The sequence below is a fragment of the Pseudorasbora parva genome, chromosome 5, assembly GCF_024679245.1.
Source record: "Pseudorasbora parva isolate DD20220531a chromosome 5, ASM2467924v1, whole genome shotgun sequence".
Classification (NCBI taxonomy): domain Eukaryota; kingdom Metazoa; phylum Chordata; class Actinopteri; order Cypriniformes; family Gobionidae; genus Pseudorasbora; species Pseudorasbora parva.
In genome coordinates, this window is record NC_090176.1 from 20,867,555 (window position 1) to 20,939,643 (window position 72,089).

Genomic DNA, 72,089 nt, shown 5'->3' on the forward strand with positions numbered 1-72,089 from the left:
ATCAAGTTAGATAACTTAAAATGTCCACTTCATGAATAAAAAAGTTTTTAAAAAAACTTTGTTTGGATCGGAGGTGGCATGTGATGTCACAGGACTGTCTTTGGACAAGACAACAATGCCTACCTTTACATCATTGGATCATTGTCTCCGTCCAGTTGGTGTACAGTTGATGAGCAGTGAGTGGATCTTAAGTAGTTGTTCACGATAAGATTGTGATAATAACAAGATCGTGATGCCACACAGACTTTAAATAAGCTGACGAAGGATCCGGATGAAAAATGTATTCAGTTAATTTTTAACGGATGTCCTAGACTTGCATGTTCTGTACATTTTACCAGCAAATGTTTTGAGAACAAGTTGAAATACGATACTGGCTTTTCCCAAAAACTTATGCTCAAAGAGCAGGCTGTGCCAAATGTTCTGGAACCAAAAAGGACCTCGCAAACTGTAAATAATGTATTTCATTTGTAAACTGATAATGGCAGTTAATGAATAAGTATTTCTACTTTAAAGAACACTCTCTTTATAATGTCTAAATCTGTCCATTATGCAGTGCGAGTTTATCGGGATGCTGTCAAATCTCCCGTTTTAGGAGCCGGATCTTACATAGCACAATGAATCTCTTGCTGTATATACTGTACATCAAGTTTGCATTGTTAGTTAAGCTGAAAGTATTTGTGAGAGTGGAGAACTCGACAAATCGGCAATAATCAACTATTTTCATGACAAGTCAATTCGAAAGCTGTAATAGTAAACATGTAGTAAAAGGGTTCCACATATAATGCTTTTTTCATATGCAAAGATGTCAGCCAATCACAGCAGTGGGCGTTTACACTGAAGTCCAACAGCAGGCCCTTTAAGCAGAGCGTTCACATCAGAGGGCTAAAATCGGGATTGAAAATAGCTAATTATGACAATTTTTTATGAAAAAAAATCATATTAACATTATCAGTGTACCTCAGGGAACGTTATCAAATAATTTGAAAAAATCCAGTTCATGGCCTCTTTAAGCAGACAGTCTACTTATACTCTAATACCCATCTCAACTAATACCCATCTTGTTAAATAAAGGTTAAATCAAATAAAATTATAAAAATGACTGTAGTTGATGTAGTTGCAGAGTTACTCATAGTTAGTAGAATATCTAAAGAGGACCATCCAAATAAAGTGTTACCCTAAAGGCAACTAAGACACATAAGAATGTGTTGTCATATGAAAACAGTTTCAGTAAAAATAAAAAAGGGCTATGCAAGAGAGGAGGTCTGTAAACATTCTCCAAGATGTTTGTTTGCTCTGGCTCCCCTTTCTCTCACAAACGCTTGAGGGGAAGAAATGAAGCGAGTGAATAACAGGCAGATGATGAAGGCAAGAGTTACAACTATGAGACAGAAAATCTTATATAATATGCTTTCGCATTTAATCAATGTTCTGCCCATGTTTGTATTTTATTTTCATAAATCATCGACAATGGCCCTTACAATGTGAGACTGAATCCAAACATGCTTCAGGTATATATATATATTTTAAATATTCTGGAAAACAAGACTCAAAAAAAAAAAATTATTTGTTAATATTTTTTTAATAGAATGATATATTTTAAAATGTATTTCAACCTGAATGTAATTACGACAAAACAATATGAGGCCTTAAAAGGACACAGGACTGAAGAGGTAAGAGATGGGTTTTATCTTCTGTGGTGGTGCTTTTGGCATCGCTGTGTTGTATTTATAGCTGCTCTTGATAGAAAAAGCCTGCCCAAACCCTACCACTCCAATTAGTCACCCCATAGGTGGAGTAATTTAATAGAACATAAAGCCCCAGCCGAGAGTCACCGAGCTCAGTCTGGCCAGACTCTCCACACAGGCAGACAGCTTTTCTCTTGAGGTAAGAGCCAAAGGCACTTGTGTCTATACAGGTACATTACTAACACCAAACCTCACTGCTACTCGTGAGCAGTGATACAACTACTGTCCATCACTAAACCTGTGTTCTTAAAATTACATGAATACTGTTACACTTTATGTTGACTGTCCACTTTAGACATTCTACTAACTATCAGTAACTTAGTAACTAGCAGTCATTGGAGTATTAGTAAAATGTATGCTTAATATCTACTAACACTTTATGGTCTGCCAACAGACATTTACCAACTTTGCAACTATGCTAACATACACTCGAAAAAATGCTGGGTTAAAAACAACCCAAGTTGGGTTGAAAATGGACAAACCCAGAAATTGGGTTATTTGATCCCAGTGAATGGACCTATTCAAACAACCCAATTTTGTTTGTTTTTAACCCAGCATTTTTTATAGTGTACTTACTCAAACCCTAACACTTAACCCTAACCTACAGTCTACTAATACTCCAAGGACAGTTAGTTAACAGTTAGTTGACTAGTTGCTTATAGTATGGTCTACTCTAAAGTAAATACAAAAAAATAATAATAAAGTGTAACCCAAATAATATCTACTAATATGTGCCCATCATCATGATTTTTGTAACTGTTAAGTAAATATGTTGCTCCTCCAGACTTAAATATGCTTGTGTTGTCTCCAAAATAAAGTTTTGAAGTATTATTTCTTAAATGCACAAATAGTTATGTTGGAAAGATTAAACATTTATTCTTATAACTGCATTTTAATTTAATGAAACACTATGTAACACTACTGTTAAAAAAGTTTGGGATCTGTAAGATTTGGTGACACTTTATGTTAAGGTGTTTTTGTTCAAATGTACACAGTAATGGTTAGGGGTTGGTTCAGTTTCAGTCGCATGTCATTTTGAACAATTTATAGTCATTACTATAGTAACTACATGTAACATGGGCATTGTAAAATAAAGTGTGACCTTTCTCTTATGCTCACCAAGGCAGCATTTATTTGATAAAGAAAATACAGTAAAACAGTATTATTTTGAAAAATTAACCTTATTTAAAACATTTCAGCAGCCATTACTCCAGTCTTCAGTGTCGCATGACTGAAAACAGTTTAGCTGCTTAAAATGTTTGTTTTAAAATTAATTGATGAAATCGGTTTTAAAAAACAATATTTATTTAACATTGAAATATTTTGTTACATTATAAATGTCATTACTGTCCCTTTTCATTGATTTAATATCTCTTTAATGAATAAAAGTATTAATTTCTTCCAAAACAAATTTAATTAAACGAAAAAATAATATACATATTCAGCCCAGAATTTTGAATCTACTTCCAAACTTCTGCAACAGTAAAGAAGTCCTTTCACAGTGTCTTGGTATTGTGTTAAAAGGTTACCATAGCCATTGTATATGACACCCTAAAGTCTATGACAGCAAATTCCCTCATAAAGCATTTATGGAGAAGAGAAAAGGCATTTATAGAGTCTTGATGGGTGGTCAGACTCTTGTCTCACACTCTCCATGGATATGGATTGTGCTGGAGCAGGAATGGGGGTGTGAAGGTTGTGAGTGTGGGGCGTGAACACAAGGTCTTAATCTCAGGAGGGTTTAGTCTTCCATCCACCTGTCTGCAATCTCTTTTTAGTGTCGTCTGAAAGCATTCCATCTATCTTTCAGACCTCCGCTATACTTTTAATTAGCATTGTGTGATATGGTTATGTGATGGCACTTGCAAATGTCTCCAAACACAGCTGAGCATTATAAAAGGAAAGATTAGACAAATACCAAATCGTGCCCAAGAGATGAGAGACCTTGTTAGAGGAGATCAGTGTCAAGTGTGCTGGTGACAAAATTTCAACAAAACAAAAGCTTATTAGCTTAAAAGATCTATCAAGAGTGACATATACAGGTTAACAGTGACATTTAACCTTTAACATAAGGGATAGTAGACCAAAACATGTTGTCAGCATTTGCTCGCCCTCATGTTGTTCAAAACCTGCATAAGTTTCTTTCTTCTGTGTAACACAAAAGAAGATTTTTTGATGAATGTTGGTAATCAGATAGTTGATGGACCCTATTGACTTCCATAGGAAAAAAATACTGTGCAAGTCAGTGGCTGCCATCAACTTTCTGGTTAGCAACATTCTTCAAAATATCTTCTATTGTGTTCAATCCTTTTAAAGCTTGATTCTTGAATTGTATTATTGCAGTGCTACCACCAGACTTGAGTGAAATTAAAGTACGTGCAGGAAATCACAGTGAGGATTCTTGATGTAAACTATGAAACAGAGACGAGAGTAGGGGGAAGTGGGCCCAGTCCTGAGACTGTTTTAATAGGGTTAGTAAAGACAAATAAGATTAGAATAACACGATTTCCTGTGACAATATAAGAGGTAACTGTAGTAGATACAGTTATTTAGATCTATTGCATGATATTTTATGAATAAAAAAAGCTTTGTTGTGCAGTGTTGTTGCACTTTAGTGGGATCATGATTTCCAAATCAAGAATTATTGAATTACATACACCTTAATTATCTTGTTTCTGTTGACTCAAGTCTATGCCCTTTTGGTTGTTAGGTACCCTTTTTGTTAACACTTTATTTTGATAATCCACTTTAGACATTCTGTTAACTATAAGTAACTTTGCAACTATATGTCAATTAACTCTCATTAATTTTCAACTAGATGTCAACTAAGTCTCATTAGTGTATTAGTAGACTGTTAGGTTAGGGTTAGTAGAATAAGTTGACATGTAAAGTTACTTGTAGTCAGTAATTAAAGCATCAAACTAAAGTATTAGCAGATATTAAACAGACAGTACTCAAATGACTGGTTGTCGACCACTGTAAACCTGAATAAGTTGGTAAAACTCAAAAAAATTGAGGTAATCGGATACATGGAAATTGAAAAGTTTAAGTAAGCAGAACTATAGCGATTTTTATGTTGTACTCATACATTTTACATATGCTCTCCCTTTCCAGTGTCATGGCAATGCATGCTGGGATATAGAAATTCAAGCCCAGTTTCATTTAAATTTAAGTTGGACTAAATTAAAAGAAGCAAGTATTTATACAGCAATTCATAACAATTAAACAATTCAGATTACTTACAAATGTGTCCGTTTTGTGAACTCAAAAGAAAAAGGAAGTTCTATTCTTAAAAGTTAATTTGATTGAACTAATTTGTTTAATTTAAGTTTACTCTAATCAAATCAATTAATTATTTTGAGCATTAGGGTTTACAGTGTGTAAAGTCACTTATATAGTAGAATGTCTAAAGTTAGAATGTCTAATGTCGAAAAATAAAGTGCTACCATACATTTTAGATAAGCCTATGGTAAAAGTGTCAGCACATTTCCAAAAACAGCTCTGGATTAGACAGTTTACAGAAGTGCCTTAGAATGACTTGAAATGAGTTATTGAAATGAAAATAAGAACTAGAGTTCCCATAGTCTTGGGAAACCATGGCTCTAAAAAATGTCATGTTAAGTAATCCAATCTTAAAACGCCACTGGTATTATTTATAAGAGTTAAAAATATTAAAATAAATTATATAAAATGAATATTGCAGTATTTATTATATTTAGCATTTATCCGTGTACAAAATAAATATATATTTTTTCATATCTTCCTTTCCCATCTTGTATTAGCATCTCTTTTCTGATGATGTGTTTAATGGCATGGGGGCCACATGATTGAGGTCACATTTACATGACATCACTGCAATACTCCGTTTAAAGTCAGATTAATGTCACAATAAGGACTAAAAGACTATCGCAACATCCGTTTCATGCCGACTTTAAAAACCGTAGCCAGTAAATAAAGAAAAACTGGAAGAGTCGTATTCATTTATTAGCTAAAAATATGTTTTGAAAACAAAACTAGGGTTAGAGATTGATAGAAAAAGCAACTAACTTGGCATAAACACTACAAAACAGTGATATTTTAGTTATTTTATGGTTTGTATCAAAACCAAGGCAATACTTAAAGGGATAGTTCACCCAAAAAATAAAAGTTGATGTTTATCTGCTTACCCCCAGTCCATCTAACATGTTTGAAGACAAATTCCCAACAAATTCTTATGTCGGTCATACTTTGAAACGGTAGAATCTGAAAGGCAGTATCCACACCGGCGCGGTGACTGACAGCCGCACATTCTCCTCAAAACATTGGATTCAAGGCACAACTCACGTAAAGTTGATAATTCTGCAAATAACTGCAATTGTAGATTTTGAACAGAGATGGCGACATAGAGGAAAAACTACGGACTGCAGCTTTAATCTGGTTCAGGATAAAGGGAACAACTATAAGTAATAAGTGACACTGTATTCAACAGAATATTAATGTACAAATGTCTTGACCAATTACTGTCATGCTTTTGTTTAAAGCCTCGGACAACTTATTTCCATGAGAAAATATGGTCAGAATAACCTGCATGCTATTTTGATAGTGTGAAAATACGTATAAGGAACCTCATGGAAAGAATTGAGAGGGTTTGCCAGTTGGATGAAGAAAGGGAGAAAGCCTGAAGAAGTGAGACAGCAGAAAAGGGCAAGACAAACAGGAAGCAGAGGAGGGGGGAGTGAAGGACTGACTGTGCAAGTCAAAGAATTTTCTTAGAAGGATTTTAAGCAAGGAGCCCTGGTTTCCATCTGCTGCCTTTTATGGTAAAACTGTCGAGGGGGATTTGGTGTAGTAGTGAAGCCCGGGCTGGACACGGGCTCAGTTAGACACACTCACAACGGGAGCAGGGAGAGAGCGTGTGTACGGGACACTGGGGACCCCTGAGGCAGTGGCACAGAGTGAGGCGGCACGCAGCATCACAGGGCTCATGGGAACAATACGCACAGGGGCTTAAAGGGGTCAGGACTCAGACAGCTGCGTAAGTAGATGGCATTCTGTTATCTAAGTCTCTGTCAATAACCCTTCAAAGAGACACACTGGAACGATTCGATTTCAGATCAGTTTTAGAATCAGACTTATCTGGCCTATTACAGGAAAGATGGGTTATTCTCAGAAAAAGTCCATCCATAGTGATGTTTGTAGATAAGCACATTTGTGCCAGCGCAGACACATTTACACACGCACACTAACACATGCTGCCTGACACACAATATAATGGCTGAAAGCTGGAGCTGAGATAACAGGCTGGTTATGATGGTATGATGTAGTGCACTGTGGAATTCCAGTGTGTTCCGTCCAACACTGATGCCTCACTGTGAGTGAATCTGACTGATGCTTGAGGTTACGCTCTCATGGTTAACAACAGCTGATATCCTCTTAAACAAGACATTTATAGAGAAATCTCTTTATATTTTTGAATATTTAAGAGATTAAGATCTCTTGATATTATTCTGTATCCTTAATAATCTCGATTCTTTCTTTCTTTTGTTCTTTCTTTCGTTTGTTCTTTCTTTCGTTCGTTCTTTCTTTCTTTCTTTCGTTCGTTCGTTCGTTCGTTCGTTCGTTCGTTCTTTCTTTCTTTCTTTCTTTCTTTCTTTCTTTCTTTCTTTCTTTCTTTCTTTCTTTCTTTCTTTCTTTCTTTCAAATGTTTTCCCCAAATATGACTTACCTTGAAGGGATAGTTCACCCAAAAATGAAAATTAGCCCATGATGTACTCACCCTCAAGTCATCCTAGGTGTATCTGACATTCTTCTTTCGGACTAATAAAAGTTGAGTTATATTAAAAAAAGTCCTGGCTAATCCAAGCTTTATAATGGCAGGGAATATAATTGTTGCTCTATTTTTGAAATCTATACAGAAGGCATCTGCCCGTCGAATAACGTGCTCCACACGGCTCGGGGAGGTAATAGATGCCTTCGGAAGTGAACTGATGCGTTTGTGTGAGAAAAATATCCATATTTAAAACTTTATAAAGTAAGTTACAGCTAAACACCTTGCGTATTCAGTTTATGGAAAAAGTGATCAGCTGGAACTTTAATTAAAAAAGTTTTAAATATGGATATTTTTCTTACACAAAATTATTCAGAAGGCAATTATTAACCTCCCAGAGCCATTCGGAGCATGATATTTGACGGACAGATGCATTTTCATGGACTTCAAAAACACTCCCTGCCATTGTAAAGTTTGGATTAGCCAGGACTTTTTTAATATAACTGATTGTATTTGTCTAAAAGAAAAATGTCATATACACCTAGGTTGACTTGTGGGTGAGTAAATCAGGGGCTAATTTTCATTTCTGGGTGAACTATCCCTTTAATTCGTTGGGTCTAGTTTCATTTGTTATGGTACCAAAAGTAGTTATTTTTCCCCTTACATGTACTCTACATTTACTCTATTGATTCATGTCATCAATAAAATGTATTAAATCATTGTTAATTGTGTTAATTACAACTATAATTACACTGTTGACACTTCCCTTCATTTTCCCGGTAAATTCTTATGAGCTTTTCTATTTTGTAATGTCTCTCAGGCTTCTCTCTTTCAACAGTCTTTCTTCAAATCTCCCTTTTGCTCATTCTCTCTACTCCACCGTCATACTCCCCTAATGCTGATTGGCTACATGTCCGTTGTTCAATCATGACTCTCGGTGTGAATTGATTCAAGCAGCATGGAATGCACATAGGCCTGATTTTAGTGGACAAGATCTGCTACGCTGCTGCTGCTGCGGAGCAAATACATGTTTAGCTTAGTCAAGATAGCAACAAGGAAAGGCTGCTGCAGAATGATATAACCCCCATAACAGATCTTTACAGGTGGCGCTGGGGAGGAGGTAGGATTATAGGAGTTCTCATATTGTGCGGCGTGCTGATAGCGGCTATGATACGGTATAAATAAAGTTACGTAAATGCGGAAGTACCTCTGGTTGGTGTCGTAGAACTGAAATAACAAATCAACGATTGGTTCATGACTAAACTTTAAATTTGTGTGTCATTCCGACCCACTTTCTAACAAACCCATGTGTCAAAGCTTATTTTTCAGCTTTCAGATGATGTATAAATCTCAGTTACAAATCAGTTGACCCATATGATTTTTGATGGTTTTGTTGTAAAGGGTCACAAATATCACTGTAAATACTTACTTAATGTAGTGTCGGCATAATATAAAGTATGACCAATGATACTAAAATAACAATGATTTAATGTTTCACGAATTCCACAAGTAAATCCTGATGATCACACTCTCCAGCCTGATTTGAGAATGATCCACACATTATATCATGCTTCAGTGGAAGCAAGAACATCTGGAAACTATTTCACAGATTTACTGATCATTTTAGTGACCTAAAATAGGTCAAAATCTGATATACATCTTAGTTATATATTTATTTGATGTAAATGTATCAAACAAATCAGCTTTCATTTTCCATTCCATTTTCAAGGTGGTCTCAGACTTCTGGACACCACTGTATATCATCTCAGCAGCATGATGGTTGATGATGGTTTGAGCCGAATACATAGTATATCAACACAGACACCATATTCTCACATCTCCTCAAACTCTCTCTCCATCACAGGACTAAAAAGCTGAAGTAAAGATGACAGAGCGTTATGACTGCCACTACTGTAAGGAGTCTCTGTTTGGGAAGAAGTATGTCCTTCGTGAGGAAAACCCATACTGTGTAAAGTGCTATGAGAGCCTGTACTCCAATACCTGTGAGGAGTGCAAGAAACCCATCGGCTGCAACAGCAGGGTAACATTAGTTAAAGTACCATATACCATAAGTATGTACAACCCGATTCAAAAAAGTTGGGACACTTTACAAATTGTGAATAAAAACAGAATGCAATAATGTGGAAGTTTCAAATGTCAATATTTTATTCAGAACACAACATAGACATATCAGATGTTTAAACTGAGAACTTTTATAATTTCAAGGGACAATAATTGATAATGATTTTATCAACACAACTCAAAAAAGTTGGGACAAGGCCATGTTTACCACTATGTGGCATCCCCTCTTCTTTTTAAAACAATCTGCAAACGTCTGGGGACTGAGGAGACAAGTTGCTCAAGTTTAGGAATAGGAATGTTGTCCCATTCTTGTCTAATACAGGCTTCTAGATGCTGAACTGTCTAAGGTCTTCTTTGTCGCATCTTCCTCTTTATGATGCACCAAATGTTTTCTATGGGTAAAAGATCTGGACTGCAGGCTGGCCATTTCAGTACCTGGATCCTTCTTCTATACAGCTATGGTAATTGATGCAGTATGTGGTCTGGCATTGTCATGGTCTTTCCTGAAAGAGATGACATCTGGATGGGAGCATATGTAGTTCTATTTCTTGGATATACCTTTCAGCATTGATGGTGCCTTTCCAGACGTGTAAGCTGCCCATGCCAAACATACAACCCCATCCCATCTGAGATGCAGGCTTCTGAACTGAGCACTGATAACAACTTGGGTTGTCCTTGTCCTCTTTATTCCGGATGACATGGCGTCCCAGTTTTCCAAAAAGAACCTCAAATGTTGATTCGTCTGACCACAGAACAGTTTTCCACTTTTGCCACAGTCCATTTTAAATAAGCTATGGCTTTTTTTTTTACCTATAGAATTTTAGTCGGCATGTTGTGATTACCATTACAGTAGCATTCCTGTCTGTGATGCCGTGCCTTCTAAAGCCGCCTTTCCACTGCACACGACAATCGACCGCCGTCGGACCGGAAGAGTCGTACAGGGATTGCGTGGGGTGCCGACCATATGCGAATGCGGAATTTACGGATCCGATTTGAGCTTCGGATGCGTTCAAATATTTGAACTTGAGCTACTACATCGTATGCGACACGCCGACTGGATGTGATGTATTCCAAAGTTGTCCAATCAAATCAGTGTGCGCGCAAGTTGAGAATTATTATTCTTTTTGTTTATCAGGTTTTATTTTGTTTTACAACCTTTTTAAAAATGCATAATAAATGAATATTAAATTATATATTTTTCTAAATAAATCTGCCGAATGGGTCGGGGTCAGCCGGTAATTAAAACACACACACACACACACACACACACACACACACACACACACACACACGCACGCACGCACGCGCACGCACGCACGCACACACACACACACCATCATTATATTCAATGTGTGAATAAGAGTAAACAGTGTTATTTAGTGCTGATATTAGATAGGTCAGCGGCTGCTGTCTGGCTCTTGTGTAACGATCGCTGCGCTGCTCGTGTGTGTGTGTGTGTGTCTGTGAGAGTGAATCACAGTAGTTTAACTTATGTGATCTAGTTTACTAGTTTGAGGTGGCTGGTCCGGTCCTATGGCTGTTGGAAGAATGAACAGATCAGAGAATAAAAAAAAAAAACACTTAAAAGACGCAGTGTGTCATCATGTTTTTGTCTACCGTATATGAGATGGTTGCGATATGAGAATGGGGGTATCTGAGACCGCAAGATCTCACCCATGTTGCTGTGTACGATCATAATAGCATTTCCGTGCGACTGCTACTAGGGGGCAAACTCCGACAGTCGTGTCCGAATGTCGTGTGCAGTGGAAAGGCGGCTTAAGGGCCAAAGATCACAGGGATACGGTTTTCCAGTACGGTTTTCCGGGACTTGAGCCGTATACGCACACAGATTGTTCCAGATTCTCTGAATCTTTGGATGATATTATGCACTGTAGATGATGATAACTTCAAACAATTAGCAATTTTCTCTGAGAAACTCTTTTCTGATATTGCTCCACTATTTTTCACCACAACATTGAGGGAATTGATGATCCTCTGCCCATCTTGACTTTTGAGAGACACTGCCACTCCGAGAGGCTCTTTTTATACCAAATGATGTTGTCAATTGTTGCAAATTGGTCCAGCTGCTCCTGTACATTTAACTTTTCCGTTCTCTTATTGCTACCTGTCCCAACTTTTTTGAAATGTGTAGCTCCCATGAAATAAAAAATGAGCCAATATTTGGCATGACATGTCAAAATGTCTCACTTTCAACATTTGATATATTATCTATATTCTATTGTGAATAAAATATAAGTTTATGAGATTTGTAAATTATTGAATTCTTTTTTTATTCACAATTTGTACAGTGTCCCAACTTTTTTGGAATCAGGTGTGTAATTGCATAAAACCACATCAGATTTAGGCTTGCAGACCGAGAAAATGCTTCCCAGTTTTGTCATCAAATGAATCATGGGAGGTCCATAGGTACTGTTATTGTAGTTCTAGACTAAATGTGAGCATTTACACATTTCACTTGCACAAAAACAGATTCAGTGTTCTTCAAAAGTAATACATTTTGCTCTTTTTTGCTGGTTTAGGATCTATCCTACAAGGACCGTCACTGGCATGAGGACTGTTTCCACTGCTTCCAGTGCAAGCGCTCACTGGTGGACAAGCCCTTCTCCACTAAAGACGAGCAGCTGCTGTGCACCGAGTGCTATTCTAATGAGTACTCCTCCAAATGCCATGACTGCAAGAAGACCATTATGCCTGGTAAGAGATTCTTCTATTACTACTTCAGCTATTACTTTTATTACCAACTATTTCTTTTACACTCAGCACAGCCATAAAAACATAATTCATTCAGCAGCACATTCTTTCCATTAAAGCAAACGACAACTGCTTTCTTTCACACAAGGTCGATCTTTGCCCAGATCCTGTGAAGAAAGAATAACTGTCATTATACAGATAAATTACAGGCCCATCATGACGTCAAAGCAATAGATTAAGTAATCTGCACACTGGTAATAAATATTCATTCATAAATCCTCAAAGACAGGTCCTCATGACCATGTAAAAGGGTTGCACTCTCGTTAACCCATTATCTTTTATCTTTCCAAAACAAAATATTTCAAATACGGAGCTTAAAATATATGAGCCAGACTCTTTAAAACAATGAAACTGTTCTGTCTCTGTTTACACTGTGCCACTGCTGGTGTTTATTGAGCTTCTGCGTGTTGAAAGAGAATTATGTTTCGTCTGATGCCTTTTTAACAGCTCAATGCTCTTCATGTAGAATTTGGCATCAATGCAATTTTACTGTATTCAAGAAAGAAGAAAAAATAGACTACGAAGCCATTTTGTTCATCTTGGGAACACAACTGAAGATATTTTTGGAGAAATCTGAGTAAAAATTTAAAAAGAAAATAAAGCCTACATTCAATCCGTTCTTCACATAAAGTGATTGAGTCTCTTCAGAAAATGTTGATTAAACCTCTCAATTAATACAGATTCCTTTTACGATCTCTTTATGAACTTTTTGAAGGGTCAAAGGTTCAGTTGCGTCGTTTAAAAATATCTTAGTGAAAATATATTAATTTGTATTTGGAAGATGAATGAAAGTGTTGTTAGTTTGGAACAACATGAGGGTGAGTAAATGATTTTGGGGTGAACTAACACTTTAAGTTAGCCTGACAAGCCAGACCCACATCAAGATGTTTGGTCTGGTAACTCACCATTGACAGGGCTCAATCCGAGGGGCGGGATAAACGGTTGTCTTTCAGACTCCCTCTGCACGTGATAGGATAACGCTACAACCAACCAAAGCAACGAAGGTAAAACAGAGCTTGTCGATAGATTAAACATTCGCCGTATCCGGTCGGCTAAACTCCGAACACATCTTCCCTTTTTAAGAATGACTTCAGTGCCGTTCTTTGTTCTTTTCTCAGAGAAAAGCTTAACTCCAAGTCTTCCAGAATCGCAGTCATAGCTGATTCAAAAGACCGCCGCCGTTCGCCAGTTTCTGTGTTCACTAGAAGCACGCAAATGCTACTCGGCCGTCGTCATTATGGCCCCGCCCGCCGACTCTATACACGATGTGATTGGCCCGTCCAGAGTGAGAGGAAACAGCTCAGAAGGGTATTGAGAGTTGCTAGACCACACTTGCGGGCAGATTAAATTTGCTGCCGCTAGGGTGCGTCTAGATTTCTAGGCTAACTTTAAGTTCACATGTTTGTATGAATCCATAAATAATAATTTACATTCACCCATATAAAATGACTTATATTTGTTTACAAATATGCGATGCCAATCTTTCTTTTCTTTTTTTAAAGAATTTAATACAAAAGTAATCAAGAAAGAAATTGATAACAATTATAGTAAAGACATTTATGATGTTACAAAAATATATATACATTTCAAATAAATCCCATTCTCTTAATGTTATATTCATGAAAGAAAGCAGGACAACAGTTTTCAACATTTCTAATTATATTAACAAATGTTTCTTGAGCACCCAATCGGCATATTAGGATCAAGTGACACTGAAGACTTGAGTAATGTTACTGAAGATTCAGCTTTACTGAATTTACAATTATTTTACTGTTTTACTACTTTTGACACAAATAAATGCAACCCACTCAAACCCCAAACTAGGCTAGATATTAGAATTGTATATAATGAGAGGATAGAAAGTATCTAAATATCTATAACTATATGAGCTGATATTGTGGACATGGATTTATATTTGTACAAACTTCCTCCATCTTCTTTTCATAAGCAGCATGTCTTGATATCTTCTTCTCCCTCAGGTTCCAGGAAGATGGAGCACAAAGGAAACAGCTGGCATGAGACCTGCTTTACCTGCCAGCGCTGCCAGCAGCCAATTGGCACCAAGAGCTTCATCCCCAAAGACAACCATAACTATTGCGTGCCCTGCTACGAAAAGCAGTTTGCCATGCAGTGTGTTCACTGCAAGAAGGTAGATTTCAAAGCTGAAAGAAACTAAAACAAGCCTTTTAATGTTTTACTAGGCTTCAATAAATACATATACACTTATATGAAACTTTTAAGACTCCAGAAACACTGTTGTAATGTTATACTAAAATATAATACTAATTTACTATACTTACTGAACACTGTGCTCTATTTTATAAGTTGACCACTTTCCATTGTGGGATACATTATTCCATGCGTTAGTTACATTGCACATTTTGAGAGATCCAGTTATTCTATACAGATAATCTGCATACTGTATACTGCAGAAATGAAACATGGCAGTCTGATCACTCTTCCATCTCTGTCTAGCCCATCACCACTGGAGGTGTGACGTACCATGACCAGCCCTGGCATAAGGACTGTTTCCTGTGCACTGGCTGTAAGCAGCAGCTCTCTGGCCAGCGCTTTACCTCTCGTGATGACTTTGCCTACTGCCTCAACTGCTTCTGCAACTTGTATGCCAAGAAATGTGCCTCCTGCACCACCCCTATCAGCGGTATGTATGAATACGCTGTGTCCAAAATCAAATTGTTCCCTACTGTATACAATTTTTTTATTAAAACGCCAAAATAGTATTTACGAATACATAGTATTTGAAAAACAGTGTGCGAAAAGTAGCCACAGGAGAGGATTTATTAATGAAAACAACATAACTGACACCTGTAGTCCACATGACAACATGGCGGATGTAATACATTCGAATTTCCTTCATACTACCCATATTCATACACTGTAAATAAATAAATATATATAAAAAAATTAAAAAGTTGTTGGTTTAACTTAAAAAAGTAAGTAACCTGGTTGCCAATAAAAATTAGTTGATACAATAAAGGAAATTGGTTCAATAAATAGAAACTCAAAATATTATTGTATGTGAACCACAAACATTTTTATAAATCATGAAAATAGTATAATTTGGCATGTTTCACAGCGTCGTCACAAATAAAACACACAACTATTCAATATGCTTACAAAACCTTTTAATAATATTTTAATAAAGGTTGTCGATTAGCCTATTAACAAATTTTTCATTTCAATGAACTCAAAATGTTAAGGCAACCAGGTAACTTATTTTTTAAATAATTTTGTACAGTGTACTATAAAGAATGTAGCTTTTTAATGGCTGCAAAGTAAATTCTAATGTTTAGAATAAATATATTTTGGCCCCATTTAGGCCCCATTTACACTGCATGGTTCAAGGGACCCAATTCCGATTTTTTCCTCTCATGTGGCACAGATCGAATATGACATCTGAACGTGTAAGCAGTAAAAAAACGCATGAATTCCGATATCCTCAGGATGCGTATGCATATGATTCGTATGCGTGCATTTGCGTCTGCCATGTAAGCGGTCAAATCGGATATCCCCCAGTAAATGCCTTAGACAGTAAAAGAAATGGACTGAGCTATCCCATTGACGTCAACGGCGGAATGTGATGTCAGTATAGGAGCACTCACTTCCTGATGGCTGAGCGAACTGCGCAGGCTCAGACTGAGCTTGACGACGTAGATGTGACGTGAGCCTCCTGTCGGACAGCTGTAGGTCTTCTAGTAGTTGTGGAAGGTGAAATCTGAATCACGTTGTTTAAATATTTTCTCCCATTGCTTTTGGCTCACAATGGGCTTCTCCCCATTCTTCCCCCTTGATTTTATCAGACTTTATGTCTCCACGTCCCCCCGACTGTCTCATAGACAGTAAAAGATTGCCTGCGAGCGTCTCCTCAGGTCTATACGGTAATTTCTCAACTGTGCGACAGGGTCGCGTTGGTTATGACGCAATCGTTAGCCTATTTTTACAAAAACAGCTTCTGCGGGGCGATAGTGTAAGATACAAGGTAACGGAGCCTTTTATGCATTGTCGTGTTTATTTAGAAATAAACAATGGACAAATGGAGTCTTTAACACGTCTCAGATGTAAAGTTATTCACTGTCAAAGTGACTCAAAAATGAATGGGAGTCAATTGGATGCTAACAGCAGGTGATGGCTTGGTTAGCAATGGCAGCCCCTAGGGGTGGAACGCTTTCCGAGCGCTAGATTACCCCCTTGGTAAATGTGAGTCATACGTCATTGAAAAAAGTACAGAGGCGAATAACGTCAACTCAGGTGGACACAGACTGCGATCCAGTGTTGCCAAGTCTCCAGTTTGCATGCGGAATTGGGCCACTTTAACACAGTTTTGAGTTGCAATTGGGCGGGTTTTGTTGTGAAAACCTGGCAACCTTGTCAAGGGCTCTCCTTTTTTTCTCCGCATTACGAGATAAATGTTTTTCCGACCTTTAAAGGTGTCTGGAACAGTGTAGACAGCAAAACATTGTACAATAATTTTGTCTGGGTTTTACTTCCTTTCACCGGTTAAGAACGTCTTGGGCTGTTTTGCCAGTGTACAGTGTAAATGCAAATATCGGATAGCCTACGGGTCGCTTTTGAAAAGATGATGTAACCGGGTCGTCAAAAAAATTGGATATAGTTACCAAATCGGAATTGTGCAGCAAGACCTGCAGTGTAAATGCAGCCTTATTTGCCCAGGTGACGTCACAGATCCCATAATATCCAAACAAGCTGTTTTTGGATGTTTTAATGGTACAAAGACGTCTTACATGTCAAAAGAAAATACTGTAATATTATTTAAGTAATACTAAAACAACACTGGTGTGACAGATACTATGATGAAGATTTTTTTTTTAAATTAATTTTATTTTTAAAAACAAACTTAATTTTCAGTCTAAATAACTCGAAAACATGTCATCATAAAACAAATAGGGTATTTCCAGAAACATTGATGATTTTGAAATGCCACCAAACATTTTATTTATTGGCTATATGATTATGTACATTATATATAATTTTAGCACTTAAATATTACTAAAAATAATTTAAAAAATAATTAAAATTAAAATAATTCAATCATGCCTCAATCCCATTCCAAAAAAAGAACCGCAAACACCATGATCGATACTCTCAGCCATTTATTTCATCAGGCTTGTCGTCAATGAGGAACGCTCCATGCAGTTCAATAAAAACTCAATTCATAATTCCTAGAAAAACCTTCACTAATACACTGACATGTGAAACATTTCATTTTGCATCGATGCATGATGCAACACACATCCTAACTGCATTTGAGCTTATGGGGCTATAAATACAAAACTGTCCAGGGATTTACCTGATATTGGCTTAACCGTTTGAATGGGCCTATTCCAGTCTAAATCACAGATCATTTAAATAATACATTTTCACAATATAATCATTTAAATGGACCAGAATGTTCCCCAAAGTTGCAAAACTTACCAAAAAAAAAAAAAAAAAATCCCTCGACTTTCGTTCTTCTAATTCAACATCATGTGGCACATGCCCAATTCAAGTTCTAAAAACTAAATTGGAGGCACTTTTTAAATTTAGAATTTTGCTCAGCTGTTTCGAAGAGCTCAAATCCACCGGCTTTCCATGAATTCCTATGGAATACAGCTCCGTCTTTTTGCTATAACATGTTTGTCATCGCACACAGGACTTGGAGGAAGCAAGTACATCTCCTTCGAGGAACGCCAGTGGCACAACGACTGTTTCAACTGCAAGAAGTGCTCAGTGTCTCTGGTGGGCAGAGGTTTCCTCACCGAGAGAGATGACATCCTGTGTCCCGAGTGCGGCAAAGACATCTGAAAGTGTGCGTGGAAACAAAAAAATCAACTGACGCATTGGAAAAGCATGAAACGGTGTGCACAATCAATACTTTTAGGTACTCCATGGAAACATAGTAAAGTAAAAATTATGATAGTGTATACAAGAGGCATATTTTCTTTATTTCAAGAGTTATTTGAGCTTGCTTTAACTTGAAGACTGAATGGCTCTCGGGTGTGTTGCATAACCCATGTCTTAACTTGCAAAAAAGTATTTGAGCGTTTGTGTGCCTCTAACAGTTCTACATTAAATCTATATAGTAATGCAAAATCAATAAAGCTTACTGAAACAAAATGTAAAATTGTTTTTGTATTTTTTGTGTGCATGAATATTTAGACGCCTGACAGTGTGACATCACTGGAATTGACTATAAAATTATAGATATCTGGCAGCACATAAATGCACAAAACAAAGAAATATATACTAAAATAAATGTGGCCGGCGATTGAGTACCATAGTAAAGTCTGGTGGTAAGTATCATATTATAATACGTAAATAATACATTGAAGTATACTTCTATGACGATGTGTATGTATAGTGTGAAGTATAAAGAGTGCATGTGAGTCTATAATTTTTGGAAACACACAGTAATGACTTATATATATATATATAGTTTTTTTTTTTTGCACAACTTCTTTTCAAAATGTGTGTGCTCCCACCACGGCACACTCTCATGAAGAGACTATGGCCAATTCCAAAGACGTTACACTAACAAGGTCCTATTGCACTAGCAAGCACTCAAGTTTATCAAACAACAATATAAGACAATAGGGCCACCTAGTGTTTAACAATGAAATTAGATTTTGCAGACAAATGTTAATTGTCCCATGCACACGAATTTCTTGGGAGTTTGATTAATGAAGGAAGGAAATGCATCCAACAAGTGTTTACACTGTAAAAAATTATTGTTGTTTTTTGTTGGTTTAACTTTAAAAAAAAGGAACCTGGTTGCCTTAAAATTTTGAGTTTATTGAAATAAAAAAATTGAGTTGATACAATTAAGGAAATTTGTTTAATAAATAGAAACTCAAAATATTACTGTATCTGAACCACATAAAAAATTTGATAAATCATGAAAATAGCACTATTTGGCATGTTTCACTGCGTCATCAGAAATAAAACACACACAATTACCAATATGCTTACAAAATCTTTTAATAATATTTTAATAAAGGTTGTCAAATCTCAAAAATTGTTCATTGTATTAACTCAAAATTTTAATTTCAATGAACTCAAAATTTTAAGGCAACCAGGTAACTTTTTTTCTAAAAATTTTTTTACAGTGTAGTATATAAACTCCTTCAGTTTCCAATACAAAAGCAACGTGCACCCGATAAAGTGGGCTCAGCAAATGTCCAGAAAGAGTTTATATTTTTGCCCAGAAGCCAATAATTGACCATTTTCAACATTTTTGTATAAAAGTAAAAAAAAAAAAAAACATAAGTAAACCTGTCCAAACTTTTGACAGGTATGCATTTTGTAATGAATTTGTTTGTAGGACTTCAGGAAAACTCCCAAAACTGTGATTTCAATGTCTCCGCCAACTGGGACAAAAACCTGAGATGCAACTGCATGGAAAATAAGCATCTTCAATAAGAGGCAGTGGAGTGTTTGAAAGCTGAATAAAGAGTGAGAGAGCGAGCTGACAAGAGCAAGAACAAAGTAGAAGTTCTCTAAACTCTGACTGGAAATAAACTACTATAAACGAGACAATGGAGAAAAGGTTACCCATTGCGGTCTCCATCGTCATTGTTCCCTTCTGTCTAAGCCTGCATCAAGAACAACCATCCAGAAATGAACGTCAATATGATTTTTTTGAAAAGAAATTAAAACTTATTTAGCAAGAATTCATTCAATTTATAAAACAAACAGTAAAGACATTTATAATATAAAATATTAATATTTGAATAAATGCTGTTATTTTGACCTTTTTTATCCAGCCAAGATATTCAGTAAAATAATATCATTGTTTCCACAAAAATATGAACCATTTTCAACATAAATGACAATAATAAATGTTTCTTGCAGCAAATCAGCATATAATTAGAATTATTTCTGAAGGATCATATGACACTTGCGCCTGGAATAATGATGCTGAAGTTTATTAAATATTATTTTAAATTGTAATATTGAACATATTTTGATCAAGTAAATGCAGTCTTAGTAAGCACAAGAGACCGTTTGTAAGTACTGTAAAACATTTACAAAAGTTACCTGGTTGCCTAAAAAATTGAGTTAATACAATGAACATTTTTGAGAATCGACAACCTTTATTAAAATATTATTAAAATATTTTGTAATCCTCCTGGGTAATTGTTTTTTATTTATGATGCAGTGAAGCCAAATTGTAAATTTTTCATAATTTATAAAAATATTTATGTGGTTCAGGTACAATAATATTTTGAGTTTCAAATATTTATTAAAGCAATGTCCTTCATTGTATCAAATACATTTTTGTATTTCAATAAACTCAACATTAAGGCAACCAGGTTGATTAAAAGTTAAACCAACACATTTTTTACAGTGTACCTGTAACAAAGCAGAATTATTAATAAAATGAAATTTATACCACATAAATATTTAATAAATTAGCCTATTTCATGGATAACAGCAGTCTACTTAAGTATGACTTAAGCATTAGTAAAAAATTAACTTCAAAAAAAAGAAAAGAACCGCGAACACCATGATCGATACTCTCAGCCATTTATTTCATCAGGCTTGTCGTCAATGAGGAACGCTCCATGCAGTTCAATAAAAACTCAATTCATTATTCCTAGAAAAACCTTCACTAATACACTGACATGTGAAACATTTCATTTTGCATCGATGCATGATGCAACACACATCCTAACTGCATTTGACCTTATGGGGCTATAAATACAAAACTGTCCAGGGATTTACCTGATATTGGCTTAACCGTTTGAATGGGCCTATTCCAGTCTAAATCACAGATCAACTTCCAAACATCTTTTTGGAGAAAGGTGCAATTTCTTCAAAAATACATTCCTATTTTAGTAAAGCACAGCAAACTTCTAAAACACACCAAAAACATCTGGGATTTGATTTTTCAACATGATTCTCTTTAAATGAAAAGTTTATTAATTGCAAGAAAGATTTCTAAAGGGAAAATCTGAGCAGTCCAACATAAAACTGATAGGAATGTGTCAGTTCCTTCACCACAAACTACATCAGGTACCGAAGCATTTCCTGGTGTGAAATGCAGCGGAGGGTCACATTGCACAAGTCACGTTTCCTGAGGCTCGTAAGTAAAGGTGAGAGTGACAACTTGAGGTGTGTGACAAGAACCCATCTTTCAGATTCATGTGCTTCATCGTGAGTGTCTTCCTTGGCCAACGCAGAGACCCGGCAGGCGATTTCAGTGGCGTTATCCAGCCGTCATTGATGACATCAGAGATTATGGCCATGTGACATGTTGAATCTTTTTCTTTGTATCAGGTGACTTAATGTCATTCTGCCATGAAAAAAAGATATTAATCAGAAAAACATTTACTGTCAAGACAAGTGAAACACACTCACACAGTGTCAGTGTAAATAATCAGAGTTAGTGTCATACTCACAGCAGCGTCACGTTCTCCATCGCTGGTGGATGTGCGCTTTAGCTTAGACGTGGTATTGTTTGAATGTAGCGAGGAGTTGGCAGTGTTTGAGTGATTGCAGGGGCTTTTAGGACTGGCCCCCGGAGATGACACCGGTGTCCTGTTGGACGAATTTGAGGAAGTGCTGTTTGTAGAGGTCCCAGAGATCTTGCGTATGGGGTTTGTGAGACTGATGCTGGAAACCGGGGGCTTTATTCGGTCTGTGACGACAGGAGCTGCTGAAGCATCAGGCTTCTTCAGCTTCACACTGCCAGTGTTAGTAGAGCTGCCGTCAAACACAATCAACGGCCTCTTCCTGCCACTTTCAGTGCTTGAACTGAAACAAAACAGATTATAATATAAGAGAAGCCACTTTGGACATTTTCAAGCAGTTACAGAACAGCCATGGCAAAAACAGCCATGGCAGGAGGAGACGTTCGCAGGCAATCTTTTACTGTCTATGAGACAGTCGGGGGGACGTGGAGACATAAAGTCTGATTAAGTCAAGGGGGAAGAATGGGGAAAAGCCTATTGTGAGCCAAAAGCACGGCGAAAAAAAAAAATTAAACAATGTGATTCAGATTTCACTTTCCACAACTACTAGAAGACCTACAACTGTCAGACAGGTTGCTTACGTCACCTCTACGTCGTCAAGCTCAGTCTGAGCCTGCGCAGTTCGCTCAGCCATCAGGAAGTCAGTGCTTCTAATTTACTTCACAATTCGCCGTTGAAGTCTGTGGGGTCGCTGTGTCCATTTCTTTTACTGTCTATGGTAATTTCAGCAGTTTGACACGCGATCCGACTCATGAATCAATACGCTGATTCATATCGGTTTGAATCTTTGTTTTGAAATCGGCCCTATAAATATCATATACAAGTTGTTATTTTGGGTTCCTTTTTGCGCACAAAAAAATAAATCTCGTCGCTTCATAAAGGTGTTCATGAGGTGGACTTTTTAGTGCCTTTTATGGGTCTTGAGAGAGGAAATGACATTGGTGTCATTGAAGGCCTTTCGGGGTTTTTTTCTAGGTTTTACGGGTGTCGAATGACATTAGGGTAAGTAATTAATGACAATTTTTATTTTTGGGAGAACTAAACCTTTATTTTGTGTAAGCCACTTAGTAGGTTCGTTCACTCAATAATATTTGCACTGAATGTAAAAGACATGTAGACAAATCTAAATACATGGTGGGATGTCTGTAACCGTGTTGGGGGAGTAACTATTTACATGTAACACAATGGCGTTGTTTAATTACAAGACAACTGTAATCTGTTACAGTTACTGAGAGAGAGAAAAAGTGTAATTAAATTACTACTGCTACTTATGTAATTACTACTTATGAAAATATCAACAATTACAAAGGGAGTTACATCTGAATATTTTCTGTAAAGAGCTAGGATTAAAGAGCTAGCAATATAATTAATATATTGTTTGCCTGTTTTTTATGTGCATGATGCCTCCTGCCATTTAAAGGCCTTTAGTAAAGTGATGCTATTCTGATGATTTTGATTGACTCTTTTTTTGCATTTGCAGTGCACCACGTCTGCCAATGACATCAATCCACATTACCGCTGAAAGCTTTAGACTACAACCGGAGTAAAATGCTTTCCAGTGTTAGAAATGTAAAAAATCATGTCATCAAGATATTTAAGGTTCAAATAACCGTTCAGCACAAAATATGTTTGCCAACTATTAAAATGCTATTGACATTGAAGGTTGCAATGTCAAACCCGAGGAAGCGTCTCCTATGACGAATGTTAACCTAAAGTGTCATCTAGTGGACAAATAGTAGTTTGTAGAAATAGTAGAAATAGTGAAGGTGAATGCATATACGAACAAGTTCTCTGCTTAGGATTAGAACAAATTCAACCCAATTGCCTTTGATGACGTGGATGATTGTTATGTTTATCATCTCTCCATCATGGTCTAAAGCCCGCCCTGACAATTTGACAATTTTTCTGTTCAGGCATTATTACTCCTCTATGGATCAAGTCCAAACTGACCGAGCTCAAATGTTGTGTGCGGGGCTGAGTTTGGCTAGAATCCAGGCTAGTTCCTGCTTCTGTTAGTGAGAAATTAACATTAGGCCTTTTATGGCGTCTCTTCACACACATAGCGGTTAAAAAATAGAGTATGCAGTTTTTTATATATTTTTTTATATCAGTAAGAAGAGAAACATAGTTTACTACAGAATAACGATTAGGGATCAGCTGATATATCTGGCCAATATTTGCTGTTAACGTGCTGCGTTCGCCGATATTTTTTTCCCGTCATTATTTACAGACAAGCGTCCACACAGACAGCTCTGTGCTGCTGGAGATGCGCTGCAGTGCATGTGCAGACCATGCACTGCCCATCTCCCACTAGCAGAGTAGGGATGGCTCGATACCACAATTTTGGCTTCGGTACGGTACCACAATCTAATACCGAAGTACCGATATTAAATCGATACCACAAGGTCTGATATTAGCGCGGGTATATTGCACGCGAATGAGAACAATTATGCATGTTTTGAGTTTATAAAGTGGGAAATTACCACAAATGTTTATTAGTAAATTAATCAGCAAAGCTTATCACATCAAATCAGTCATTTGAAAACTTTCTTGTGAGAAATAATTTCAGCAAAAATCTCTCAAAATTAGCAAATTGCTTCTGGTTTCAAAAGACATCTCACCTACACTAAAGCAATCTGCATAATCCGATTCAACATTTCACGCTTGTCTCGGAATGGAGAACGGAAATCATTTGAACACGCAAGAGATTTTATAGCATTTCGTAATAAGTTACAGGAGATATGAGCTCATACGACACACACACACACACACACACACACACACACACACACACACACACACACGCACGCCTGTCACTTAGTCACGCTCGCACATTACACATTAAGTTTCCTTAAACAGTCAAATACACAGAATTATGTACAAATGTCCGTCTTTAGTGAGTATTCACATAAACACAGGCGGTTGTGTCTAACGGGAATGTAAATAATGCAATAGTACGCGTGCAAATATAATGAGATCTAAATGTCATTGGTTGAAACGAACGCTGGAGATTGTGATATTCGATCTTATGTTAGGCTGTGTGTGTGCGTTGATCAGTGTAAAAAGAAAATAAATGTCTAAATGAGATGGTTTGAATGATTCACTGACCTGTCGATCTCTTAAGAAGTCTTAAAGTCAGGATAGTGACAGATGCTTCTTGGCTAGGTTTGATGGTTCTTCATCAGTTTTATAAGCAAAGTCATTACAAATGTCACTTCTACTCCTCTCTTTATTAATTCGTTTTGGGCATCTTGAGTGAGATTCGACTGCTTTATCCATTTTGTTCATCTATGTTGTTGTCACATTTGCCGGTTGTTTCGGGTCAGTTTGGGTAGCGCGCTGCCATCTAGCGGTGAACTTCGGAAAAGCAGCATATACCGAAATGTGCCAAATCATGATATCGTACCGTTTTAAATAAAATATATACCGGTATTTTTCCAGTACCGGTATACCGCGCATCCCTACTCTGGTCAAAACTTATCTATTCTCGTTAGCATATTGATTAATTATCTTAGACTGTTCTTATTATTTTACATTTGCTTCTTGATTCTTTACTTAATCTTAGCTTAGTTCATCTCTATGTGCTTATGTATCGTTTGCTGCTTTTATTTTTATATGCTTGCTCTGTAAAGCACTTTGGTCTGTCTAGCGGCTGTTTAAATGTGCTATATAATAAATGAACTTGAACTTGACCCGCAGTTTACCTCAAACACACAGGCCTTACATACTAGAATTGCGCGTGACAATCAGGTGTTCCATCTCATACGAGGACATAAACGCATGTCTGTCATCTCCAGAGCCGCTCCGAGTCACTTCACAAGCATTTTTCCGTTTAATTTGAGAAAAACCACCGTCATGTCATAAACACCAAGAAACTCAAAGGTATTCACGGCAACGCGTCAAAATAAAAGTTCGGTTTTACTTGAGAAATATATCACTGTTGTGCAAATACTAATACACTAATGTTATAATTATAAACGATCAAAACCCATTTTTTTAACTAATATATACATTTTCTTCCATGTTTTAATTTTAACATTATAAAGCTCAGTTTCTAAAGTTTCAGTAAGTATAAATTAATCTTATTATAGGCTGTCTTCATTTGATTACCAGAAAACACACGACAGAATTTGTGGTAAATTTCTTTTATAGAAATTGAATTAAAAAGAAAAAAATAATAATATGGTTGTTTTTATTAATTAAATTAATAAAGTAGCTATAACCTACTCTTTATTGGTAAATGTTAACCGTAAACAAACAACACAGACAATGGCAGACCAAGGCAGCTCTTTCATAATGTCAATAATACTTCTATAAATGACTTACAGTTTCTTTACAGTTATTGATGTATGTATCTCTTAACTACTGAAAAATGGTTTGGTTGGGTACCAGTACCGATTAACATGTGAACGGTTTAAAAAAAAATACAAAAGTAATGTTCATAAAGAGCTTTGAACATATCCATTGGTCTGTCATTCTATAATATATTGTGTAGTTATAAACTATGATTGTTATGATTAGTGATTTTTTTTTTTTTTTTTTTTTGTGGGTAAGAATCATGTAAAATTAATAATAATAATAATAATAATAATAATAATAATAAGAATAATAATAATAATAAATCCCTTATTTTGGGGATGGATTCCGGGAAATCTCCCTTATTTTCAATGTTCAATGTTGACAGCTATGAACCGAGCTTTCCTCAAGCCTGTTGTTGTTGATAGGCTAATTTTCCTTGCAAAGAATGTTTAATTGCAATTTTAAAAATTTATGGCAAATAGTAGGGATGCACCGAATATTCGGCAACCGAAATTATTCGGCCGAAAATAGCCAAAAAAAGCACTTTCGGCATTCGGCCGAATAAGTAAAAAGGCCGAATAATTTTGGCCGAACAATGACGTTTTTAATGACGTGATCAAAAAGTAACCCACGTAGAGTGAGAGCTGCGTGCTTTATGCAGCAAACATGTCAGCAGTGTGGAAGCACTGTTTAGTGCTGAAATTTAGTGCTCATGTCATCGATGAGAAGAGGAACCGACTTTCATGTGAGAAAGCAGAGAAGCTACTTTTCATAAAGAAGAACCTGCCACTTTTCCTGAAGAAGTAGGCTAAGTAGGCTTATGTCTAAGACAGTTATTTATTTGTTGTGGGTTCATCCACATTTTTTGCACTATTCAATGCACATTTGTTGTTGTAGACATACAGAGTTACATTCTTTCAGCAGTCAGTTATAGGCCTAACATAGGCTATTCAAGAAGGGGGGCTTCTAAGATGGCCAAATAAAAATATGTTTTTTATTTTACTAATTATTTATTTTAAGTTATGTTGTGCTTAGTTTGTATAATATCTGCTGGAATGTTAAAAAAAATTCAGTGTTAAATAAATATTTTGAAATTGTATTTTTGTTATTTGATTTATTTCTCTGAAAAGCAACACAAAATAGTAAAAAGGAAATTTTTACTATTTAATTATTGTAATGGTAAAAAAAAAATGCGAAACACCGCGTTCGGTATTCGGCCTTCGGTCTTCGGCCAAGCATTTCATTATTATTCGGTTTCGGCTTCGGCCAAGAATTTCATTTCGGTGCATCCCTACAGTTTACATGTTCAATTCAACTAAGAGTTACCTTAGGATTTTTTGTTGTTTATTAGCTCAATCCAAATACAGTATTAATAATTTGGATGTTTAACAATTTTTGTTGCACGTTGCAGTGACTTTTCAGTTAGATAAAGGGTTTGCCTTTGCAATTTTATGTTGACGCACTTTAATTAAATATAATAAATATATATTTTTTAAAATATATGTACAGTTTGCAATTATTTAGTTTTAAATGGGGGGGGGGGTATCGAATCAAATCGTAAATCGAGTTTTTTATAAATAATAAAATTAAAATAAAAAAAAGTCAAAAAGTAATCCTTACTTTAATAAAGTAATCGAAATAGTTACACTACTTTTTACATTTTAAATTGGGCAACTTGTAATCTGTAAGCTATTACATTTCCAAAGTAACTTTCCCAACACTGGTCTGTAACAATATACTTCATTAAAACATACATTATATAAACTCTTTCAGGATTCTTTGATACATATAATGTTCAAAAGAACAACATTAGAAACAGAAATATTATGTAACATTATAAAAGTCTTTGCTGCCACTGTCACGAGAGTTAATCAATGATGATTTTCATGTGTCTGAACTATGATAACCTGTGTGCCTGTACCTGTGCGCGCTGATGCCGCTCTGCCGCGCTCTGCTCTTCTCCATCCTCCTCCCCCAGCGGCTGCTGGGCAGATCTCTCTGCGGGAGAGGAAGGACATGCCGCAGGTACAGACCTGTCATCCGGTCACGGTCCTCATGACCACCCACTGCTATCTTCCTCTAAATCACAACACATGCACGATTGGTGCTATTCAGTGACGGTTGATTTACTCGTTCTTCAGATGTCAGGTATATTTACTAGCTGATAAGTTTATACTATAAGTTAGAGAAAAGCCTGCACGGACCAAATTATTTTCATATAAGGAACAAACACGTTATGCGATGTGGCCTACAGTAACCCGACTGATTTCATGTGCCTTAAATCTCACCTCATGTAACATGAGCTGAATGAACTCTTGAGAAAGGAGCTCTGGGTGAAGCAAAAGGTCGATTTCGGAAACATCTCCAGCATTTGATGTGGGGGGTTTCGTTCTGTCTCCCCTGTGCGACGCCATATTTCTCAGTCCCTTTCCGGTGAGCGCAGGAAAAAGCGCTCTTATGTGAGACGTTTGAACAACACATGACCATTACCGCCACCTACAGTACAATGTGTGCTAGGGTAGGAAGAAACAGCTAAATAAAGAATGGATCGATGATGAAAGCATGGCTCAATTTGACTTTTTTTTCCCCAAACAGACAGACCTGACAAAGTTATATCAGAAAGAAATGAATGATGTTACTGACTGGCCAGACAATTAACAATTAATTTGCAAATTATTAGAACTGGCTGGTACATGTCCACTTTTTATTTATTTATCATGTAGGCCTAAAATAAGAGTTTGCTTCACCTCGTCGATCTCATTTGCTGTCTGTTCTTGATATCAGCCATGGGCACCAGAAGATGCATATCGGCAAAGCACTTTTTTTCATTTTCAGTATTGACAGATTTAAGCATTGGCTTTTACATAGGCATAGTTCCCAAATTACTGATAAAGAAACTCGATTAAAATGAACAATCTGCAATTCTGCCACATTTATATAAATAATGCACTTCAAATTACAGATTTCAGGAATGGTGAACATAAATGAGTGTGGTTGTTTTATTCAATTTGAATTTGAAATTTATAAATACAATTCTTCAGTCAAACTTCTGTTCTGTCACTTGATGTGTTGTAGGGGAACTTGGTCATTTTTTTTTTTTTTTTTGCAGGTTTTTAGCCTATGCAGTGCAGCATTTTCTTCACCATATTAAGACATCCTGTTATGACTTCTTCAGAGTTTTTTCCTTATTGAAAATAATGTATTTTCACCAAATATCCTGTGTTGGAATTGACTTGTTAATAAAGTAATGTGATCAAATTTCAACCATGTTGTCTGTGTTCATTTTGCTTACTATATATATGTTTTTAGTCATTTTTGTCTTTTGTGACTGTTGCCACAATTGATAAAATTCAACTCACAGAAATTCAATTTGGCCAATTGAAAAATTTAGATGTGATCAGTCACTAGAAAATTTTCAATTGGAGACTTTTTTTTTTTTTTTTTTTTTTTTTTTACAGTGTTCTAAACCAGATATGACCAGTCTGGAAGACCAACCAATCAGCTTAGGCTGGTTTTAGTGATATTTTTCTATTATAATATTAATATTATTTTGTTATTATTTTTAGTGGTATTAACAAAAACAAAAACCCCTCACCAAATAAGAAAAAATATATATCAAACGTGTTCAGTAAATCACCAGTTTAGTTTCTTTATTTGCCAGCTTCCATGTTTTACAAAAATGCAGAACATGTGAAATCTATCAAAGAAATTCAGTTCAGGCCCCAGTTGATGAAATATGAAATATTGCTTTGATGAATTTCAGACAGCTAATGCTTTTTTCTTCATCACTGGACACTATGATAGGTAGAGGTATTCCTCAAGTATTCAATTCATAAGCGTTCTCATCTCCATGGGATTTCAAGGACACAGTCTAAACATCATTTCGTTCTTGGCTTGTCAATATAAAAAATATTTTAGTGCAAGCCCTAGACCGAAGACTGGGTCTCACTGCTGCACACATAGATGTTACTGGGTCTTATCCGCCTTCGACTTCGTCCGGGAATCTTGGGACAGAGATGACACGTCTTGGGCATAAACTCCAGACAGGCCTCACGAAACTTTCGGATTCTCCAGCAATATATCACAGGGTTGAAAACCGCTTTTAGGTAACTCAACCACAGCGCCCCGATGCTGACCGGGTAAAACGCCGGGCTGAGGTAGAAGCGTCTACTGAACACCGCCAGCAAGCTCACCACTGTATGTGGCAACCAACACACGGAGAAGCCGATGAAAAGGATGAGGATGGTGGTGAAGGCCCTGGTTTTGAAACTCATGTCCACGTTGACTTGGGGTCGCTGTAGGCCGGTTAAACCCAACTTGCTGACATGGTTGATGGCGACGCTGCCTTCGCTGGTGTGATTGTGGATGCGCAGCGCGTTGCGTCGCACTGTGTTAAGAATACACAGGTAGGAATACAACATCACACCGAATGGCACAAAAAACACTGCGACCGCTAGAAGAACCGTGTAACCCCGGTCCGCCAGAGATTCGCTGTATCCCAGAATGCATTGCGGCACTTGTGCGCCGATCCCAGCTGTCCTCCAGCCGACCACGGATGGTAGGGACACGCAGAGCGACAGAGCCCATGACGCGGCAATGAGAATTTTCGCCCGATGTGGCGTCAGCTTGTCCTGTCGCTGAACTATAATGAGGAAGCGATCGACGCTGATGATCAGAAGGATGGACACGCCTTCCAGAACAAACAGCCAGTAAAGCATGACAGACACACGGCAGAATCCCACTCCGAAGCTCCAGTCCGTAGTTGCGAGAGTGACGGCGGTGAATGGCATGCACAGCAACGACAGCATGATGTCGGAGAAGGCCAGCGTGGCCAGGAGCAGATTAATCGCCGAACGCATGGCTGGTTTCTGATACACTATCAGACACACGATGGCATTGCCAAGGAAACCGATGGTGATCATGAAGATCATGATGGCAGCCAGTGCCACCCTGAGAGTGGTGGGCATGAGGGCAGTATCAGACTCTTGCATTTCAGTTTCCATTGGTTCAAGAAGGCCACATGCCTCCAATGAGCTGCCATTACACGCAAACATGGCAGCTGTTACCAGGTATCATCCATTTAAGTCTGGAAAGTCATAGCTAAACCATTGCCATGGTTTTGTGGGCTCCCATTAAGAGAATTACTCTCCATGCTGAAGACGTTGTAAAACATTACCTGCAACAGAAGATCAAAAGTGTGAGATACACTCAAAAAATTATTTAGGCCCTTCATAGATATGAGACACTAGGTGTGTTTACATGGAGCACTGTAATCGGTTTAAAAGTCAAATCCGAATGAAAATGCTCCATATAAACACCTCAATCGGAAAAATTGAAATAGTAATCGGTTCGAGAGAGGTGGGATAAACCTTTTCATGAACCGATCAAACGAAAAAATTCACCATGTAAACGACCTGACCCGATTACTTTTGAGTTCGCGTCCTTATATGACGTGATACACAGCACGCGCCTCCACCACACACCAGACTATAATGCTGACAAGAGAGGAAAGATCATTTTTCTGAGGGGTAACGTTAAACTTTTTATTTATATATAAGATAATGTTGGCATAATGACACAGACATCGCCTGGCTACACCCTCTTGACAGCGTTTATCCCAGGCACTTTTTACTTCAACTGCACCGGACAGAAGAATTTATTTTTCTGAGATGATTATTACACTTTACAACAAATAAATAGCTTTTATAAAACTGTATAAGTCCTGGTGGTCGTTGAGAGTTGCTATTGCATCAGAGAACGCATTCCATCTGCAGGAGAGGACAGCGTCGACATTTCTGATGGAAGCGGGTCGCACACCGGACTGAAGCTCAGCGCCGCGTCTCAGGATCTCACACCAGACGTGCACATTTATATACGCGCAAGCTCAATTCTGAATGACTTCTGACAGAAGAGCTGCCTGCACAGTGGGTGTATCTTGTAGCGCAGGGTCAAATCAGTATATTGATCCGATTTGAGGGAAATAGAATATAAATTTAATATAAAATCTAGAAATGGCGCTTGTGGCGCGGCAGGATTTTGAACACCTTCCTAAGTTGCCACGGACAGGCACCAAATGCCGCCGGTGTGCTTACACTCATTGAAAACAATATGTTTGAATTTTAGAGACGTGGCGCGCACTGTGCTTCGCGTCCGGTGTGCGACCCCCTTAATGCGGCAGACAAACTACATGTCACAAAATTATTGCGATTGAAAGTCCGCACATGTAAACACCAGATCGGTTTAGATAACGTCTCATGTGATCTAAGTCTTTCAATCCGAATGATTTTAATCGGAATGAAAAAAAAAAGTGCATGTAAACATGGCTATTTATCCGTTCACCTTACTTAAACATTTCTAATTAGGAGTAGCCTAATAAGCAGTGTTGGGGAAAGTTACTTTGAAAAGTAATGCATTACAGTATTGCATTACTCCCTTAAAAAGTAACAAATTGCTTTACTTAGTTACTTTTTAAGAAAAGTGTTACAATACTTTTGCGCTACTTTTTTTCACCTGGGCTGGGCATGTTTTTTTATATAACAAAAAAGTTATATTTTTAAGCAAATGTAAAGACCCTTTCATCACACCAAAAGTAGATAATAATCCTCAGGTAACACTTACTTCCCCAATAAAAACATAAAATCTCAAGTCTTTTTTGCATATGGTTTAAATGAATCATTAAAGGTTAGCAGCAAGACATCGGTCATTTTGAGGAATACTGAATTGTGTTTTTTTGGTGTGCAAATGAGATGCATGTAGTAAATGCATGCTAAAACAATAACCATCATGTTTACACACAACAACTCCACACTTACGATTTATCTCAGCATGGGGAAAGGTGAGCTGACAGTCAATAAATGGGAAAACAATTTTGAAAAAGTAACTCAGATATTTTGTTGTAAATTTTAAAATTAATGAATTACTTTACTAGTTACTTTGAAAAAGTAATCTGATTATGTAACTCCAGTTACTTGTAATGAGTTACTACCCCCAAAACTGGTAATAAGTATTTATATTTAATGAGTCTAACATAAAGTATTTAAAGGTGCCCTAAAATAAAAAAATGAATTAACCTTGCCATAGTGAAATAATAAGAGTTCAGTACATGGACATCACATACTGTGAGTCTCAAACACCATTGACTCCTCCTTCTTATGTAAATCTCGCGAATGAAAAACACCACGTAAAAATAAGTGCTTCTCAACATAACACCAACCGTGATGCAAGCGTTGGGGATCATTTATATGCACGCCCCCAACCTTTGCATCTGTTCATTGTCAGGCGGAACTGCAGCCGAATCATCAGGACTGCAGGTAAACAAGACTCGAGGATAGCAAAAACTGCAGATCATGGACACACGTCATGTTCAGGCTGTGCAGGGGACGTGAGGACTTTTCATATGTCAACATGGTTGTAATTTATAATATTATAATCGGATACCACAACAATTTAATTCAAAATCGTTCGTTTGTTCGGCCCATTTCAAGCAAGCTTCACTCAGCGTCTTAAACTGAAGAAAGGGGAAACTGTATTCCTGCAAGCAGTAAGTAGTGATTTGTCCACTTATTGACTGTTTAAACAATTTCAGATTACATTGAATGTTTCTTAGAGAGACCGCATTGTCTAGATAAGGCAAGATGGCAGAAGAAGGCAGACACTCATGGTTGGCCTCAGATATACTTCAAACTATTTTGTAATGACTTTTTTTTTGCATGAACATCTGTAGAGCAATATGGTGAGCGTATACAAACCACAATCATCATGTTTACAGATGAAAGAGGGAATGATGCTCACTCAGAGGATGCTGCTGTTGCCATGGTTACTCTGGGTTGTTCTTTGCTAAGGATAGTGCAGATATAAAGGGGGATGTAAATTCCAATAATTCATACGTTGCATGTCATCCTCTGACACATCCATTGTTCTAGAAAAGACTAGAATACCTGTAAAACACATAGCAGGACACAGTTACACATGGACATGGTTAATGAAATATATGTTCTAATCAATCTTCCATTTATCAAATTGAGAGGGACATTGGACATTAGGGTGGTATATATTGGGATTTTTCTCATTCAGGTCTATAAATGTTGGTGACAATCAAAAAACAAACAAAAAACTGCCATTCCCACAGTATAGAGGGTCAATACAATCCAGGGAATAATAGTCATTTATCAGCATATGTAATTAAAGAATTGCAGTGATATGCAATATGCAGGATATATATATATATATATATATATATATATATATATATATATATAGAGAGAGAGAGAGAGAGAGAGAGAGAGAGAGAGAGAGAGAGAGAGAGAGAGAGAGAAAATGGAATAACATATATACAATGACATAACTATTATAAAATATTTTATATACATTCATGCAATTTCTGTACTGAGTATGACACATGTAGCTGACAATACCAATACCTGCATTTTCAACCTGGTAAGTATTCAAATGTTTAGCAGCAAATTGTGCAGAAAAATGGAAACTGATCTTGATTCATCAGTCACACACACACAAGTCATGGTCATGCTGTTTCTCAGACCTCAATGTATTATCAACCCATAGCAGTAGTCACCCATAGCCGTCAACTTAAGCGTTAGACAATAAAGATTGACCAATATTGCTTTTCTGACCAATGCTGATAATGAATAATTGAATGTTGACGTGTCCAAGTGCCGATAGAGAACAGATTTTCTTTTTCTTATTTCAGTTTTTCTTTGGACAGAATCATAATCACACTGTGTTCCTTTGTTGGCTAGAGCCTGGTTTCTCACAGTTTTTTTTTTCTAAATTCTGTCCCCTGATGGAGTTTGGGTTCCTTCACTGTCTCACTGTCACTGCCTGTGGATTGCTTAGTTGGGGACACTTGCTTTATATTCAACAATATTATTGATCTGACTGTACTGACGATGTTGAATGCAAACTGAACAAAGCTGGACGATGACAATATTTTTATGAAATTAACTAAATTAACAATTGATGATCTACAACAGAGCTGAATAAACACTAAACTAACTTAGGCTAAAATGCATAATTTTCTGTTATTACTGTAACGCTGCTTTGAAACAATCTGTATTGTATAAAGCGCTATATAAATAAAGGTGACTTGACACAATGGTAACTAATTTAATAATAATTATGATATTATTTTAAGGTGTCATTGTTACGGTGTAATTACTTACTATAGGGTTAGGGTAGGATTAGGATTAGTTGTAAGTAACTACACTCTAAAAAATTCTGTGTAAAAAAACAACCCAATGTTGGGTCAAATATGGACCAACCCAGCTGTTGGGTTGTTTTAACCCAGCGATTGGGTTGTCTTAAGCAAATATTTAACCCAACCACAGGATTAAACCAACCCAATCGCTGGGTCAAAACAACCCAATTGCTGGGTTAGTCCATATTTGACCCAACATTGGGTTAAAACAACCCAGCATTTTTTAGAGTGTATGCATAATTTACTGTTATTAGCTACTATGGTAGGCTACATGTATACGTAACAAACAAGGACACAGTAAAATAAAGTATAACAATAAATTCTATGAATTATGACTATATTATTGGTAGTAGTATTTGTCAAACCTGTTCAGTTGCAAAGATTATTGATGACACTGAAATTGTTGTATATATTTATTGCACACACAATTACTATTCGTATTTGGTCTTAGCACAATATCGTTACATGCAGTATGCAGGCTATAGCATTTATGTAACACATTTAATTTAAGCACGAATGCTTATACAAAAAATTAGCTAAGGTGTTTTCTGTTCAACACAGTGGCATTGATGTTGATATTTGGTGATATTTTTAAGACCCACCAGATGGAATTCATCGGTGCAGCAAATTATACAGAACCGATTTAGTAGCCTACCACAAAAAAAAAAAAAAAAAAAAACACACACAAACACAAAACACGGTCTCACTCCTCTCAAATAGAAAGAAAACAAACGAAAGCAAACATTTGTATTGCATGCAGAAAGACAATAAAGGGAATTTTTAAAACCAAATGTTATCTGTGCTTATATGGAAGCTGCCTGATGAAGAATTGCTCGACGTCTTAATAATTGTTTACAGAGGCACAAAACATTCAGAACTGCAGTTTATACATCTCACTATAGGAAACAAATAGGCTATATTCGATTTTATTATTTAGAAAATGTCTAAGCGTGCTATGCATGACGATTCACTATCGCACCCTTGTGATTTATGCATTGATCACACGATCCATGCCACTGATGAAACATTTCGGTTCTCACGTGCACTGGCGCGCGCTTAGCAGATGTGATGATGTGATTTACACAGCCAGATTGTGTGGTGATTTTACCTTTTTGTCAACAGAAGTCCGCGTATTTTTTGGGCGGTGAGCCGTGACAATCCAAAACAGTTGAAGGACAAGTGTTGTAGACGCTGCACGCTGTAGTTGGATTTCCGTCAGAGGATTGCCATTGTTTCTACTGATGCGATTTCTTGCTGCACGAAACACGTCCGTCCGTCGGGGTGTGGAGCTCTGGAGGTGTGACAACGGCAATCAATCACATGCAGCTGTATGAGCTTCATCCTTGAGGATTTCAGAGGTACACGGATGACAAACTGCACCAGGGGGTCATTGACGTAGCCTACTCATAAAAATAAAGCTCAGTTTTTAAGCCAGGGACATCGCCTCTTGTTATCAAGAAGATTTAATTGGCTACGTTTAGGGCTTTTTAGTTTGTCTATACTGTATGATAAATCGGAGATTTATGACGTTCTTGATGTTACGTTGCAGGTTCAGTGTATGGACCAATGTGTACTTTAAAGCTTGGTTTTTAAAACTTTACCAAGGACCCCCAAATATGATGCACCCCCTTCCAAAAATACATCTATGTATTTTTATGCATAAAAAGTAATTTAAACTGTTAGATAGGTTAAATAGTAAGTGTGACATTATAAGTAGTACACCATATGTTTTCCAAACTTAAATTGGCTACACTTAAATCAGCACTAGGTAACTTTTCAACCTTCATAATATATTTCCAAGACTCTTGTGATGATACATCAACTTACAATAGGTTGAATGACATGTCTGCCATAGCCTGCTGGGGTCTGTATCATTTTTAATCGTACTTTTAAACTTCGGGTTTCGGGTAGTACCCGAGAACAAAAAGAACTACAAAATTCGACTGCTTTACGGCATATATGTCACTTTCACCAACGCAGGCCTACACTTCCTTAAATTCGGACGTGCGATCCCAACTTTGTTCGTCGGATAATAAAGTCATGTCCGAAGCAGCACAGACAAATAAGAAAGAAAAGGTTTTGTTGGAGGAAAGCAATAAGAGGAAACAAAAAAGTGATGGGATTAAAGGCAGGATGAGGATCAACATTGGACCAGCGTTTGCTCGTCGGCGTGAGCTGAGGGAGGGGTACCCGCGTAGACCGATGCTGTCATGCTTGTTATGGTGATTACCTACCACTCAAACATTGAATTGAAGTATCATATAGATTCTGTAAAACAGTAACCAATAGACTACTATAATGACACTGGCTTGTAAACTTGAGCATCGCGATTATTTGGCGTTTGAAAAAATAAAACCCATTAAATTATATTCATATGGCATGCTGGAACATATGCCATTGACTGTTCCTGGGATGAAGACATTTCACACGCGACGCCAGAAGAACACCTGCATGTGAACTCCTCCTGCAGTGTTCAGGGGAACTGTTAGAGCTGCACCAACCCGCGGGCCGTTTTTATGCAATTATTTGGCCCGCCCCGCACCACTGTATATATTTTTACAACCCGCCCCGCACCCGCGACCATTAAATAGACATACGGGGTCTGCGGGTTATGAGACAACCGCGCATCACTAGTTCAGGGCTATCAGGGTTGTCATGTCAACAAATGCACACGATGGCATCCCCTGTTGTAGGATGACCGAGTTTACGACAGTAGTTGAGGACATTATTTTTTCCCAACTGTAGGGGGACCCCGAGAGAAAAAGTTCCCCAGTGCTGCTTTAAAGGTGCACTGTAATGGAAATGTTAGCAGCATCTAGTGGTGATGTTGTGAATTGCAATCAACCACAGCTCAACCCTCCCTTTCAAAGCACATAGTGAAGCTACGGTGGCCCGACACAGGACAAAAATGCCGTCGTCGGAGAGAGTGACTAGCGCCCTGTAGAAAAGTTTGTCCGTTTAGGGCTACTGTAGAAACATCATGGCGCAAAAGCGTGATTTTTTTTCCACAAACCAGTTCAGAGGGAATCCTGCCCTATACCAATTTCTTTGGCTGAGGTTCCTGTGACGGGTAGGTTTAGGGATCAGGGTTGGGTGTGGGCAGACGTTATTGGGATTTACAATAACACAATTTACAATATTTTTTACATTGTATATTATATTGCATTTCTATCAATAGATCATCATAAGTACTACACACTGCACCTTTAATGTTGAATGTATAAACCTGAAGAACATTTTCAATAAAAAAAAAATTGTATGAGCAACTTTCACAATTAATTATGTAAGTAACCTATAGCTTAAGTATACTGCATTTAAAATACTGCCTTTACAACCCCAGTGAGCAAGATAAAGGGGACTATAGTGAGAAAAGCCTACTAGAAAGATACAAAGCAAACATATACAATTATGGAAATGATGTATATGGCAAGAAAGGAGAGAATAGTTTAAATGAAGCAGTTATCCTAACGAAGGACCCCAGTTTGAAAACCACTGCTTTAAAATACTATGAGCTGCAAAAACGTTCTCGTTTCATCAACCTGGTGCTAACAGGAACATTTATTTTTTAGAGAGCGTAAAATAGCGACATGAGATCAAAGCGGGACTGAATGTTTTTGTTGTTGACAGAATGTCCATGTAATTTGTTCATTCATCATGCTTATTTTTTGTTCATGCTTCTTTTCCTTTCACACACACTCACTCACGTCTCATGCTTATAATTAGGTAAATGGGGACAAAGGCCTAGACTTTCAAATGTTTTTTTATTTTTATTTAACTTAATACATACTTCACACTGTAACATTTGGAGTCAGTAAGATGCTTTTTAAAGAAATTCATATTTTTAGTCAGCAAGGACATATCAAATCAACCAAAAGAGACATTAAAGTCATTTTTTAATGTTAAAATATTTCAATTTCAAATAAATGCTGTTATTTTGAACTTTGTATTCATCAAAGAATCCTGATATATCATATCATGTTTTCCACAAAAATGTTAAGCAGCATAACTGTTTTAATATTTCGTGAGTGAATTAAGAGATTAAATGTTTCTTGAGCAAATCAGCATATTTAAAAGATTTCGAAGGATCATGTGACACTAACGTCTGGAGTAACAATGCTGAAGATTCAGCTTTGCCATCAAACATCAAATAAATTTAAATGACAAAATATTTTAAATAGAAAACAATATTTCACAATATTGCTGTGTTTTTATAAAAAATAAATGTAGTAAGCATACAAGAATTATATAAAAAATACTTTTTAAGTATTTACTTTTTAACTTTTAAAGGTAGTAGCCTATATATATATATATATTTTTCAAATAAGTCTCCATTTTTTCCCAAAACTTGTTGTATTTTACTCATTTCTGGGGTTGGGAGAACACAATCTCACTTCAAGCATGTTAAGCTATCAGTAATAATACTGCTAATAGCTATAACTGCCTGTTTCTTGAGAAAGAGGAGGAGCATAAATGCTCTCATAACTCATTGTTGCCTTTCATTATTTTCTATATTTCGCTATTTAGACTTATATTTCATATTAAGAGGACATTTTCACAACTAGTCAAACCTTTACACATGCACACAGATGATCGTTCTTATGAAAATATAGTGAAATGTGGATGCCAATGACACAAATACACAAATCAAAACTGGTATCATGCTGGGTGATTTCGATGATGCAGGAGTGACATTGCTGTTGGCCTCTGAGATGATTGTGTTTTGCCTGTCACCACGGTAACCTCTCCATCTCTGGCCTGTCAATAATGGAACACTCTGTACTCTATAGACCCTCTCTCTCACTCTTTGATGCTCACTGAGACGTCACGTCGCACATTCACAACAAGACCCACATGAGAATGACTCAGATGCTCTCAAAAAACTCAAATACCTCTAGCCAAATAAAACTGCTCCTTATTTTCATTTATATAAAGTACTAAAATATAAAGCTATATGTATAAACATGACCTTCATCCATAGGTGCTGCTTGCTCCTAGCTGCTGTTTGCTTTAGTGTTGCACAAAACAGTTTAGTCACACTGTGTTAAACTATTCCTGTCCGCATGTTCAAATTATCGTGAATCTCAAAAGACCAATGTGTGTATCACTTGATTAAAATGCTGCTACAACAAAGCCTGTGAGATTAATTAGCAGATTATTAGGAAATCACTTTCACTAACTGATTATAGTAAATAATGGCAATGTGTTATGTACTATAAAGATAGATTTTTTTAATTAATCCCAAACATATGACCTGGAATATGCTCTCAGAATCATATGCAGTTCAGTGTCAGGACAGAAGATGGCAACATTGTCTAGCTGATAGCTCTACCGTTTATAAGCAATTTCTCCATCTGTATGAAGAATATTACACACAGATTTTAAGCAAAGCATTTAATAATAATTATTACTGAACTATCAGCATCCTTAAATATCCCTATATACAAATAATCTTGTCTAATATTAATAATAATAATATTGAGGCAGAACGTGACAGACAAAACGTGTTCATACTACAACTCACGCTGTGGGTGTGAAGAAAATATTTTGTGTTGAATTTAAAGGGGTCATATATGATTAAATATATGAATTTATAAAATAAATTATAAATATTTATAAATATTTATAAATATTCAAAATAAATTATATATAAAGCCCCTTTTTATACAAGATGTAAAATAGGTCTCTGATGTCCCGAGAGTGTGTCACTTTTTTTTAAAAATCCAACTCACAAAAAATTTAACTAATGATTATGTTTTAGTTAACTGGACAATTAAATGCAAAAATTTGGTTCAACAATCGTTGGACCAACCTATTACTTGAAAATTCAGTAACACTTTATTTTAAGGTTCAGTTATTAACTATTAACTAGTTGCTTATTAGCATGCATATTACTATATATTGGCTGTTTATAAAGCACATATTAATTCTGCATGACCTTATTCTACTTACCTTAATCCTACCCAATACCTAAACTTATATTCTACAAAAACTACCTTACTAACTATTAATAAGCAGTAAATAAGGAGTTTATTGAGTTAATAGTGTATATGTGTTCGCCATACTAAAGTGTTACCGAAATTTCGATTTGTAAATGCAAGTTAACAAGTATACTAGTTGCAACAAGTTAACAATGCACTCTGGGCGCATATGCAAAACACATACATGGCTCCCAGAATGCATTGCGGTATGAAGGATGTCACCATTGTTGAGATTCATAGGCTGATTCTTGATGTCTGTGGGAGTAAATCTCACAGGAGGCCACAGTATTTAGTGTACAATCTGTTTTAAAGCTTATTTCAGCTTTTTCTGACTAAAACCGTGCTGGATTTTTTTTTCTAGAAATCAAAATTAAACAAAGGTAATAGTATATTGCTCATATTAAACTCAGTACTTAAAACCAGTGAATTAAGCCACTAACCAAATGATTATATTCTTATCATCAAGTAGCCGGCAGCATGTGTTTTCTTTTGCTTTTCTTGCCATATCGAACTCAGTTACAGCAGCCAGAGAAACACTAACATTAAAAAGTCGTCAACTAAAGAAAAAACTGATCACCATGATGGTGACATAAAAAAAAAAAAAAACATTTCAACACATAATAAAAATACTTAAAAACTCAATCAGCTTAACAAAAGATCTAAACTTTGGAGACATGTGACCTTGCTCAGTTAATTGAGTTAAGCGAACTACTTTGTTTAAAAGTTGAGTAAAGTCAAAAAAGCTGCTCAGCAAGTTGCCTTACAATTTTAAGTCATGTCAAATTTTATTGTTTTACTCTGTGTGAAGATTGAGCACAAAATACCCCATAGATATAGCATGTCAAAATTGTCACCTGTTGAAGGTGAGCAAAACTGTGCCTTTTTTTGTACGTGCCCCTTTAAATGCAAATGAGCTGCTGCTCCCAATGCCCCCTTCATAGAGGAGTGCGGAGCTTCAAGATCTCATGTTATCAGCTTCGATTACCTCACGCAGACATGCACTGAAAGGGTCAGAAACTGTTCAACCTCTTATGTTCAAACCAGAGACTGACAACGATGGAGAGACTAGAAAGATGTTACAACATGTAGAATGAGACAGTACGTTTCTGAATGGTTAGTTGATAAATTTGGAGTTAACTATTCTCAAGTCATTGATTAGCATATTCTGTTTTGTTAATCTATAAATCGCTTGTGTGGCAACTTGTTGTAAGATGCTGTGTGAAGATAGAACAGGTATGTTTTAGTTTCATCTTGCTTTTATGACATGACATGCGACAGCTCGAGCAGACTCCTAAATGTGCTCTACTACAACATCTCTTCCAACATGGCTTTTGTTTTGTTCCCAGGGCAGGGTTTATGTAAATTTTAGGGTTAGTGATGTCACTAACCCATGAATAAGCTTGTTCTAGTCCCTACCAGCCGTTTGTTGTAGTCATTAAAAAGCGATGTTTTAAAAAGAATATCTCTCCCTTTGCTTTGAACTTTGAGCGTTGTAACTTTGCAGATGTTGTTTATGCTCAAACAGCAACATTACACACTAACAAAAGTTAAAAAGTGAAATCATAATCAGCCAACCCTTTAAGGCAAGTTAACATGACAATAAGGCATTAACCTAGCCTAGAAATCTAGACGCACCCTAGCGACAGCAAATTTAATTTGCCCGCAAGTGTCGTCTAGGCACTCTCAATACCATTCTGAGCTGTGTTCCACAAAATCTGGACGGCCCAATCACATCATGTATAGAGTTGGCGGGCGGGGCCATAATGACAACGGCCGAGTTGCGTTTGCGTGCTTCTAGTAAACACAGAAACTGGCGAACGGCGGCGGTCTTTCAAATCAGCTCTGACCACGACTCTGGAAGACTTGGAGTTAAGCTTTTCTCTGAGAAAAGAACAAAGAACGACACTGAAGTCATTCTTAAAAAGGGAAGATGTGTTCGGAGTTTAGCCGACCGGATACGGTGAATGTTTAATCAGTCAGCGAGCTCTGCTTCACCTTCGTTGCTCTGGTTGGTGTTGCGCTATCCTATCGCGTGCAGAGGGAGTTTGAAAGACAACCGTTTATCCCGCCCCTCGGATTGAGATTGTCTATGGTGAGTTTCCAGACCAAACATCTTGATGTGGGTCTGGCTTGTCAGGCTAGCATTAACCATGAACATTAAAGGGCTACTTCAGCGATTAGCATATGGCTATGTATCAGTGGAAACCCTGGAGTATAATCAAATGATTGTGATTTCCCCCCTCATATCCCCCTGAGAGGAGAGATTTATGCATTTTATTTTTGGAAAAACGCAAATTGACGATATTTGCATCATCTTTAGAATGTTTGTCCTGAGGCTAAAGACTACAGCCAGCAGAGGGAGCTATTTCCACATGTTTTCAATTCGCACATGTGGAATGGGAGATTACACTCACAGCTCAGCTCAGCTGCAGGCATTCATTTAAACAGATGCTAAGCAATGTAAGTGTTTTAACATCTCAAATTAATTTCTATGAAAGTTAAGCTTCCAAAGGCATGAACTGAAAGCGTGCAAGACTGAAATTGCGTTGTGAATGTATGCTGTGAGTGTGATCGCGATTACCTCAGCTCTCATCAGCTCATTTATGACGTTAAATGTAATCTGACTCCTAATCTGAGTTAGTGCTGTGAGACTCACGTGGCAACTCGATCGTTATATTGAACAGACACGATCAGTATTTAATTGTAATGTCTGTTTTCTAACTCAAACTCAGTCGCAGTAATCCAGTAGCAGTGGCTTTGGGAATGGCCACACAGGGCAGCAAAGCATTCTGGGAGTTGCAGTCTTTCATCCCCATGAGACAAAAATACATTTTCGGTCTTTTCTCAGTCTAGAAGACACCAAATTCAAAAATAATTTCACATTTCTACTACATTAATGACCCAGTTTAAATACAGATTCATCTTTCCAGCGCTGAAGTACCCCTAGCAGGCTCTATTTGACCCTATATGATTGAATCACTCATAGTGTAAGCCATTTTCAAGTCTCAGATTTCAAATTCTGTTTATCACGAAATTCAAACAACAAATGGCATTTTGACGCTCTTCAATGTGCCATGTGTAAAAATTGAGGTAAAAATATCCAAAAAATGACCTACACACATCAAAAGAATGAGAAGAAATAAGGGCGATGATGTAATTAAAAAAAAGTCAAGTTATAGTGCTGCAGAGATATCAGCCTTAATTAGCAGTAGCATTACTAGCCCCGGCCCGACAGGTGTCGTAATACCAGTCTCGGCCATGGGAGGCGGTATGCGTTTATCTTGATATGTCAGGAGTGGGTATGAGGAGTACTATGTGTTTGTAACTGTGACAAATAAAGGTGATAATCGCAGTAATGGACTGGAAGCGTCATGTGTTTTGGATCCCACGCGTCAGATAAGCCTACAACACCTCTAGCTAAGTAACAAGATGGTCCTTTGTCGCTTCACTCTTTCAAAAATTGTTTGCTTCCCTCATTACATCTAGCCTCACTTCCTCTCTGGCTACCTATATCTATTAAACCCACACTCCACCCGGTGTCTAACAGTGGAACTACAACAGACATATCAATAAAGCATAATGGCTCTTACAAGCATATTAATTCATGATTTGGATCGCGTGTCAAACTGCTGAAATCCTGTGACATTGGCGATGCGAATCCCGAATCAATACGCTGATTCATAATGTTCGAATCTTTGTTTTGATATCGGCCCATCACTATTCGTTTACTATAAGTCGTTATTTAGGGTTTTTTTTGTGCGCAAAAACTATTCTCGTCGCTTCATAAAATGATTGTAGAGCCACTGTAGTGAGATGGGCTTTGTAACGACATCTTTAGTGCCTTTTATGGGTCTTGTGAGAGGAAATGAAATTGGTGTCAATGGAGGCCTTTCTGAGCCATCGGATTTCAACAAAAATATCTTCATTTGTGTTTTGAAGATGAATGGAGGTCTTACGGGTGTCAAACAACATTAGAGTAAGTAATTATTGACATAATTTTAATTTTTGGGTGAACTAACCCTTTAATGCTTAAATAAAATTGTCATTAAGACAAGTCTTTATGAAAACTACCTTAGTGAGTTGCATACAAGAAGGGGAGTAAATTATTTAAAATATATATTTTTTATTTTATGTGAGCTATTATTAATTACATTCACTTGAATGCTGATTTCAAAGGTGATTGTTTCAAAATGTGGGGTGTAATATTTAATAGCGTGTGTGTGTGTGTGTGTGTGTGTGTGTGTGTATGTGTGTGTGTGTGTGTGTGTGTGTGTGTGTGTGTGTGTGTGTGTGTGTGTGTGTGTGTGTGTGTGTGTGTGCGTGCGTGTGTGCGTGTGTGTGAGCCTGTTTATGTGGTCAATGACACAAATTTGTATAACTACATGGGTATTACACTTGTATTACACTATAAATGTGGTTTATGAGGACATTTCGAATGACCAACGTGTGTGTGTGTGTGTGTGTGTGTGTGTGTGTGTGTGTGTGTGTGTGTGTGTGTGTGTGTGTGTGTGTGTGTGTGTGTGTGTGTGTGTGTGTGTGAGGTGACTACAAAGGCACACTTGTCTAAATTGGCATCAAACCCAGCAGTCTGATATGCCCATCAAGCGTTACAGTGCACACACCTTATATCTGGCGCTGGCGTATTCGGGTATGCTGATCACGCAGAGTGACACTGGCACTACGAGAGCTCATCTCCCTGTCAATTACCTCTCAGATGTTTGCTCTAATGCCATCTCAACAGAGCTGCTCTAATCCGCCAGCCAGCACTCAAAAAAGCGAATTTGAGGAACACAAGAATTCTCCTCAGTTTAAATGGATACAGGTGAAAAGATGCAGACACTGAATGATAGCTTTACAAATAACCAAATGAGATGTAATTTTTAAAGGCAATCAATGAATAGGGATACAATTAATTATGCTGAGCTATTATTCAGAATATTGTAGGCTATATCGTTTTTCTCTAATCTCGCAAGATTTTGTTCTTATAAAGCATTTTTTTTTAATGAGCTGTATACACAAAAAGACAACACGATCTCATGGTCATGCGTATAAATAGTACGAGTTTGCAATCTCGTGGAATGTATACGCCAAAATGAGTTTTGGAGTGCGTATGGTACGCGGTTTTTCGCGTGGATATGATACGCACTTTATGGCGTGCATATGACACGCTCTTGGGTAGGTTTAGGGTGGTGGGGTGGGGGGTTCGTATGTATAATACGCCATAAAGTGCGTATCATATGCACGCGAAAAACCGCGTACCATAAGCACGCCAAAACTCATTTTGGCGTATACATTCCATGAGATTGCAAACTCGTACTATTTATATGCATTTTCGTGAGATCCGTCTCCAAAAAGAACATGAAAGGAAGTAATTTTTCGCTTTCTTTAAATGAAGAAAGATGCCAAATCCCAGCATGAATATAATAAATGGTTGCACAAATGTGAGGAAAAGGATCTATTTGCAGCAGTGTCAATATATTTATTAAACAAAACTGTAATATCACAAGGAGAACTGACAAAGAACAGAAAGAAACACAATGCTTAAATACACAGAATAAGCAAAACAAACCAAGAACAAAGCCTTGGTACAGGATGAGGAAACTCGCATATCGATGAAACAGGCAGGACTACTTCACTTAAAATCAGGATCACTCTCCCAATCAATTAGTGTCTCACAGTTCAGCACTTCCACACTTGCTGCTTTGTTGATAGGAAAGGGCTCCACACCATCTCCTCATACTCCACCAGTAACCCGTCTTAAACAGTCATTGTTGTTTGCTCACACAGCTGGTCGGACACTTCGCCGGGCTCCTGGATGATCTTAGGCTCAGGTAATTCCTCTGCCGCTGATTTCATGAAGGGTTCCGAATCCTTGTCTGTGGGCTTGGGCTTGTCAATCGTTGGGATAGTTTGTTTGTAAGGGGGACAAGCAACCATAGTGCTTCCGAGTCCAGTGGTCTCAAGTCAAGAGTCCAGCCGTCATGGTCGCTACACTAGAGTCTCTAACTGTCATGGTGGCCATGCCAGGGACTCCCGTTGTCACGGCCGTGGCTCCAGAAGCAATAAACCTATCTAAAAGGATGGTGGTCTTAAGTCTGGGGGTCTCAGAGATTCTTCCACCAATGGCTGCACTTCCTGTTATGACAGTTTCCATCTTGTGCACACACTTCTCCAGCTCCTCCTGAGGCTTACAGAGCCTTATACTTGTGAACTCACTGTCTGACCTGACACGACCACAGAGGTCGTCCATGAACTCCCTGCCTTCTCTGACATAACCATGGAGGTCGTTCCAGAACTCTCTGCCTACCTTGACACGGCTATGAACTCTGCCTGCTCTGTATTGGCCAAGGAGGATGTGACAAGCAGGGTGGACGAGAGCCGTGAGAGAATGGCGCAAGTCCGGTGGCGTGATTGCAAATCATCATTGCATCATCTGCGCGTCTTTTATGTCTCACAGAGGAGCTCAGGTGCATAAAGGGAGGAGTGACGACAGTGAAGGACGAGAGCGGAACAGGGCTGGACTTTACGCTGTTTTGTTTTAGTATGTGTGTGCAGCAGTCGTCCGTGTGGAGTCTGCCGTTTTTACTTTCATTTTGGTGTTTATTTCTTTATTAAGCATTTAAATGTTCTCAGGTTCCTGCCTCAAAAAGAACATTGTTACAGAGGCCCTCTTGGAAACCCCTTTGTGTTTCCTGTAATGGCCACAGAGGATGTGTCTAACCTCTCTGTGCTCTCTATTACTGTCTAGCCTGCTCCACCTTGGTGGGCTTCTGCTCCGCCATAGTGGCTTTTAGCCCTGCTCGATCTGGCATGGTGGTCCTTAGCTATACCTTGGTGGGCTTTTTCTCTGCTGTAGAGGCTTCTATCCCTGCTTGTTCTGCTATGGTGGTCCTCAGCTACGCCTTGGTAGGCTTCTGCTCTGCCGTGGAGGCTTCTAGCCCTGCCTTCTCCGCCGTGATGGTTGCCAGCTCCACCTGCTTTGTCATGGAGGACTTCTGCTCTACCATGGGGATCTTCAGTCTAATCTGCTCTGCTGTGGCAATCATCTGCTCCACCATTGGGATCTTCATTCCAATCTGTTCCTCTGAGGTGGTCATCTGTCCCGTCATCTCCAGCTTGGGGACTACTCTGCCTGGTCTGCCCTGGCCACCTGCTCTTTCCGCTCCAGCCCTGGCTCCCCAATCCATCAGCAGGAGAGCCCATGATATCCACCAGAGGGCACTTCTCCCGACTCCTTTGATTTCCCATTATGAACTTAATTTCCCATAAACAATTGCCTGTAATTATTATGGTGTGACTATGTTCAGCTGTGTGTCATTTACCTTTTTAATGCTTGCCTATATAAATCTCTGTGTGTCCACTTTCACTTTGCGAAGTCTTCTTTGTGTTACCACTGCATTTAAGAGTGCGTACTCTGGGTTCCTGTGCTATGGTTCTGATCTTCTGCCAGTTTTCCTGGATTTTCCTGTTCGCCTGTGTTTTGGACTCTATTTGGATTATTTGCCTTGTGGTTTTGACCTTTTGCCTGTATGCGGATTATGATGGTGGATTCCCCTTAATAAAAGCTGCGATTGGATCTTTTAACCATGTGTCAGACGAATTACAATGAATGACCAAGGTAACCTGCTGAAAACAAAGAAAAATGAACTTACCTTGTGAAAAACCACCCTAACATATAGACGACAGATCTCCTTTAATAGTAGGGACAGTGCTGTAAATCTGACATTTTAAATCTACTTAGATACGGAAATTAAGAATGTTTCAGGATTTTGAACTTTCCTGTGTACATTTTTTTCAGTCTGAGATTGATAAAATGGTGATTTCTTTCAATAAATGAAGAAAGATGCTACATCACAGCATGGGAATTTGTTTGTTTAGTTTCAGTGAAGGAACATCCATCCAGGGCCCAACATTCTAAAACCTCAATCACTCAAAATATTTGATAATGTGGTTTATAATTCGAAAAAGGATTAAAAATGTTACAAAGAAGTAATTTCAGACTTTTAGACACCACAGAACCTGTTTGTGACACCTGCCCATGCATTTGTATTTCGTGTTAGCTAAGTTCACTTTTGCCGTTGTTCTGTAGGGGATGAAGATAGATGGGAAGCACAATGCTCCAGAGAAATAGGTTCACAAATTGAAACGGTTCAAACAAGGCTAGATATCAAGGATTAATCTAACACTAAGAGGATCCAAACTCCTACACTTCACATCTGTCCCTCATCTGGTGCTCATTTATCAGTTCTCTTCACAGTCCTCGTCAAAAGACAAATGTCTCTCTCAGGTGTGAGTGAAAATGAGTAGAGGTGCAGGTATTAGTCAGTCTTTTGCACCATCTAATCTGCGATCTTCATCAGCATAGCTACAGTTCCCAAACTCAGTCACTTGCTGACAGCTGCGTCTCTATGACAACTGTCCCTCTAGAGTTTGACTGCAACCCAGCCACTTAACACTTCCACCCTCAGGAGGGCTTAATGGACAGGTGCCCACTCCCTCCCCGTCTATCCAGCTCTGAGGTGCCATTACACCTCCTGCTGTTTTAACACTGTCCCTTTTCCCTGCCATCATACATCTGGCAAAATGTACTTAGAGTCACTTTCACTTAGACACGCCCCCTCCTAACGAGTCCATTCATTAGAAGCCAGCGGGTAAAGGGAGAAAACGACTTGAGGCGACGAGAAAATCGAAACAAATCGGCGGGCCGTATCAATTAGGGGCAATATTTCTGCTCTGTAATTGCAGATGTGATTAGGCAGAGTGCTGGCCGAGGAAGTGTAATTCAGCATTTAACAAACCACTGAAGGGACACATGCCTGTTGTGGCTGCATAGGTTAATCATTCCTGAACTCTTGTAGCTTGTTTGCACAGTTAAAGGACATATGCAGACATCTTTGCCCTCAGCTGGAAACTCATTAATGACTTAACCTGTAGCATAATCTCAAACAGAGTGACGTGACGTGTACATCCATGTGAAAACTTGACTTTCAAGGTTCAAATCTTAAAACACCTTCAATGGGATACTTCAACCAGAGATTAAAATTGTGTCATAATTTACTCATGTTGTTCCAAACCAGCAAAATGGTAGTAATTTTGTGAAAATTGGTAGTAAAACAACTTTTTCTTTTCAAATTATAACAGGGAGGATTTATTTTCACACAGTTCGTTGTGCAGTGTTTTTACCATCCTGCATCTTTTGTAGATCAGTACATTCAGAGTAACTGATTACATGAAATCTGGATAACGTAATCAGATTCTAAAAAAGTATTTGTAATTAGATTATATGTGACCCTGGACCAGAAAACCAATACAATTGTATAGGTCAAAATTATCGATTTTCCTTTTATGCTTAAAATCATCAAGATATTAAAGGGGGGGTGAAATGCTGTTTCATGCATACTGAGCTTTTTACACTGTTAAAGACTTGGATTCCCATCCTAAACATAGACAAAGTTTCAAAAACTAATGTTGGACGTTTGATGGAGTATTTCTGTGTCAAAAATACTCCTTCCGGTTTCTCACAAGTTTGGGAGAGTTTTTTTTCGAGTATGGGTCGGCTTGACGTCGATAGAGCTGAAGGTCCTTGTATGGGCCGTACTGGCTCTTCTCCCGGTAGGGTACGTGCGCGCGTGACTAGAGCGAGAGAGGAAATGCACGCCCATAAACACTCGCTCAGCTGCAGATCCACTCGTCTGTGAACACTTATGTCGTTATAGTCCGCGCCGCGCTCCACTTTATTCCTATGGGTGACATCAAGCGGCTTCAACGCTTCAGCACAGCATTCCGGGAAGGCAGCGCTGCATTTGAACCGATTTGAACGCAGAAATGACGGGAAGCTTCACAACATCGCTTCAGTCGACTCGCAAAGTGGATCTCCGCGGTCACCGCTGTCACAGGACTTCACCAAATCATACCAAAGAAGTGTGTTTTTGACGGAGCGGTCCCAGCGATAAAGGTTCAGTCCTGCTTTGGAAGCAGGCGGTGAGTAAAACTGCTTCAAATGTCTGTGCTGTTGGCTATCGTCGCGTGAGTAAACATCAGTAAACAACACGATCGTGTATAACGTTAGTTAATTTATCAATGGAGTATGCGATCTATGGTGTGTGTTTAAATACATTTGTTTAGCTGACCACTATAGGTGTCAGTAAAACCACCCAAACATAAACCTAGCGTTCTCACAAAGCGTGCTTCGTCATTCAAATGCGCTAACGGTTAGTCCATTGTTGTTGTCTGTATAACGTTACACTAGTCTGACGTGCAAAAGCGTTTTGCTTGCTACTGCTAAGGTTTAGTCGCATACAATAGTCCATAAACCGAATCATGTCCTCATAAACTGTAAAAAAGTAAACACACACAAATGTTGACAGGCCACTAAATACAGTACAAACCACAGAGACGGACGTCCTGCTGTTGCTGTTTCTCCTGTTCAATTTATTTCAGCCTCCGAATCTGATTCTGGATCATATCTGTATTAGCTGAGCTCAATAGCCATGGGTTTCTCCACGCTTGAGGACGTCACTGCTTTGTGCGCACTCATCATTCTTTAGCTCCGCCCACACGATACGCCTCCAGGCGCTCGTTTTTTTCCGGAAAGACTCGGTACAGCCCATATTTCTTTTATAAAAAAACTAAAGACTTTTCGGAGATATGAAGGATGCAATACTACTCTATAGGTACTCAAGTTTGACATTAGATTGACTGAAACTGAGTGCCCCCCCCCCCCCCCTTATATAAAGATCATGTTTCATGAAGATATTTAGTAAATTTCCTACTGTAAAACTATTTTTTAAAAATACTCCTACATTACTACTAGTAATATGCACTACTAAGAATTTCGTTTGGACAACTTTAAAGGCGATTTTCTCTTTATTTGCACACTCAGATTCCAGATTTCGGCCACAGATTCTTATCCTAACATACACCATAAATCAACTGTAAGCTTATTTATTCTGCTTTCAGATGATGTACAAATCTTAGTAAAAAAATAAAATAATAATAATAATAATAATAATAATAATAATAATAATAATAATAATAATAATAATAATTGGCCCTTATGAGGACAGGGTGTTTTGTGGTCCAGGGTCGCATATTACATTTTAAAATACTTGTAATCAGACTACAGTCAATTTTGTATTGATTACATGATTACATACTATTCTAACAAATATTTCTACATATTATTCTACAATATTCATTGATTTTCCCTACTACTTTGTTTTTAACATTTAAATTTTCTTTTCTAAAATGCCTACTGCTTGTACATGTTCAGAAGGTCTTCCAGGTTTACACACACAGACCAGCCATAGTCATGGGACCATCACTGAAAACTGAGACCCACACAGCATTTAATCACTGGATTTACAGAAATCATTTCACTTTTAACAAGTGTTTTCTCAACATTACAACATTGCATATCTAATCAACTCCTGATTAACACATTAATTATTATTTGAATTAACACTCACTTTCAGCTTTTTTCTTTCAAACACATTAACATGTACAACTTCTCATTATTTCATGTTTACATGCAGTACAGGGATTCCCCAACTTTTCTGCCAGCTGAAATTTCTTTGACCTAATACATTTACTTGAAGTACCCCCTGAAATTTGAATTTGTAAGCTAGGTCAATAATACAATTAAGTTAACGGTTATCTGTGGTTAATGGTCACATGATATGCAGGCAAACAAATAAAATATTTTTAAAACCTTGTTTAGTAGTGTCTTATTTTTATTGTTTCTATTTTAAAATGACTGATTTTAATTTAAAGTTTTTATGATTTAATTAATAGCTTTTCATTAAACTCGGGGACTCCTGCAGTTTCATCACAAATCCCAGTCTGGGAAACCATGACGTGATATAGCTAATATGCAATGCACTTCATGATGTTTATAGCAAAGAATGGAATATATACTGCATTTTTATATCAATATGGTACAAGATTATTCTACTCAAATCAATGTGATAAACAAGTTAGGTGAAAAGTAATCCAAAAGTAATCCAAAAGTAGTCAGATTATATAACCTTAATTATGTAATGGAATGTAGTAGGTTGTAAGGTTGGACTTACATCCACAAGTACACCCTCCACAAAAGTAGGTTTGTAAGCAAAATGAGAAAGTTGGAGAAAGTGATGCAGACTGTTCCCAGAGGTAGTGATAGGGGCAGATTTGAATGGACATGTTGGGGAAGGGAATAGTGGGGACGAGGAAGTGATGGGCAGGTTTGGTCTTCAGGAAAGGAACCCAGAAGGACAGAGGTTGGTAGACTTCGTTAAAAGTATAGAGATGGCTGTGGTGAACAAGTACTTTCAGAAAAGGCAGGAACGCAGTGTGACATATAAGAGTGGTGGCAGGAGCACACAAGTGGACTATATCTTATTTAGACGCTGTATTCTGATGGAAATTGTATGATGTAAATGTAAATGGAAATGGAAATTAGCGATAGTAGAAATGTAACGTAGTGGTAGGTGAGAGTGTAGCTAGACTCTCAGGTGCAGGATTTTAAGTACTTAACAGTCCAGAGCAATGGGGAGTGTGGAAAAGAGGTGAAGAAGCGTTTGCAGGCAGGTTGGAATGGGTGGAGAAAAGTGTCAGGTCTGTTGTGTGATACAAGAGTACCAGCAAGAATGTAAGGAAAGGTGTACAAAACAGTAGTGAGATCAGCGATGTTGTATGGTTTGGAGACAGTTGCACTGAGGGAAAGACAGGAGGAAGAGCTAGAGGTAGCAGAGCTGAAGATGTTGAGGGTCTCTTTGGGAGTGACGAGGATGGATAGGATCAGAAATGAGTACATCAGAGGGACAGCACATGTGAGATGTTTTGGAGGCAAAGTTAAAGAGGCCAGGTTGAGATGGTTTGGACATGTTCAGAGGAGGGAGAGTGAATATATCGGTAAAAGGATGCTGAGGTTAAAGCTGCCAGGCAGGAGCTCAAGAGGAAGACCAAAGCGGATGTAGTGAAGGAGGACATGAAGGTAGTCGGTCTGAGAGAAGAGGATACAGAGGATAGGATTAGATGGAGGCAGATGATTCGCTGTGGCGACCCCTGAAGGGAACAGCCGAAAGAAGAAGAAGAATTATGGAATGGATTTCATTATTACCTACAGCTTTTCTCATGCAATTAACTAAGTAACTGATTACAATTCGTACATAATCTATCTATCCAGCTCTGAATACTTTTTTATGTTTCCATCACATCAGCTACATGGTTTTTCTGATGTAGTAAATTTCCTTGGTACTTCAGGATGTGTATTAACAAAGATGCTTTCAGAAGGGTATTAACAAAGGGCTTTCAGATAATTGACACAGGTGGAGAGCACTCAGCTAATCAACAAAGAGGTGTCTATATGTATATATATATATATATATACGCAGAAGTCTTACCTCCATTCTGTTGACAGTTTATCAGCACGGGCGGCATTTCCGACCATTCTCCCCGCCCGACAGCCCACTCACGCTGTCTACGGCTCCACACGCCGCTCGAAGCAGTTCTACAATGCTAAAATCTTTTCCTTTCAAATTTATAAGCTACCTCAAACCCCCTATTTGGGCGATCAGCATTCATGGTAAAATAAGTTCTGCTTAAAGATGTAATCGTGTCTTTGCCACGTTCACAAGCGTGTTTCTGTCTTCTAACCGATTGACAAACTTCAATAAGCTATGTTCCGTTAATAACGTGGTGTACACAGTAGGCTTACTCAGAGAGTGTAAAGAGTGTACATCGCACAGACTTGCAACAGGGAGAACTACAACAGTTCCTGTCTTAAAATGTGTACAGCATACATCAAGCTTTTCTTGCGATCTTTCTGCCTCTGTATAAGTTACAACAGTACAGACGGATACTTTCACACACGAGAAGTGCGAACACCATGGACGTGCAAGCAGTTGCCGTGGTGATGAACAACAAATTTGTTGGTAAAGCGAGTAAACGTACCGCGAGGCTAAATCACTAAAATAACGGCAATGTAACAGCGCATATTTTGCCAAACTCACTAGTTGGAATCAGCTGATAATCACTGCTTTAATTCAATACTTCTTAGCTTGACGCTTTCATAAGCTCAGTCACAGTGAGACCACTCTCGTTTGCGACTATAAAGAGATGTGTGCAAACCATACAATGTATTTAAAAGCACTTGTTTTTTTTTAAATGCAACGTCAAAACCGAGTGGAATGTTTCCGCGCAGCGTGAAAGAGAGGAATGTTTCCGCGTAGCGCGAAAGAGTGGAATGTTTCCGCGCAGGTTGAAAGAGTGGAATGTTTCCGTGCAGCGTGAAAGAGAGGAATGTTTCTGCGCAGCGCGAAAGAGTGGAATGTTTCCGCGCAGGTTGAAAGAGTGGAATGTTTCCGCGCAGGTTGAAAGAGTGGAATGTTTCCGTGCAGCGTGAAAGAGAGGAATGTTTCCGCGCAGGTTGAAAGAGTGGAATGTTTCCGCGCAGGTTGAAAGAGTGGAATGTTTCCATGCAGCGTGAAAGAGAGGAATGTTTCCGCGCAGGTTGAAAGAGTGGAATGTTTCCGCGCAGCGTGAAAGAGAGGAATGTTCCCACGCAGCGTGAAAGAGAGCAATGTTTCCGCGCAGCGCGAAAGAGTGGAATGGTTCCGCGCAGGTTGAAAGAGTGGAATGTTCCTGCGCAGCGTGAAAGAGAGGAATGTTTCCGCGCAGAGCGAAAGAGAGGAATGTTTCCGCGCAGCGGGAAAGAGAGGAATGTTTCCACGCAGCGCGAAAGAGTGGACTGTTTCCACGCTGAGCGAAAGAGAGGAATGTTTCCGCGCAGCGGGAAACAGAGGAATGTTTCCACGCAGCGGGAAAGAGTGGAATGTTTCCACGCAGCGGGAAAGAGTGTAATGTTCCCACGCAGCGCGAAAGAGTGGAATGTTCCCACGCAGCGCGAAAGAGTGGAATGTTTCTACGCAGAGCGAAAGAGTGGAATGTTTCCACGCAGCGGGAAAGAGTGGAATGTTTCCACGCACCGCGAAAGAATGGAATGTTTCCACGCAGCGCGAAAGAGTGGAATGTTTCCACGCAGCGCGAAAGAGTGGAATGTTTCCACAAAGCGTGAAAGAGTGGAATGTTACCACGCAGCGCGAAAGAGTTAAATGTTTCCACGCAGCGCGAAAGAGTTGAATGTTTCCACGCAGAGCGAAAGAGTGGAATGTTTCCACAAAGCATGAAAGAGTGGAATGTTTCCACAAAGCATGAAAGAGTGGAATGTTTCCGCGCAGCGCGAAAGAGTGGAATGTTTCCACAAAGCATGAAAGAGTGGAATGTTTCCGCGCAGCGCGAAAGAGTGGAATGTTTCCACAAAGTGTGAAAGAGTGGAATGTTTCACAGTAAGTTTCCACACCGTTTTTTCCTTCTTTTAGGCAATCTCCCAGCTATGCACCACAAACCAACTTCAGAGGCCTCCTGGTCAAGCAACCAGGCCCCTTTTCGAATGGCAGCCCGCCAAGCTGAGCTCTTTTGGGGGACATTTAGCCAGACAGCTGTCCTATGCTCTTAAAAAAATTGTTGGGGGGGGGGGGGGGGGGTACTCTGGGTATGGGCCAAGTTCGAGCTCTCTCCCCCCATTAAATACGCATTTAAACTTACTCTATATGATTATAGGTAAGTGTGAACTCGTGAAACCTGGTACAGCATTGCATTTGTGAGCTCATTTCAAAGGTTGCACCAGTAGTTTATTTATTTATTTATTTTATGGTTCCGCCAGTAGTGGGCGCTCATGCAACGTAAGCAATGACGCACATCCGATTGAACGAGTCGGAAGGAAAGAAGCAAGCGAAGGGCATAATAAAAACCAACTAGAACGCAGCGTTAGAGTAGGTGGTAGGCTACATTACTTCAGGCATGATAAAGTATGAATCTTTAACCAGGCATTACATTTCCGAATTGCTGCAATATGTAACAACAGCAACCAATGCAACGCTGCAATTTAGCATATTTTAAGTGAATTGGTTAAGAATAAAATGGAACATGCCTTTTTTTCGAAAAGCTTTTACACGTTCACTTTCACAGTCCGATTTGTGTGCTCATTTAAAAATGTATAAAGCCATATGATAGTTGAGTAATTGACGGCAGAATTTCAAAACGTATAGCCCAAATGTGCAAATACTGCTGTCTTTGATTTTAATGAAATTAAAGGGGTACTTCAGCGCTGGGAAGATGAATCTGTATTTAAAAGAAATGTGAAATTATTTTTGAATTTGGTGCCTTCTAGACTGAGAAAAGACAGAAAATGTATTTTTGTCTCATGGGGATGAAAGACTACAATTCCCAGAAAGCTTCGCTGCCCTGTGAGGCCATTCCCAAAGCCACCGGATTACTGTGACTGAGTTGGAGAAGACTTTTAAAATTAAAAACTGAATGTGTCTGTTCAATATAATGAGTGAGTCACCGCGCGAGTATCACAGCACTGAGCACTAACAGCAGGAGTGAGATAAATGAGCTGATGAGCTCTCGTGATGAGAGCTGAGGTAATCGCGACTACACTCGCGGCATACATTCACAACGCGAGTTCAGTCTGGCGCGTTTCAGTTCATGCCTTTGCAAGCTTAACTTTCATAGAAATTAATTTGAGAAGTTAAAAGACTTACATTGCTCACCATAGCTCCGTTTAAAGGGGTACTTCAGCGCTGGGAAGATGAATCTGTATTTAAACTGGGTCATTAATGTAGTAGAAATGTGAAATTATTTTTGAATTTGGTGTCTTCTAGACTGAGAAAAGACAGAAAATGTATTTTTGTCCCATGGGGATGAAAGACTACAATTCCCAGAATGCTTCGCTGCCCTGTGCCATTCCCCAACGTCACCAACTTGATTACAGTGACTGAGTTAGAGAAGACACTACAATTAAAAACTGAACGTGTCTGTTCAATATAATGAGTGAGTCACCGCGCGAGTATCACAGCACTGAGCACTTACAGCAGGAGTGATGAGACCTGAGGTAATAGCAACAACACTCGCCGCATACATTCACAACGCAAGTTCAGTCTGGCGCGTTTCAGTTCATGCCTTTACAAGCTTAACTTTCATAGAAATTAATTTGAGAAGTTAAAAGACTTACATTGCTCACCATAGCTCCGTTTAAATGAGTGCCTCTAGCTGCGACCTGAGCTCTGAGTGTGATCTCCATCCCCCATACGCGGGTTCAAAACATGCGGAAATGGCTCCCTCTGCTGGCTGTAGTCTTTAGCCTTTGGGCAAACATTCCTCCTATGATGCAAAAATCGTCAATTGGCCTCATAGGAGGAATTTTTCCAGAAATAAAATGCATAAATCTCTTGTCTCAGGGAGATATGAGGGGGGAAAGCACAATAATTTGAATATACTCCAGGGTTTCTACTAATACAAAGCCATATGCTAATCGCTGAAGTAACCCTTTAAATGAGTGCCTGTAGCTGTGAGCTGAGCTCTGAGTGTGATCTCCATCCCCCATACACGGGTTCAAAACATGAGGAAATGGCTCCCTCTGCTGGCTGTAGTCTTTAGCCTTTGGCCAAACATTACTCCTATGATGCAAATATCGTCAATTTGCATCATATAGGAGGAATTTTTCCAGAAATAAAATGCTTAAATCTCTTGTCTCAGGGGGATATGAGGGGGGAAAGCTCAATCATTTGAATATACTTCAGGTTTTTTTACTGATACAAAGGCATATGCTAATCGCTGAAGTAACCCTTTAAAAAGGAATGGTTGTTTCTGTAAATCTGTTATTGAATCTTGTTCTGAATATACAGTGAACTAAACATTTCTCTGAAAAAAAAAAAATATCTGCATGAGGCGCATTAAGAGCCACAATCTTTTAAATTCGATCCATGGCCTGCTGGCTTATGAGTATGCTGTTTATTCTCTACAGTGGGCATTGCTCTCATATATTCTCTAACAGCTTTGGTGGCTTGAATCATGGATTACAGATCGGTCTGCATATTACTATCACGCCTAAATGTAATTTATTGAGCCTAGCTTCTCATACAAACCCCTGTACAAATATTCTTACAGTTTTTGGCCTATAAGACCACGATTAAACCGTTATGCTTTGTCAGGTTGCTACAAATCCAGTTTAGAGTCATACATGTTCAGATGGCTTTGAATCAGATATATTTTATCTTCAAAAGATTGATGAAGAATAATTGAATTAAAGTACTCTCTGACATTCATTCCATGTATTGGTGAAAAGTTCATGTTATAAGTTCTCACTGAGGGAGGACATTCATTTGCTTTCCCTGTTTTGAAGCTGTAAGGAAGTGTTAATCTTGATAAATCATCTCAATAATTAAGTAAAATGTTTAATCATTTCTAAACCAGTAGGGGGCAGTGATGATCAGCGTGTGAATTATGACTGAATCACAATGACATAAATAGGCTACTACACAACCCCTGGATCTATTTTGCACATCAAACTGTCCAAATATGATGAACTTGTTAATTCAAGCACTTCCATTTCATTTGAAACTTCCGGCCCTATCAATAACACCACCCCTGCTCCATCTGGTCATGTTCAGTCAAAAGCTATTTTGTTAAACGGAAGGAATTCATTGCTCAAAAAAACACACAAAGATAAATACTCTCATATACACACATGTGGCAGACTTCAGATGCAGCAGGTGAAACATGAGCCCGTGAGACTCAGGAATGAGACAGGAAAGAGCCACACAGACTTCCTCTCCCCCTTCCTCATGCAGTCAAAGTGCTGAGTCTGAATATCAAACAGTAGCACTGCCAGCCTGCTCCACATCAATCTACATTAAGATGAACTGGAATTAGAAAACAGGTTACACAATAACAAAGCAAAAAGGGTTTTGAAATGATGCGCTGTGCTCTCTATTGTTCTTGATTAACCGTCGTGTTATTTCTATTTTAACATCCTTTTGAGTAAATAAATAGATGTTAAGTAAATATGCTCCAATCAAAACAAATTATGCTCAATAGACAGCATTTGAAAAATATTGTTGATCACAATAAAATAACTAAATGTCATTTCCACTAAATGTGACCCTGGATCACAAACCAGTCATAAGTCGCATGGGTATGCTCAAAATCACAGAGTTTTCTTTTATGCCAAAAATCCATGAAGATATTTTGTACATTTCCTACTGGAAATATAGAAAATGTATTATTAGTAGTAGTAATATGCAATGCTAAGGAATTCATTTGGACAAATTTAAAGGCAATTTTCTCAATATTTCGATTTTTTTTAACCCTCAGGTTCAAGATGTTCAAATAGCCTAGTTGTATCTCGGCCAGATATTATCCTATCCCAACAAACCATACATTAATGGAAAGCTTATTTATTCTGCTTTCAGGTGGGTCAGAAAAGTCTTAACAAAAAGGTGTAGTGGTCAATTACAATGGAATTAAATTGGGCAGGAATCTTATAATTTTACATAAAAATAAATAAATAAAAAAAACACTTACACAGCCATTTAAAAGTTCAGAGTTAGTACAATGTTTTAATCTTTTTTTAAAAGACGTCTCAACAAGACTGCATTTATTTATCATTTGATCAGTAAAAACTGTAATATTATGAAATGACTGTGAATGGGTGTTTTCATTTTATTTAATTGAAATGTAATCTAGTGACGGCGAAGCTGAATTTTCAGAATTTTCAGCATTTTTCCCATCTTCAGTGTCACGTGATCTTTCAGAAATCATTATAATGTGCTGATTTAATGCTCAAGAAATATTTCTTCTCATATATTTCTTATCAATTTTGAAAATGATTTTGCTGCTTAAAATTTTTGTGGAAACACTGTGGATGATTTGATAAAAGTTTTAAAGAACAGCATTTATTTTATATATATTTTTTTTATAATTGTTCTGTTAAAAACTATTATTTGAGCTATAGAGTTGTAATTGTTGTGGTTGGTGTGCCATGGAAACAAAGTTGTAAAACCGAAAAGGTAAACATTTTTTCCATTTTCACACACTAAAATCTTGTCGCCATGCATATTGTTTATATCTTGTGGCTAAACTGTGGGAAAAGTATTTGAACATTTATGGATAGTGCCTCACTGTAACCCAGATTTTTTCCATGTTTAAAAGTTATTGGTAAATAATTTTTTCATTGCTGACTGAATTTTTTTAAGTACAATTAACTTGGATGTTTAAGTGATTTCAACTTAAATTACTTTAAACTGATTTAACATGAAAAAAAAAAACATTTTTTGCATCTTGTATAATTTATAATCTTGTATAATTTATAAAAAAGTTATGTTGTCATAACTTATTGATCAAATAACACAGCTTAAGGATCATATTTTACAGTGGTTTATTCCTTTAATAACATTCTCATTGTAATATCAAAAACACAAGCAGTTGTGGTCTTCAGATCTTGGATTACTTCAGATTATGCAAACCCTAGACATCTTTTGAAGTATTTGCCACTGAAGGCTCGGAGGGCAAGAGGGCAAGACTGCTGGGGTGAGAGGGTTGGAATAGTTCAGCAATCAACACACTTCAACCGGACTGCAATTCTCAGCAGGCCCAATCACGTTAATCAGTGTTTGTTTCCTGTAGAGCTCTAAGTCTGGTGTTGCAATGTGGCAATAATTAACAGCAAACACAGGATAACAGAAACCCCACTGTTATAAATATGACATCTGAGAGAAAATTCACACCGGAGCGGGTGACAGCAGAAAGAAGAGGACCATGAATAGGTGGCACAGAGATTGCCAAAGTTTTTGTTTATTTCTGTTTGCATGTAGGTGAGTGTGTGGCTGGGGTTAGCAAAGAGGAATGTGGGACTAGCACATTATGTCACCATTCTGCGTGTACATTGTGTGTGTGTGCGCGTATGATATTTTCCCCTCTCTGCCGCCCTTATCGTGGCGCTTTGATACAGAAGCCCTAATGACTAAGCCAGAATAGCAGGATTAACACATGATGCATAATAACAGTCTTGTGTTCATCACTTCTGAACAAGGTTTGGAGAACAATTACCAGCAATTAAACCACCGCCAGTTATTCAAAGAGATAATTATGTCCTTGGTGTATTGCATCAATTAGCTACTTTTATTTCAGCCCGCAAACTCTCCGCTACGTCGTATGTGACATGTTTGGAGAGGCTCGAACAACAGGAATTCCTGCACTTATCCCCTATAAGTACGGTGAAATATGAGCAGAGAGAAAGTGAAAAGTATCCTCTCATCTATGAAAGGATTTTGTTGTCCTGCCATTTTGTTGTCTGTAGTAATAATGACGTGGTCCAAGGAGAAATCTCTCTGAAGTGACAATTTGGATTTGACACCCCTACCGAATTCTTCACTAGGGCTTGTGAATTCTCGAAAACAGAAGATTAAAACCAAACAATCCGGAATATGTATTGAGGATGATTTTCTTGAGCTGCCAAATGGCTCGTCGTGTACGCCTCTTGTGCATATTGAATTCAGCCTCCACAACGGGCCGACGTGGATACTGTAATAGCATTTCAGGAGAGGCCTGTCGGGGGCCGTTTTCTAATGCCGAGACCTTATTCGATGGGTTTAGGTCTACATTTTTTCCCATTCTTTCCGAGGGAGATTGAGGCTCTAAGAGCTTAGCTGAAATTCAGATGTGCCCTTGAAGAGATATGGCTTTGTGCTTTTTGATGACCTCAATACAATTCTGACTCAATCCATTCAGTCAAAGATTTGACCTTAACAAATTGTGCCGTGACTACAATGAGTTGAATTTAAAAGAGCTTATGCTTGAAAGGGCTCTTGATAATGTGTAAGTGTTCTTCAGGAACAGCAAAAACAGGCTAATGCAAATATTCAGTGCGCATTTCGAAAACACAAACCAGTATGCTAAATGAATGTGTTTGTTTTGGAAAGACACAAAGAGAAGCGGTGGCAGATTTTCTTGAATTGTGATGTTTCTTTTACCTTTTTTGAGCCTCAAGGGTATAATGGCTAACTCCAAATACCTGTGTCCAATTGTAAGTAATCTATTAAACCACAGAGCCCACAGCTTATTTCCCCTCTGCTTCACATCCTCCGTTTAATGTGATGGCTACAACAAAAGCAGGAGCACCTTTCACCTCCTGTTCTCTACTTGCGTCTTTTATCGCTGTTCATTTTCTCTCTTGCCTTTCTGTCTCTCTCACACACACATTTGTTTTCGTGAAATGTGGGGACATTCCATAGGCGTGATGGTTTTTATACCGTACAAACCGTATTTCTATCCCCCTACATGCCCCTAAAACCATCACAGGAACTCTGCATTTTTACTTTCTCAAAAAAAACTAATACTGTATGATTAAGCGTTTTGAAATATGGGGACATGGGTAGCTAATGTCCTCATATTTCACCCTCTCCTTGTAATACCTATGTTATACACATGTCATTATACACATCTGTGTCCTGATAGTTCACACACACACAAGCACACACACACACACACACACACACACACACACACACACACACACACACACACACACACACACACACACACACACACACACGTTTGTTTTTGTGACATATGGGGACATTCCATAGGTGTAATGGTTTTTATACCGTACTAACTGTACATTCTATCCCCTATACACACACACACATGTCTGGTTCACTATCTTTGTGGGGACTCTCCATAGATGTAGAATGTTTTTTATACCGTACAAACCATATATTCTATTCCCCTACACTGCCCCTGACCCCTAAACCTATACCAATGGAAACATTCTGCGCTTTTATTTTTCTTTAAAAAAAAAACTCATCCTGTTTGATGGTCCCCACAATATAGGTGATCTCAGGTCTTACTATCCTTATGGGGACATTTGGTCCCAACAGTGTAATATAAACAAGGGCACACAGACACACATATTTGTGATCATTTCCTACTGAATTAACTGCTGTCATTCGAAGCACTAAACTCACTTAGTCTCACATATCAACACTAATGTTGAGATTATAGAGGTTAGGGATTTAGCCCCTTGCCACGTGCGGAGTCAGTTTTTTTGCTAAGCGTTTGAATGTGTGCCTTCGGTCCCCCGCTTCCACGAGTTCCAGGGGCCGGTCAGAGGCAGCGATGCGTTGGCCGTCAGCCCCCCTCCCTGCTCACTCCTCAATGGGCAGGCTCTGACATGCTGTCACCTTGGCAACTGCTGCCAGGGTAATGTGCCTGGCGGGCTAACTGACCTCAGCTGGCAGTGTGCCATGGGCTTGCAGCAGGTGTGTGACAGTGAAGGTCCCCTGGCCACTAATCCAGCCGTCCTGTAGAGCCTCGGATGTTGTCGACCACATCCATTGTGGTCTGATGGGAATTGTGAGAAAAGTAAATGTTATGCTGTGTAAGACACAGTTAGGTGACCGGCCAGTCTGCACGGAACAAAGAAAAGCATGGATTTACAGAAAAACATCACTATGAACATTTGAATTATCTCTCTTAAGTATCTCTAATCCCACACTAGGCAAACACATGCAGTTGAACATCTTTAAAAGAGGCATATAAAGGTTTAAGATTAGCCTTCGCACCATTTTCAACAACAAAAAAAACCTTTTTTTTTAATATTAATTATTGTGTAAACTTCAAATAAATTATATCCAAAAATAACATTTTTTTTAAATATATTAATTCAAAGTTTTTACAGATAGGATCATTTCAGCACGAGATTTTTTCCCAAATTACAATTAGACTAAAGTTGTTTTCAACGATGGATTAATTATTGCTTTATCTATAAAAAGGTTTGATATTGATACTCTCTGTTCATGCGGGAGGGAATTCCAAAAGATGGCGCTAAAGAAATATGAGAGGGTTTGATTTATTTTCTATGGTCCAAAAGCAACACTATTTGGGTAAAATTAACGTTTATAGACTATAAATGATTTTTTTTTAAAGCATTGTGTAAACAAAACAAAAAACGATTCATAATAAAACAATAAAAAAAAATGTAAATGCGAATCTTCATTTTAATGTTTTACTTTCAGTTACACACATTTGACACGTCAATATAATGTTTATGTGTAGCCTGTTATTAGAAAAATATATATATGTTATTATGATTGCTTAATGAAGTATATGCGTTATGCTATAATCCCCACAGAACAGAGCTACCAAAAATTAAATAAAAAGAATGGTAAATAATTACTTTGCGTGCTACAACGCGTGCGCATACTGCTTTTGCAGTTGTTTTTCTTTCTTTTCTTTTTTTTTCTTTTGCTTACATTTTTTTAATTAAATACCCTAGACACATATTTTCAAACTTAAAGACAGAATATCTCGGTCAGTTTTTATAGTGTGCAATTCAGGGTCTAACTCTTGAGAAGAAACACATGTATACTCATTATCACTGTGAGTTTCATGAAGCGTGTAGCTGATGTATTTTCATTAGACAGGTTATACTTCTGTTCAAGTTTTTCAGTCAATGTTATTGTTGTTTACTTTGGAATCACTAAAAAAGACTTTTACAACAAATATAGGCTAGGCCTACTTTGTTTTCGAATATATTGTATTTTTATGCAAAGTAAAGCTGAAAATGAAAACTAGATATAAATCTTATTTTTATTCGGTAAAAGTTAATTTTAGACAGCATTTTAGACAGAAGCTTTACAACTCGGTTATTCTGGGTGTGTGAGCGACGCTATTAACATTGGGGATATTGCATGAAGGGTGGGGCGCGTGCTTATAACCACAGGTTGAAATTCGTTGCCACGCAACGGATGTACGGTAAATCATCCGCGAAATTTAAATCTTCAAGAGAAGGGCCGTGTGTTTGGCTGAATAGTCACCCACCACACAAAAGTTCTTCGGAAAATAAATAAATAAATAAATAAACATATCAGCTGCACTCCCGAGTCTAAACAGAAGCGTCGTTCAGCTGGAAGGTTAGTGTTGCGCCTTAAGAGTGCAAAGCTATTTCAAACATAGCAGAAATGAATACAAATGGGAGAAATTGCCAAACTTGCCTTGATGAAAATTAAGGGCCAACAGTTGTGCTATTCCCCAGTAGTAACGGTCGGTTTACAGAAGAAGAAAAAAAGGCAATTCAGTCACACAATCGTTTTTGCACGCTTTTACATTGCAATCTGATGGAAGGATCTAGGCCCTTTTGCACTCAGAGAGCTACGTGGCAAGCATACGAATTTCCATGCATACAAATTCACTACTGCTTTAGAGCGTGCATGGAATGGATTCCAAATTACGTCACTCGCTGAGCGGGACTCTCGTGCGTTTTCAAATTTAAATTTGAACAAGAAAAGAGAAGTATTTTACGCAATGAACGTTCTCAAAATAAAGCCAAATAAATAAACTGAAGGCAGGCCAATTTAATATGATGTATTTAAATTACAATACATGAATGTTCGCAGTTTGTTTTATGCTAAGATATTGCAGTTGTTTTATTGAGTTCATCCAGTTAGGCTATTTTCTGAAATTACTTGAATTAAACAATACAATAATGTCTGCGTAATATACCACAGAGAAAGCGGTAAATATCACGTAGCTGATAACGATTTATATCAAATACGCATTTAAAACAAGAAAGACACAAAAACCTCCAAAGCATTCTAGTGGGATGCATGTAAAGCAAAATATGGAAATTGTTGTCCTGATTTAATGAGGAAGAGAGATGAAGCGTATTCTGAATACTGTAACACATTTCCATGTCACTTTAAAGCTATCGTGATTTACAATATGATTTATACCCGGAGACATTTCAGTGTTTTTAGAATCTAGAAGGCCTCTGAATGTTTTGATAATTTATATTCAGCTGAGGAGAAATAATCTAAATCAGCATAGAGGGTTTCAGCTGGCATAATGCATAATATGGCCTATGGGTAAAATACGAAAATACTGTTTGGAGTCTCAGGAAATATGTAAGTCATTGACGGAAAAAAAAACTTTTATACTCAAATGTACAATTATATATATTGTTTTGAAACGACGACGTAAAGCTTATTTTTACTTTATAAACGCCGTTAATATAGCAGATATATATTAAATAGACAATTGCAAGTTATGAATGTTTCTTTAAAAAACATGAAAAACATACAGCACAGAGGGGAAAAAATCAGGCAAACAAAAAGTAAAATAAGACCACAATATGACACTGCAAAGAAACATTTTGGAAGTTGTTCGACTCCCATTTTCAGGCCAAGGGGCAGGATATCGAGAAACTTCTAAACTCCCTTTGTATACATTTCAGAAATGTATAGACAAAGCAAATCAAACAAATATATAGAAAAGAGTTTTCCTTAGAATTTAGCTTTAATTTCAGCAAATTGCGAAAGAAAGAAAGAAAGAAAGAAAGAAAGAAAGAAAGAAAGAAAGAAAGAAAGAAAGAAAGAAAGAAAGAAAGAATAAGTTGCACCGCTGCATCTGAAAGCTATCAGATTTATTGTTCTCATTCACTTCTCGCTGAGTCAGAAACTGAACTTAAATAACAACCACGGGGGAAACGGTGTGACAACGGTTTGTTTCAGCTTCGTCAGTGTGTTTGTGTACAATATCTGTATATAATAACAAGTGTAATACTAACAGTATAAAATATAATCAATAATTAAAATGGCAGGGGGAAGGCCTACAAGAGATGCTACTAGGTTGAAAGTCATCACAGCGCGCAACAAATCCGTCATTGCTCCTCAAAATATTTGAAACTGATTTAGTGAAAAATATAAAGCAAATCATTTAAATCAACACAGAGAATTCATATTGCCAAATGTACACAGACTTGTTATCAAAACCCACCAAAAAAAATCTGCCTGGAAAAAGCAGTGGAGAGAGGGCAATATCCACGATGATTCAGCCAAACAACAACAAAAAAGTGTTTACAAGGGGTCGGCTGAAATTGGAAAATAAGTGCAGCTTGAGAGTAATCAATATTTTTTTTGTTCTTTTTTTTTTTTTCTTAAGAGTTTTCTCTGTGTAAAAGCTATTCACAGAAGTGTGGTCCACAAAAATACTATGAATTATAAAAGGTGTAGTTTGTTGCACAATAATGCTCCAAGAGTAGACAAGACAATTCCGTTTTGTTAAAATGAGTAATATAATTCCTGTGCGTAAAATTGATAGGTGTCCTGGGGTAAAATCTTCTTTCACTGTTTAATATTTAATGTTTGTCTGCATTGATCCATGTCCTTGGGAGTTCTTTTGTCATTTCGATCCATAAAGTCTATGTTGGCTTTGGGTTGGTTATGTTTTCGGTGTCAGTGCACCAGAATCTCCTGGCCATAGGAGCTCGTAGTTGTCACGTTGTGGTTGCTGTCCGGTTCATCTTTCAAACTTGCACCTTTTAAGTAATCTACCACAAAACTCCCCTGAAACACAGAGCAAACAGTCATTTAACGTTAGGGACATTGTTGGATAAAACGATTTCAGTTTTGGGTTATCTTGTAATTTACACAGAATATTTGTAATATCTTGCTGACTCGAAGTGTACATAAAATGATTTGTTCTACGTCTCAGTGAACATACGTTTGCAGTCCATGGACGGAGGCGGTGTGTCTGCACTCACGTTGCCGGCATGGGTGTACACGTCCTCGGGCGTCTGAGGAACCCCGGGCGGCGTCATCCTCTTCTCCTTCTGCCTTCGGTTGCAGAACCAGACCCGAACCACCTCCTTTTCCAGCTGGAGGTTGTCCGCCAGAGAGGTAATCTCCTGCGCTGACGGTTTTGGGCATTTCAAAAAATGGCTTTCCAGGGCTCCCTTCACGCTCACCTCGATGGAGGTGCGCTTCTTTCGTTTCCTGCCTTGAGCTGCTATTTTGTCAATGCTGGTGGGGCTGCCCGTGGTCGAGTCGGCCTCTTCCAGCCACTTGTTCAGCAGTGGCTTGAGTTTGCACATGTTTTTAAAGCTCAGCTGGAGAGCCTCGAACCTGCAAATGGTGGTCTGAGAGAAAACATTCCCGTAAAGAGTTCCTAGGGCTAGCCCGACGTCGGCTTGAGTAAAACCCAGTTTGATCCGACGCTGCTTAAACTGTTTGGCAAACTGCTCCAGGTCGTCGGAGGTCGGCGTGTCCTCGTCTGAGTGCGAATCGTGACTGTTCACTCCGGCGTGGTGCTGGTGGTGGTGGTGGTGAGGGTGCTGCTGCTGATGGTGGTGGTGGTGATGATGGTGATCCATTTCTGGAGAGTCTCCTCGCATCAGCCCCGGGTGGACTAGACTCCCGGGAGGGTTCAACATCCCGTTGACTGTGAAACCACCCGGCTGGGAATAAATGAGAGACTGCTGGGACTGCTGCTGTCCTCCGGTGATGCTGGGGATGTGGGAGGCTGTGGTGCCACCCCATGCGCTTTGGTGCGACTGGTGAGCCCCTAAATGCGAGGGTCTGTGGTGCAACGCGGTGCCCGAGTGTAGGTCTTCCCGGTTTGAACTGTTTTTCACGTCTTGTTGCTGTGGGCTGCCGGCCATGCCAACTGGGCTGGAGGACCAAGGCGAGCCTGCTTCTGCCGCTGCAGCGGCTGCGGCGGCGGCTGCTGCGGCAGCCGCGTGGGGCAGCGAGGTAACCCACTGATGGGCATGGCTCAGCATGTGCCCCCCGTTACTGGCCGTCATGGCTCCTTGCATGAAGTCGCTCTGCACCATCTTTACCGCGGGGTCTCCTCTGTAACCTCCCGACACCGATGTTACGACACCACTTCCCGGCTGCATGCCACCACCTCCGGACTCAGAGTGCACGATCGAAGCTGATGAGAGAATGGTATTGCTGGCCAGGTAAGGATTGGAAGCCGCTGTGGCCATCCCCCCTCACCACTTTGAACAATTCTACTTATTATTCCCCCTCCCTGTATTGTCGTAACTTTTTTCCAAGCCTCGAAGGCACGCACTATTTCATGAATTATTCAAGCTGGAAAAAATATGCGTGGTATTTTGATTTGGTCCAGCGACAAAACAGCAAAAGGTGGCAAAAATATATCCGTCAAAACCTCCTTTTATCATAAGCAAAAGGAGAAAGAAATACCTTCAACGTAGAAATCCACATTATGCATGGAAGTTGTTTCAACAATTGAATTCCATTCTTAATGTCCTAGTCTTAAAGACCAATTATGAGGCTAAAAAGTGTTGCTCCTTCTTCTTCTTTTTCTTCTTCTTCTTCTTCGTCCTTTTCTTCTTCTCCTTGTTCTTCACATTAACTTCCCGTGACGATTCCACAAATCCCACATCGAACTTCACCGCGCGCTCTCTTGACTTGATGTGAATGCTTATCAGAAGACGCTCCTTTGTAAACTTCTCTCTGCTCCTGCAAACCGCTAATGCGTTTTCTTACAGAGTCTCGCTGCTCATATTTCTTCTTTTCACAGAGTCCATCTGACGTTCATCGTCAATAGCCTGCATTCCATTGCACGCAACTCTATCGAATGCACGCGCAGTGGAGACTTTCACTGTCCTCGCTCGCTCCGCTCCTCTCTCTGAGCGCGAGTGCACGCGAATGTTTACGTTCAGCCCCCGCGTGCGCACACCATCCACATCCTTCACCCAATTACCGCGAGGAAGTTTCTGCGAGATTGATGCTCATTGGATATCCTCCGGGAGAGTGACAGATCTTAGGGCACAGCTAAGAAATCACGTTAAGGCGTTGCAATTTGCTATGTCTAATTTGGATATGTCAACATACGAATAAAAGTGACTAGACCTTCTCTCTGAACGGGAAGCTTTAGTTGATATAATTCTATTGCGCTGTACGGTATTATTGGCTTCTGTTAACGATGCTTTAGATGTTTGTCTGTTTTTTCCAAGAGGAAATAGTTCGACTTGTTTTTGCCTCTGCGGTTGTTTTATTTGACATATTTCCTCTTTTGTCCACAACAAGCATTTCAATGTTAAATGTAATTTATAATGACTATACATTTTAGGCTAATTGTGTCTGATATATTAACTGTGGGCATGTAACAAAAACAAACATAGAAATCATATTAGATGGGATACAGATAAAGCAAAGCAAATGCAGATAAAAACATGAAGCAGTTCAGCATTTGGCTTAGGGGTACAAACGAAGTGAGCATAGATTAGATTTGTATCCAGAAAATAATAGCGGTTACCATGAAAGGACTGACAACTTCACGGAAAGCAAGCATGATTATTCTGATTTATTTTAAGAATAAAAAAAGAGCCGTTTCAAGCGCCATCCGCGTAAACTTTTAAACTGATATGTATTCTATTTGTGAACCTCTATGGCCTAATGAGTTCAAATAAATAAATAAACATAATACTTAAAATACGAAAACAACGCACTAATAAATGTCTCCAATTGTTTGATTTGATTCACTGGTAACTCTAATACACTCCTAATGTGAAGAAATGTAGTCTTTTCAGATGCAAAAAAAAAATTGAAAATTGAAAAATTGAATTGAAAAAAAGAAAGAAAGAAAGAAAGAAAGAAAGAAGAAGAAGAAGAAAAAAGAAACATCAGACAACACACACACACACACACACACACACACACACACACACACAAACATGTCATATTAATCCCTGGGTGTTGATTTATTGTTGTTTGTTTTTTTGTGGATTGATCCACCCCTGGTATAGCCTGCTTATAACCTATTGAAAAGTGTCGAGGACAGGGACACTCGTGCACTGCGAGCGAGGAACAGTTAGTGCTGATTTTCATTTGCATAAATTTTCATATGTTTAAGTGAAAATAATAGCGGAGCGGAGGAGAGCGGGATTCACTCGAGACGGAGGAAGAGAGAGAGAGGGAGCTGCGCTGGATTCATTCCTGCGGTAAGGAATCTACCTCTACCTCTCCCTCTCTTTCTCCCTCTCTCTGCCTGAATGTTTTGTTTTAATTTGTAGCCTATATTGGATTTAAGAGCCGTGTTGTATTGCACGTTTGTAATAATAATAATAAA

At 38.3% G+C, this 72,089-nt stretch overlaps 4 protein-coding genes across 6 annotated transcripts; 1 reads left to right on the forward strand and 3 right to left on the reverse strand.

The window, feature by feature from the left end:
* The first annotated feature begins 1,789 nt into the window (after positions 1-1,789).
* On the forward strand, positions 1,790-18,490 carry fhl2a (four and a half LIM domains 2a). 2 transcript variants are annotated; one of them, XM_067443448.1, is made up of 6 exons: positions 1,790-1,884; positions 9,356-9,532; positions 12,114-12,288; positions 14,325-14,494; positions 14,821-15,007; positions 18,017-18,490. In XM_067443448.1, the coding sequence occupies exons 2-6, from the start codon at positions 9,377-9,379 to the stop codon at positions 18,166-18,168; spliced, it is 840 nt and encodes a 279-aa protein (XP_067299549.1). In that variant the 5' UTR covers positions 1,790-1,884; positions 9,356-9,376; the 3' UTR covers positions 18,169-18,490. The 2 variants fall into 2 exon arrangements, with proteins under 2 accessions (XP_067299549.1, XP_067299548.1); XM_067443447.1 differs by lacking the exon at positions 1,790-1,884 and adding an exon at positions 6,536-6,759.
* A 2,382-nt stretch (positions 18,491-20,872) lies between these two features.
* Positions 20,873-28,581, reverse strand: c5h2orf49 (chromosome 5 C2orf49 homolog). Its single transcript, XM_067444948.1, has 4 exons — positions 28,424-28,581; positions 28,057-28,214; positions 21,765-22,119; positions 20,873-21,658 (listed from the first exon to the last, which is right to left on the reverse strand). The coding sequence occupies exons 1-4, from the start codon at positions 28,547-28,549 to the stop codon at positions 21,602-21,604; spliced, it is 696 nt and encodes a 231-aa protein (XP_067301049.1). The 5' UTR covers positions 28,550-28,581; the 3' UTR covers positions 20,873-21,601.
* Positions 28,582-29,775: 1,194 nt separating this feature from the next.
* On the reverse strand, positions 29,776-36,941 carry gpr45 (G protein-coupled receptor 45). Its single transcript, XM_067444949.1, has 3 exons — positions 36,458-36,941; positions 33,927-34,072; positions 29,776-31,311 (listed from the first exon to the last, which is right to left on the reverse strand). Exon 3 carries the CDS (start codon positions 31,187-31,189, stop codon positions 30,062-30,064), a length of 1,128 nt encoding a protein of 375 aa, XP_067301050.1. The 5' UTR covers positions 31,190-31,311; positions 33,927-34,072; positions 36,458-36,941; the 3' UTR covers positions 29,776-30,061.
* Positions 36,942-67,611: 30,670 nt separating this feature from the next.
* On the reverse strand, positions 67,612-70,681 carry pou3f3a (POU class 3 homeobox 3a). Of its 2 annotated transcripts, none has more exons than XM_067443449.1 (2): positions 68,752-70,681; positions 67,612-68,554 (listed from the first exon to the last, which is right to left on the reverse strand). In XM_067443449.1, the coding sequence occupies exons 1-2, from the start codon at positions 69,976-69,978 to the stop codon at positions 68,444-68,446; spliced, it is 1,338 nt and encodes a 445-aa protein (XP_067299550.1). In that variant the 5' UTR covers positions 69,979-70,681; the 3' UTR covers positions 67,612-68,443. The 2 variants fall into 2 exon arrangements, with proteins under 2 accessions (XP_067299550.1, XP_067299551.1); XM_067443450.1 differs by having other exon boundaries at positions 68,712-70,681.
* Between the last annotated feature and the right edge of the window lie 1,408 nt (positions 70,682-72,089).

Bases quoted from the DNA above. Each gene is read 5' to 3' on its own strand.
- c5h2orf49 (XM_067444948.1), bottom strand. From the start codon at position 28,549: ATGGCGTCGCACAGGGGAGACAGAACGAAACCCCCCACATCAAATGCT. The intron at 28,215-28,423 runs GTGAGATTTAAG...GTTGTGATTTAG, and splicing joins TTCAGCTCATGTTACATGAG to AGGAAGATAGCAGTGGGTGG. The intron at 22,120-28,056 runs GTACAGGCACAC...GTTTTGTTTCAG, and splicing joins AGCGGCATCAGCGCGCACAG to TTCAAGCACTGAAAGTGGCA.
- pou3f3a (XM_067443449.1), bottom strand. From the start codon at position 69,978: ATGGCCACAGCGGCTTCCAATCCTTACCTGGCCAGCAATACCATTCTC. The intron at 68,555-68,751 runs GTGAGTGCAGAC...TCTGTGTTTCAG, and splicing joins TGTACACCCATGCCGGCAAC to GGGAGTTTTGTGGTAGATTA.
- gpr45 (XM_067444949.1), bottom strand. From the start codon at position 31,189: ATGTTTGCGTGTAATGGCAGCTCATTGGAGGCATGTGGCCTTCTTGAA.
- fhl2a (XM_067443448.1), top strand. From the start codon at position 9,377: ATGACAGAGCGTTATGACTGCCACTACTGTAAGGAGTCTCTGTTTGGG. The intron at 9,533-12,113 runs GTAACATTAGTT...TTGCTGGTTTAG, and splicing joins CCATCGGCTGCAACAGCAGG to GATCTATCCTACAAGGACCG. The intron at 12,289-14,324 runs GTAAGAGATTCT...CTTCTCCCTCAG, and splicing joins CAAGAAGACCATTATGCCTG to GTTCCAGGAAGATGGAGCAC.